This window comes from Pangasianodon hypophthalmus, chromosome 1 (assembly GCF_027358585.1).
Source record: "Pangasianodon hypophthalmus isolate fPanHyp1 chromosome 1, fPanHyp1.pri, whole genome shotgun sequence".
NCBI classification, from domain to species: domain Eukaryota; kingdom Metazoa; phylum Chordata; class Actinopteri; order Siluriformes; family Pangasiidae; genus Pangasianodon; species Pangasianodon hypophthalmus.
In genome coordinates, this window is record NC_069710.1 from 12,635,238 (window position 1) to 12,707,326 (window position 72,089).

The following is a 72,089-nucleotide window of genomic DNA, read 5'->3' on the forward strand; positions in this document are numbered from 1 at the left end:
CCAAAGAAAAAACTCCTACGACAACTACGAGGAAGACAGGACTCGTAGGGAGCAACCGCGTAGTCTGTACACCAGCTCCGATAATCAAATAGACAATGCTCCACCCGAGATAAAACATAAATAAATAAATAAAATAAACTAGAAATCAAAAGAAACCAGACAGCAGCGATCCCCTTTTATTAGTTGCGAGGTAACAGCGTTCTTGCAGCGCGGCAGCAGACAGAGCTGCAACAATAATCGCCCAGAACGAAAGGGAGAATCCTGCGGCAAATACGAATAACAAAACCCAAAACAGTGTTACTAATAATTACATAATCACCCGCTAAAATACCCCACTCATAACCACATGCAAGACACTTACCAACGAGGACAAATGTGTTTTATGATCCGTTCACAGGCCAGGATACACAGCCTTCATATAACCCGCTGCTAAACTAAAGTACAGGGAACTGCACATTACTCAAACCAACCGCCAAATTGTCAAGCCTCAAGCGAAGCTAGATCTGTTTGCTACAATACCTGAAAGGAGGGCAGTCATCAAATCCACTACTGAAGCAACCGAAGGAGACATGCACAGATGAAAAGACAAGCTAGGATGCAACAAACGAATCGTTAGTGCCACACGAACAGTAATTAAAAGATTAGCAAGCTGCTACGTGCCAACAGCACATACCTGAAACCACCGTCAATAAACAGAAAGGGGAGGATCCGGACGTGACGCATAACAGGCTACAACCAACCAGCTCTAAAATAGGAAGCACTCGTCGCTGATTGGTGGTCACAAGTGTCAATCACCACCACTTACTTCATTCATACTGTCACACACAGAGAACGCTGTTCTAACAATAAGAACATGGTTGCAAGTAAATAAATAGATATAGGGTGTGACCCTATATCTCTTCTCAGTGGGTTCTGAACCCGAGGAGTCCTTGGTGGAGCCCATGCAAATAGGCATCGCTGGGCTTTCTCTTCATGAGAAAGCTATCACTTGGGTAGATAGTCAAAAAACTAATCTGGAGGCCTTCGCTGACTCTGGTGCGGCTGTCAATTTTATTGATGAGACCTTAGTAATGGGAATGGGTTTGCCAGTGGACCTGTTTTCCCATCCAATCCTGGTCTCTTCACTTCTCTTCACTGATCGTCAGGACCCAAACCAGCCACCCAAACCTCAGGAGACGAGTGGAAGACCACGTTCACCGTGCCATCAGGGCACTATGAATATTTGGTGATGCCCTTTGGCCTAATGAATGTTCCCACAGTCTTCCAGGGGTTCATCATTTTAGATGACAGCACTTAGATGACATTTTCATTTTTTAGTAGCTTGCTGGAGGAACATATTGTTCATGTGCACTGAGTCCTTCATGTTGTGTATTACGGCTCTGGTGTTCATTCACTACATTACCCATAATGCACGTGCGGTGCGCTGAAGCAGGATGTTCCGGTGTTACGTTGAATGCACAAAAGTTATGAGTAAACAGAAGTTACACTCCATCTCAGTGTGTATGTCGTTTGCTTGAAATAAGTGTTTATAACCCTTTCAAGACACAATAAAGTGGCGACGAGAATTTCGTGACTCTCTGTGCATTGTAAAAGGCGGAAGTGAAACGGCTTCTTGGTGAAATCGCTAAAGGAAAAGAGGAAAAACAAGACGGAGCTAACGGCTAACCCACGTCTTGACAAGGAAGGGTGAGAATGACAGTGACTCAGATAAGTGACTGAATTTAATGAAAAACGAGAGTAACGACACAAAATGGCAGCAGTCTTCGGCAACATGGGCTCTTTTGACGAATGCAGTGAGCAGTGGAACAATACAGAACGATTTGAGTATTTTGTTGAAGCAAATGCTATTGGTGAAGAGAAAGTTGTACCCATTTTTTTGAGTGTGATGGGTCCAAAGACATTCACTCTACTGTGTAACCTCCTGCAGCCAGAAAAACCGGGAGAGAAGACGTATAAGCAAATAGTGGACACCTTAAAGGCACACTTCTCTCCAAAACCCTTAGTAATTGCAGAGAGATTTCGTTTTCACCAGCGCAATCAGCTTGAAGGGGAAACTGTAACGATGTTTGTAGCAGTTTTGAAAAAAATTAGCTGAACATTGTGAATTCGGTGACGCTCTAAATGACACACTACGGGACAGATTAGTGTGTGGACTCCGCAGCGAGGGCATCCAGAGAAGGCTCTTAACCGAGAGCAATCTATCAATGCAGAGAGCTATTGAGATCAGCGTGTCAATGGAGCTGGCTGCTAAGGAAGCTCAACAGCTGAATTCGAACGGTAAAGTGTATAAATTGGAGACAACACAAGCAGACAACAAAGGCTCATGTTTTCGTTGTGGCAAGACGGGACACTCACCTACCACATGCTGGTTTAAAGACATGGAGTGCCGCTGCTGTAAAAAAAAAAAGGGACACAGAGCGTGCGTGTAGAAATAAAACAAGAAAAGGAAAAACACAGCAGAAAACAGGATTCAGAAGGAAGCAAAACAAACGTATTCGCTGTGGGCCAGAAAAAAAGGAAGACCACGGACACATCTGATGAGGAACTTCCTTTACATGTGCTTACTGTTGCAAGTGGAACAAAGTCGTACAAGGTCACTGTGCTGCTGGAGGAACAACCAGTGAAAATGGAGATCGACACTGACCTCCGAATGTCAAGAGACATTTGAAAAAGCAAAAGAGACACTGTCAATGCCCTCACACATTTTGACCCTGCTCTCCCCATTCAGTTGGCCTGCAATGCTTCGCCATATGGCGTGGGAGTTGTCTTGTCCCACATCATGCCAAATGGTCAAGAGAAGCCGATTGCATTTGCTTCTAGAAGTCTGAGTAAAGCCGAAACAAACTATGCTCAGATAGAGTGAGAATCATTGAGCATTGTGTTTGGAGTGCGTAAGTTTTATCAGTACATTTTTGGAAGGAAATTCACGTTGCTGACAGATCATCGCCCACTCACTGCAATCTTTGGCCCACACCATGGCATTCCGTCGCTGGCTGCTTGTAGAATGCAAAGATGGGCTGCTGTCTGCTCACACTTATGACATCAAATACCGAAAGTCAGAACTGCATGGGAATGCGGACAGCATTTCACAACTACCCCTCTCTGATAAGGTAAAAGAGGAACGTGTGGCAAACATTTTCTACTTCAGTCAAGTCGAAAGAGCTCCAGTGACATCCACACAGTTGCGCAAGGGCACGCGCAATGACCCGGTCCTATCGAAGGTCATGGACTGTGTCATAACAGGTAAAGGTGTGAGTGATGACCGGGAGCTGCAACATCTCCCGACATCATGAACTTTCAGTGCAGTCAGGTTGTTTGCTGTGGGGAAGGAGAGTGATTATTCCATCGGCACAGCGCAAATCGGTGCTGAAACAGCTACATGCGGGACACTGGAATGGTCCGCATGAAAGAGATCGCCAGGAGTTATTTCTGGTGGCCAGGAGTGGATGGCCAAATCAAGGAAAAGGCAAGAACATGTACATCATGCCAGAGCATACGCAATGTTCCACAACTGGCCCCGCTGCACCCATGGGAATATCCTGAGAAACCATGGCATCGTGTTCACGCAGATTTTGCAGGCCCAGTCAAGGACAAGATGTTGCTGGTTGTCATTGACGCACACAGTAAGTGGCCTGAGGTTGCTATCATGAAGTCTACTTCAGCTGAAAAGACAATTGAGAAGCTGGGAGAAATCTTCAGCAGATTTGGACCACCAGTACAGTTTGTCTCGGACAATGGCCCCCAATTTACCTCTCACGAGATGGCCATGTTCCACAACACATCATGTCTTCACCATATCACCCTGCAACGAATGGGTTAGCAGAAAGGTTTGTTCAGACCATGAAACATGCTTTGAAAGCTTCACTCGGACAGGGCACCTTTCATCAACGCCTTCATAGCTTCTTGCTGTGCTATCGCAGTACTCCACACACACCTACCAAAGTGTCCCCTGCTCATCTGTTGTTTAATAGAGAACTGAGGACAAGCTTCAAGCTGCTTAAACCAGCAACCTTCAGAGAAACCGTCCTACAGCAACAGAAGAATCACGTACAGCGACGAAAACTTCGAGCCAAAGACAGAATCTTCTCAACAGGCTCACAAGTGCTGGCCCAAAACTATGGCCGTGGTCCAAAATGGATACCAGCTACGGTGGAAGCACAGACAGGCCCTGTGTCATATAGAGTCAAAACTGCTGGAAATCTTTCCTGGAGGAGACACACTGACCAGTTGCTTAGTGGAGCCAACACATGCATGGATCTTCCTGAAGTCACGGATGTCACTGACTAAATAAGTGACAGTGCACCAGCCCCTGTGATACCCCTCACTGAGCCTACCAAAACATTTAATTGCTCATCTGCTAAGGAACCAGTATCACCGGCTGTTTCGACAGAAAATGGAAACCAAGAAGGACGCAGATATCCTGTAAGAGAGCGGCGCCCGCCTCAGCGTTCCTTGGATTATATATAGTTAGAGGCTACCCTTATTGCTTCGGGGCAGAATAATCCCCTAAGGGTAAGCTAGGGTTTGAGGTAGTCTACCCTCATTCCCAAGAATTTAGTTGTGTTTTGTAGGAATCGAGACTATCAAATTAAGGAAACTAACTGTCTCTACAACCACACAGAGGGCAAAGACATTCCTTCACACCCAACGGACCTAAGATGGCTCCACCCTGTCTAGGCTAAACGACAGGTCGTTAAACATTAAGGGATGATAACGGTCATCGGAACGCAGAAAAACCCAAAAAAAGGGTGTAAATTACCCCTCCGTGGAACTGACCTCGAATTGACCACCCTTAACAGATGCCTTTTGTTTGGATTAGGGACCTGGTTGAGATTTATCACACTACACCCTACTCAGCTTCAAGTGACCTTTGTTCCCATCTGAACCAGTAAAAGGACTCCAGGCCTAAGACTCCTCCACTTTTAAGAATGCCCTTTTCTTTCTCTGTATCTGCCTTATTTTATTTCAATGTAATCGTTGAGTTTGTGTTAAATCTGTATGGGGAACATGCATTCCCACAACCTCTATTAAACCAGAGGGCAAGAGTTAACTTACACTTCAGCCACGGCGACTTCTCACATGGTGGGAAGTCCAGTGTTACCTCCAAATCACGTACTTTAACCAGCATTATATTACAACCCCACTATTAATGGAATTGTATAATATTAAGTCTGTTTCTTTCTGTAAACACGCCATTATACCCAGTAGCTAATGGCCATGGCTAATGTATGTCATGTGTGGTATCTGCATGCTTGTCTTCATGTGCTGAAGCTGTTGATGATTTGCAATTCTCAGTACCTCATATCATACATTTATTATAAACATTAAAGGTAAATAAGACCACATTACATGGACATTAAGAAGGGAGCAACCCGGGAGCGGTCGCTTGCCAATTAGCTGGAGGGCCAGCCAAGCCACTCTCCAATCATCTCCAAACCGGCCTGCGGTTGGTTGAAGACCTCAAGAGGCCGGCTCATCTAAACTAACATAAAAACCGCATACCCAAGCAAGTAAAAATACTCAGAGAAAAACAGAAACACAGAATGCCTCAACCAAGAAAAGAACCGAGCTGGGGCTGGAGCTGGAGCTGAAGCTGGAACAGCAAGAGAACCTGCCTCAGAAGGTCCCAAGACTGGCAACCTCGAACTTCGCCTGAATCAACTTTTCTCCCAGCTGTTCAGACTCCATCCTCTCTCTCCGGCGACGATTCAGAACTCCTCTAACATCCTTCAACTCCGATCCGACTAGAACCTGCTGACCAACACAAACTCCTTCCACTCACCACCTAAGCAAAGCAAGTATTGATACCTCCCAACTTCATTTAAGCTGGTGCAGTAAACCTAAAACCCTTTTTCATCGACTAATGCTGATATAGAATGATGGCTCACTCAGGTCAGGGTCTAGTAAAATGGTCGTGCATATGCTTCAGAACTCAACTCTCTGGTTATTATCACTGGTTCTTCTCATGTCACATACCCACATGTATGAATGTGTATGTCTGTGTGCGTGTTGATTGTGTGTAGTAAGTTAGGATGTGTGTGTGTGTTGGTTGTGTGTAGTAGTTTGGGATATGTGTGTGTTGGTCATGTGTAGTAGTTAGGATATGTGTGTAGTAGTTAGGATATGTGTGTAGTAGTTTAGCCTGTGTCTGTAAGTAGCTTAGTATAATAAAGTCTCGTCTATGTTCAAGGTGATGTTGTGCTGTGATTTTCTGCTCACCATCTGAGTTCCTAGGGTGCCGATCAGTAGTACCGTGCTCTATAAAGGTTGTCCTCAAGGGAAGTTATTACTGTCGACAGCCGCGATAGTAATGACTTGCCAGAGTGAATAAGACGCCTCGTCAAACTTATTTTGATAAAATTTCCTAAGATAATCAATATTACTGATTACATTAATAATCTTTACGTCATAATAATTATAAGACCAAACTAAGTCAACATGTAATGAGCTAAAATTTCTTATATAATGGTGGAGAATACTTCAGCTTAATTTAAATGAGCTAAATTTCCCTACAGTTTACACACATAAGGATTTTTCAGGAAAGACTGAATGTTCTAAGTTTGCACATTGACATTGAATTCAAAAGAAAAAAAAAATTAATTAAGTTACTTGAAATATTGGTAAGAGGAATTACTGTTATTTAAATCCTTGAGTTATTTTTCTAATCTTATTGTTGCACAAAGAGTAAGAGGGGAGGAGATGTTGTGTATTACGGCTCTGGTGTTCATTCACTACATTACCCATAATGCACGTGCGGTGTGCTGAAGCAGGATGTTCCGGTGTTACGTTGAATGCACAAAAGTTATGAGTAAACAGAAGTTATGCTCCATCTCGGTGTGTGTGTTGTTTGCTTGAAATAAGTGTTTATACCCCTTTCAAGATACAATACTTCAGCTTCTCCTGCAGAACCATCTCTATGTCAAGCTTGAGAACTCATAATTCCATGTCACCACAATCGCTTTCTTGGGCTTTGTTGTGTCCCAAGGGAACCTTAGTATGGAGCCAGCCAAGATAAAGAAGGTTACGGAGTGGCCACAACCCACCTCAGTCCAACTTGTACAGTGCTTCCTGGGGTTCGCAAATTTCTTCCGGCACTTCATTCTGAACTTTAGCGCCTTGGTGGCTCCCCTTAGTGCACTGACCAAAAAGACACCAGCAGGGTTTGAGTGGAGAAGGGAAGTGCAGCAGGCATTTGAAACCTTGAAGGAAAGGTTGACATCAGCTCTGGTTCTGCATATGCCTGACCTTGAGGCTCAATTCATTGTGGAGGTTGATGCCTCGAATATAGGAGTTGGCACTGTCCTCTCCCAGCGTTGAGGGCCTCACCAGAAATTGCACCCATGTACATACTTTTCCAACCATCTGACCCTGCCTGAGATGAACTATGACAGAGAGAAAACTAACCCCCTTTCATCAAACTGCATTTTGACAGTTTTTCGTCCAATCAGAGTGCGCCACGTCACGAAGTCCCTCCCCTTTTTATCCAATCAGAGCGCACCGTGGCGGAAAGTCCTGCCCCCCTTTCGACCAATGAGATTCTTCTTTTTTTCCAGATGTCCCGCCCCGATCCCACTCCCTAATTTTTGTGGGTCCGTTCACGCGCATCTGTGTTCCGTGCGGGGGTCCGTTCACGCGCTTCAACCCCCTTTCTCTCTCACCCCCTGGTCTGGGGCCCCGTGCAAATTATCCGGCCGGCGCGCGAGGTCGGATTTCAGGCGGCTAGTGTCATGCCGTTCCGGTCTTAAACTTTTTTTTTCCCCTTTTCCCGTGTATCGTGCAATTTCGGATCTTTTATTAATACTTTATTTATTTATTTATTTTTGAAACATAAACGGTATCCCTGTTATATGCAAAAAGAGGATTAATGGCCCATCACGGGTGTTCTATTATCAGTGAGACTATTATTTCGATTTTGCAAGATTCTGACAAAGACGGCCCGTGGAAAACCAGCGCGTATCTTCGCCGCACTCAAGCACCACCGGCGGATCCGTTGTGCGAGGAATGGCCTCTGGATTTCTGCGGACAGGGTGGACGATGGGGCTATGTGTTTAGATACGAAACCGGGGAATTGCAGCTTTATCAGGTGAAGTGTGGAGAGAGACCGGGGGTCTCGATGTGTCTAGCCTCGTTATCCTCTAACGACTGGGGTGTGTTAAAGAAGGTTGTCCTTGAGAATTTTGACAAGGATGAAGGAAAATGGAGAGGGAACGGGAGGGCCTCTCTCCCGGAGACTTTTCCCAGCACCGGGGGGGTTTCAGAGCGAAAAGTCAAGTTTATGGCTGTATGGTTGACTAGAGCCTCAGGTACAGCTCGCTGGTTCTACAGGGCCAGTCGCTGTGTGGAGAACATGGAGAGAGAAGGGGTATGTAAGAAACCCAGAGAGTACTTTGTCCTGGATCTTTTCAGCTCGGACTGTGGTGTTTTTCATACCGCGTTGAACGTGCCGCTTGTAACGTGGAGGGAAAAGATGGGGGAGATTGACTATAAAATTACTTCGCTCTTTCGCAGCTGTCGTGAGTGGAACGATGCCCTGAGCGATGAAAAAATGAGCCCTTGTTGAACACGTGCGCACACTCGCCCTCAACATGAATCGTATTGGGGGGGGGGTCGTGCTCTACTTCGTTTTATGGTATAAAAGCAGACTCGATCGAGAGAGGAGAAGAGCAAAAGAGAGAGAAAGAGAAATATGGAAGACCGCTGTGAACGCACGCTCTGGGAGAATTAGAGAATCAGGCCTACCCGGATCGTGTTGAGGGGTATAGAAGAAGACGGAATGTCCGACCATCCTTCATCTCCGGAGGAGAGTTACGCCATTCCTTTGCCACCGACCCCTCCCCTGACCCCTGAGTTCTCGCAACAGCTTTCACCCCCTCACTCCGAGGAACCTGTTTTCTCGGGGCACGAGGAGACTGTCGTCTCGGAGCACGCTGACGAGGATCCTGCGGGGATGGACGTTCAGGACACTCCTTCGAATGAGAACTCACCCTGCGGATCGGATGACCCGTTGCCGACGTTCATCGACGACCCTGACGCGCCGCTCACATGCTGGTTGAAGAGGATCGAGTTTTTCAAATGTCTGGAATCAGCGGTGCTTCATTTACTCAACATGGTTCTGAAAATGTACGCCGAAGCAGCAGCAGCATTAAGCAGCAGCTTTAAAATGGCGCCGGCTCAGGTGAGCTTCGAGAACTTCGATCGAGTGTTTCAGAACCTGTACGGTAAGCCGCCACTCCGGAAGGCTAGATTGAAGATGGGTTTTGAGACGGGGGATCTTGTCAGGATATCCAAATTAAGAGGGGTGTTTGATAAAAAATACGAACAGAGTTTTACAGACGAGCTTTTTTCGGTGGCCGAACGCCTCCCTCGTGACCCTCCGGTGTACAGACTGAAAGATTACGACGGAGAACCGGTCCAAGGCACCTTCTATGAGGCCGAGTTGCAAAAAGTAAAAACGGATGGGGGCAAAGTCTACCACGTGGAGGAGATTCTGAAGAGGCGTACGGTCAGGGGCGAAAATCAGGTCTTTGTACGGTGGAAAAACTGGCCCGAGAAATTCAACAGCTGGATCAGAGAGACCGATTTAAAAAATATATAAAAAACAGACGACGTCTGCGAGGGTTCATCATTTCCCAGTCATGTACGGGCAGAAACACGGGGGTTTTTACATCACCCTGCCATCCAACGCCAGCCTCGATGTTTTTAAAGATAACAAAATCTCCAGTTACCGCGTGGATCTGGCTCAGCATATCGATCTGGAAGGGGAATGGGAGGTCGCCTTGACGGAGATTTCCTATCCTCACACATGGTATACCGTACCCGAAGAACGAGCATACTATGAATATAAGTTTAAACCAGAAACCCCGGAGACGAAGAGCAAGGTGCGTCGTCACAAATTCCCAACAGGTGTTTTTGCTAACTTGGGACAGTTCAAAACGGAGATGGAGGCTTCATTTAGAAAAATCAACTCTGATATTTACCTGTCCTACAGCAATTATCTGAGCAAATTCGATTTCCAAGCAGGCGGTCAGACTCATGTGCTGTTTTACCCACCGCTCGCTTACATTATGGGTGTGAGACCGGGAGAATGGATAGAATTCGACAGGGAGCTGGCCGATTACCCCGCTGATCTACGAGCGGGATTTTATCACGTTCTGTTACTGCGACGCGGTTCGCCCTCAGTTGATAGGCCCTGCTGATGAGGGTGGTCGACGTGCGCGGAGCGTACGGGGATGTAGTAACCTTACGCTTCGATCTGCCGCATTATTTACCCCCGAGCAAGCGCCACATCGAGAACATAAAGGCCGAGATAAAAACGGATCAGAACCAAGAGGTTGAATTCACTTACGGGAAGGTCATCGTGATGCTTCACTTTAGACCGAAAACATACGGTGTATGAATCTATATAAAATCCATCCTTTAACGCGACCGTCATTCAATCTCAGGCCTGAGAGGGCGAAGCTACGTTTGAGGGTGTCGGAGAACTAATTAAAAAATAAAATGGCTCGGGTACTAGCGATGGAAGACCCTCACAGATTCATCCGTTACTACGAAAATCAGGCCAGAGGCGATTTAGGAGGATTTTACGGAGCCCCTGTAATGTACGGTCGCGGTATCGGCTCTATATTCTCAAAACTGTTTCGTTTTGTATCTCCTCTGCTGAAAAAAGGGTTCGACATTGCCAAACCCCATCTTAAAACGGTTGCCACCCGTATCGCAACGGATGCGGTCGGTAGGGGAAAATGTCGAACTTCGACGATCTGAAAAAACAAGAGGGGTCAGGGGGCATCGTGGTTTTGTCGCGAAGGGTGAGGAGACGACCTCCGGGGGAGCGCCTCTCGTCGAGTTCTAATAAACGTTCGACGGGTAAGAAGAAGAAAACAGTCGGCAGAAGCGGTCGCTCGAAGAGGAAACCCTCCCGGAGCTCCGATATATTTTAATCGACGTAGGGGAAATTCAAACAAAAAACATGGCTGTCTTGCATCAGAAATCCCTCAAGTGCACGCTGCGCGAGCTGGATCTATTTTCTGCACCTATGACACAGCTTTCGATCGAAGATAAAATATACACCGAAATCTCTCCCGTGTCTGCCATCACGGACACGGGGCCCATCGAGTTTTTCATCCCCGGAGATGGGGAAAAGTATCTCGATCTGAATGACACCATGCTGCATCTCCGCGTGAAAATCACCAACGCCGATGGCACGGACCTGGCCGACGCGGCCGTGGTAGGGCTCATCAATTACCCTCTGAATACGATATTCAGTTAATGGGACATCATTCTGGGCTAATCTCACAATCGAGTGCCACACATCCCTACCGTGCCATGATCGAGACTCTGCTCAACTTTTCACCGGATACCCTCGGGAGTCAATTCACAGCCGGTCTTTTTTACAAAGACACTGCGGGAGCAATGGATTCTGTAGCGATCGCCAACGGTCCTAACAGAGGATTAAACAAGAGAGCCGAATTCAGTGCTAATTCTAGAGAAGTGCACCTGCTCGGCCCACTCCACGGGGACATTTTTCTGCAAGAGACTTTTGCTAAACTCGGTCGACCTGAGGGTCAAACTGACACGCACCGGCGACGCTTTCTGTCTTATGGGGGCGCGCGACTCGGGATTCCGACTGAACGTGCTGGGAGCGTCTCTCTTTGTGAAAAAAAAAGTGACCGTAGCCCCTGCCATGCGGTTAGGGCACGCGGCGGCCCTGATGAAAGCCAACGCTCTCTATCCCCTCTCACACGTCATCGTGAAAACCTATTCCATCCCAGCAAACTCTAGGATATGTAACCAGGAGAATCTATTTCTCAGAACCACTCCTAAATACGTGGTTTTAGGTATGGTGCACCACGAAGCGTTCACGGGGAGAAGAGACCTATCCCCGTTTAACTTTGTACATAATGACGTAGAATACCTGGCTCTCTGTCAGGATGGTAGACAGATCCCCGCCACGGCTTTCTAGCCCCAATTCAACAACAGATAATCCTTCAGGGAGTTTTACAACATGTTCATGGCTACTGGGAGACATCTGAAAGATTTACCTCTGAGTATTAACCGCAGCGAATTTAACGAAAGATACGCCCTGTTCGCTTTTAATCTCAACCCAGCCGACGACAACGATGCGTTGTCGGTCGTATCGAGCGGTAATTTGAGACTGGAGATGAGATTCAGAGTGCCTTTAGCGAATACCACTACTCTTATCGTCTACGCTTGTTACGATTCTATTCTAGAGATTGACTCTAAAAGACAGGTGCTGGTGGATTATTACTAAACATGGATAATCTTCAGCTAGAGAGTCTTTTGCGGCATCTTCCAAGGAACGTATTTCGTGGCGTGCGGGCTTCCGACCACCTACCCTCTCTGAATCCTTCCTTTAGACTTCCCACCTACTTCGTGGTCAACACGCACCCTGCCCACATGCATTGGTTAGCATTAACCCTTGAAAAGGAGGGTGAAGCCACATTTTTTGACTCTTACGGATTTCCCCTGGACTTTGTGCATTACCCTTCGACCATCCTGCAGTTTTTGGAAAAACGCTCCGAAAACATCAAGTACCACAGCACTCAGCTACAACAGTCTATGTCTACCGTATGCGGTCATCACTGCGTCTATTATCTTTACCACCGAGCCAGAGGCTTATCTTTTGACCAAGTATTGTCTTTGTACAATGAGGAGGACTTGATAAAAAACGATCTTATGGTGTATGACTTTGTGAAAAAATGTGGGTTAAAAATAAAAGCGATTACTGCGGTAGGGCAGGGTTGCTGTTCTTTATCCGCATGTGAATACAAGTTGTGAAAAATGAAAGACTGTACGTATAATGATTCGATTAATTAAACTCTTTATTGACAAAATAATTGTCTCAGACATTTATTATTATTGCGAATACTCGATCCATCGAGGGGATAGAACGATTCGTTTATTGCTCCTGAACTTCTTAGAGGTGAGAGGTGCCGGGGGTGTGATCCATCGCGGGGATAACGAAGCTGAGGTGCTTTTAGGATGTGATTTTAAACCGGTAACGCTACCCTCCTTCAGGGAACGGTATTGTTCTCGAGCGTGCGGGTTATTTACCGAAGATAAAGGGACGTTCAGTTCCGATAAAGTATTCAGAAATTGCGTCCAACCAGTGGGAGGGGGTGTTTTTTTCTTATAGGAGAGAGAAAGATGTTTGAATAAATCGATCATATGAGACCCTTTCGCCGTCTCACTCTTATAAACAAATTCCCCCTTCGAATTCCATTCCCCGCCGCTCTCCTTTAATTTCTTGACGATGTACGTGGCGTTCTTGAGACCCCGAGGGGGTAGGCTTTTCAAAACTTCATCGCCCGTACGGTCGAAATCGCCCCCGTCAGACGCTCGAGCGGGAGAAGAGGAGGGGTGTGGATCTCCCACACCGGCGGGGACCCAAGCCCTCTCCTCCTCGTCAACCTCTCCACCCTCTCCATCCTCGGTTCGCTCCCATAACGTCAGAGTGACTCTACGCTCATCTCGCCGATCCTGCTTCAGCAACGTCAAATATCTCTGCAACAAAGCGTCGTATTTTTAAATTTTTTCATAAGAACTCAGCCCCGGCTCGTTTAACACCTCCCTCATTTTATCGTTCAAATCGTCTTTGGCCGTTTCTCTGACCGTAGACCGGGTCAGACCACTTAACCGACGGGGTGAGATGAGAAATATTTTCCAGGCTTTCTTCAAAGTCATTTTATTTTTTATTGTCTACTAGAGAGCCCTCCGATAAGATTCCCTATCAGAGGTATGACGGTCGAGAGCAAAGGTAAAAGAAACCCTCCAGTCTGTTTCTTCAGAACTCTATGTTTGCTCTTTAAACAGGTTTTTTCATCCGCCAACAGCCTGATAATTTTTCTCCACTTTGAGTTTTTTGTATTGCGAAGGTGTTAAGGGGATGTTACCCTTGAGAAGGTTTAAAGAGATCTCACGCAAGGTTCTGACGAAGTCGGGAGAGCAGTATTCTAGAATCTCTTTACGTTTCCGGGGAGCGGCGTAGTACAGAGCCGCGAGCAAGGGAGCGTTCCTTTTTATACGAGCCATCATGACGTTTTTGGGACGTACACAGTCGAGCTCTGGTGAGGGAGACAATACCAGATAATTACTGTTCAGGCTGATGGTACGGTTGTGTTTACCTCGCTGAAACACGTTTTGAGTCAGCATCATGACGCTCATGTTTCTGTGGTGTCTGTACTGAGTGAAAATTTTAAAATTTTAAAGGAAACAGGTTTTCATCTTCGAAAGAATCAGGAAGCCCTTTGACAAATTTTATCTTTTTAGTCATTTTCTGCAATTCATCGTACATAGGCTGGTAAGAAGTGTAGACCCATACAATGTTTTCGGGTACGACATTCATGACACGTTCAGAACATTCCAGTACACTCTTTACAAAACAGGTTTTCCCACAGCCACTAGGGCCCGCTATTATACAAGAGAAAGGACAGACGAACCTGTGTTTGAAATCTGTTTCTTCTATAACCTCGAGATGTGACATTTTATTTATTTATTTGCCCCTCCAAAAAAATATAGATTAATATCCGAACGGCAGAGTAGTACCGTCTGGAAAGAGTTGTCTTTTGTCGTATACAACCCGAAATTTTTTCTGAAATGTCAAGTTTTTTAATGAGAAACCCTTTTTATCACGAGTTATTCTGTGCTGAGGGATTTCGATAGCGCCCGGCACCCCTCCCTCCCCGGAGATCTTTAGGTAATCCTCCACCAGATCTCTGACGCTGTCAAAGTTGACTCTCTCACTACATTCTACGGTCTGTGTGATCCCTTTGACGCGCATCACCACTTTTTTTTTATTCTTTGTCTGATAGGCGTAACTCTTGGGCCCCGCTGCCACAAATTCCTGTATGCTATCCCCGTCCAATTTGTCGGTCAGGTCACCTAGGTAATTACCCAATTCTAAAGGAGTCTCCCCCTCCTTCACCACATAAATTAAACTATCTGTGTCTGTGTAAAGAACTCTGTCCCTCAACCTTTCCAGGTAGCTGTACAGTTTGAGACGCGCATGGGCGGTGGTGAATGCGGCTATGAACACATTACTCCTTCTGCCTGGGGGTTGAATGCAACGGTCGCCGAATCTCCACCTGATCAATGCTCTCTGGTTGTCCAGAACAAAGTAATCGATCACGTATTTACCGGAAAACAGATAGCTGAAAAACTTTTCAGGATCCGATACTATCTCGGTGCGGAGCAGATCGTCTCTGAGCATACTTCCCCCAAAGACTATTGAGACAGAGTTTAGCCACCTGTCTCTTGGCCGGATTCGCCTCTATCTTTTCAGGGTCTAATCGGACCCCCTGACGCTCCAGATACGCACTGACGTACCTCTCCCTTCTGACCCGATCTTTAGCTTCGGGCGGGTAACCGTACGCTTCCTGCTTTCCTTTTAAAAACACGTGTACGTACCCTGTGAACACAGAGTCGCTGCTTTTTTCGAAGTGCCATACCTCCGTGATTTTAGCCTCTCTGTAGCCCATCTCCAAGGCTTTGTTAAATTCTACAGTGACCCACACACCCGTCAATGCTCGGGCGTCATCGTCATGCAAGCAAGGGTCTCTCTGCATGCATGATTCTGCATATGTGCGACTTACTACTTAGTACTTAGGTACTTCTGCAATTTACCGCTCTTGCTTTTGTACGGTAAAACAGGGAAAAAGAGCCCAGGAGGCGGGTAGACTGTGGCTCTAATGAGACCAAAGTAATTTCTAGGGTCTCCGAAATCTTTGTATATGATCGTAGGGTGATCTAAGGGGTAAGACCATGTGCTGTTAACGTATGGATATAGAGAGGTGACGTCAACGTAGAGCACCTTTTCCCCAGGCCCCGCTGTGTGTCTCAGCTTAAGAGCGCTCGTTCGACCTCCGTAAAGAGCGGCGCGAGGGACCAGAGGCTCTGGAGGATTAAACGTACGGAGAAACTCTGACACGATCGCAAGATTTTTTCATCTTGAGCCACTCGTGTTCTCTCACCACCGTCACGCGGACGCCGTGTTCGGACTCTAACGTCCTCACTCTCTCCTCGCTGTTCAACCATAATTCGCTGAATCTGACGCCTCTCAACGGGCACGTCTCCGCAGGGTCGAAACACGTCGGACACCCGTGGTAAAAGCACCCGTGATATTCCCATGCGTACTTTTCTCCGTCAATCTCGGCATAACCGTCTACAAAAAAAGGACCGATCTGCTTTTCCCCCCTATTTAGAGAGTGCTGAATAAAGATTTTTTCTTCCGCCATGACCCATTCTAGCCATTGGATGGACGCATGCGAGAATCTTTTACACGCCCGGGTGTAACCGTAGGGGCATGGTATGGCCAGCGTCTTAGGAGTCATATAATTTGTGATAAACACTTTCATGCAGGTTGACGCTATGGTGATCGAATCGAACGGGTCCACCCCCGTCTCTCCGAGAAACTGATCTCTGAATTTCATGCAACCCTGGGAAAGTATAATCACGTCGTTTTTACAATAATGCAGAGCTTCCTTCCTAAAGTTAAAAACGCCCCGTGCAGCCACTTCGTACCATTCGTGAAAATCTTGACGTTCCCGCTCCAACATGCGTTCTACCCCATAATCGGAGGCGGGTGGGTAGGGTCCTACGTACTCGAGACGCCCGGCCGAGCTGAATTTATGAGGAAAATACCCCTTGGTCTGATCGGCGAAACCTAAGGCTTTTGGGAAATCGCTAAGACGCATGGGTAGGAAAGACAGAGTCTATGAATTTTAGCTCATAATGAGGGTCTTCAAAACTGAGGATTTTACTCCCCGTCATGAGAATATGTCGAGGCGATAACCCCTCTTTCAGCATACCTTTCAAAACCAGATAGCTGTCGAACCCTTTGGCGTTGTGAGCGATAAAAACTTTACGTCTGTAGCGCTCATTTCTGAAAAACATAAGAAAATGTTTAACGCACCCATGACCGTAAAACCACTTCTCTTCGCCTTTCAATGTTTTCGCATACACCAGAAAAGGTACGTGCACGCCGTTCTCTGTGGCGAACGTTTCAAAGTCATAAAAAATCAAATCAGGATGGTCGGCGCTCACGGGGAGAGGGCGAATGTAACACCTGTGGTCGGTTTCCAGCTCCCTCGTTAACGTCTCCCCACAGATTCTACATTTCGGTTTAGCGCAACGATGACCATTTCCTACATGGGCGTTCGGTCCTGTGTTGTAACATAGGCCGCATCTAGCACATTTTTTAACAAGCTCGCAGAGACTGACCGACCTACCCGTTACAAAGTTCCTCTTACCTTCTTTGTGACGGGCGAAACACGCTGAGGAACGACACTTTGAGACAGTCCGAGCATTCTACAGGATTGTACTCTTGCATGGGACACTCCCCATTGTTACAAATATGACAATAGCCCCAGCAGGAATGCACATAGGAGCAATTAAAACCCTTGTAGCAATAATTACAGATGAGTCGCGTACCTATAAAACCCTTGAGGTTTTTTATCCAGTAATAATGGTTATCCAGTAAAAACAAAAACAAAGTTTGGGAACGGTCGGGGAAATCTGTTTCGAAATGCGAGAGGGTGCTAGACGTTCTGTAAAACACTACGATTTTACGTTCTAAAATATCTTCGAATTTTCGCACGTCGCTAAAGGTGACGGGTGTCTGCTTGTCCAACGGCTCGCTGCCACTCTCTAGCTTGTCTCTCGGAACTGCCCGTCTGTGAAACTGCTGTTACACACGTGAGCTAGACTGATGGCGAAGCAGAGCTGATCTCCGCGGTCCTCTGTAACGTAAAGGTGACGTCTTTTTTTACGTATGATTTCGCAGTCTAAAGTTTTCTCCAACTTACATTTTCCCCCGCCTCTAGGGTTCCACACCACCTGAACAATCAGATCCACTCTTTCGTTCGCCGCAACCCCAGTGTTCGACTGTACTAACCGATCAAGCATATCTTCAAAAACGGGTAGAATATTTTCACCCGTGCCGTCGACGACTACCGACGCGTGAACTCTTACATTTTCACCCTCTACACTTAACTGTACCAAGTCCCCCCTCCCAGCTATGGCTCTCACGTCGTCGACCAATTCCCAAATGAGACCGATCACGTTTTGATATCAGGCTCATCCCCTGGTGGAGGGATTGTTAACACGCATCTCATTTTTACGATATTAAAATTCTCGCGCATCATGACATCGATTTCTCTTTCACCTCCTCCTAGGCATCACTCCCAACCCCTCCACCCCCTCCTTCTGGTACTTCTACCGCTTCGCCCACGACCCCTCCTTCTGGTACTTCTTCCTCTATTCCCTCCCCCTCACCCTCACCCTCACCCTCCACACCTCCTTCTACCCTCACCGTGCGGCCCTCTTTCCTCCTCTGCTGTGCTTATAGAACGAATAGCGGCCTCGATTTCCGGAAATGGATCATCGTGCCTATTTAGACCGAGGATTGCATTTTCTATCGCCTGTAGAGGATCTTGCTGAATCATCGAGGCGTTATTGTATATGTCCTGCCGCATGTCTATGCGAAAGGAGGGGCGGATAAGCCGTAACCCTTCTACGCTCAGCCTTAATTTGGCAAGGACCTGTTCTAAAGTCTCATCCATTTTTTTTTTTTTTTTTTTTTTTTTTAATTATATATGTATTTTTTATTTTTTTAAATGATATGTATTTTATATATATATTTTTAATATATGTATTTATTTTATGTTTTATAGTGTTTATATGATTTATAATGTTTATAGTGTTTATATTTATAGTGTTTTATAGTGTTATGTTTTTGGCTTATTTCGTATGCTTTTACTTTTAACGAGGGGTCTAAATAAAACGTCACACCTCAGGGTTAAATGATTTTTTATTTTTCTTGCACACTTTTATTATATAATTTTCCCCTATCTATAACCCAGCATTCACAACGTCAGAAATATTTCCCTGACGCTAACATACATTCAAAAACATGAATTCACAACATCAAAATATAGCTCGACACGGACATGCATTCAAACCTTTCACACGCGTTAGAAAACGTGGCGCTGTAGTCACGAATCAGGTCGCGAATCAAATCGCTTGTTATTTCGGCAAGCCGCAAGATTCCGCTGTCACGGTGCTGGCAGAGAGGTGGCGCTATTCTCAGCCGACGGACCCGTTCAGGTCTCGCTTCCTGGTTAGAGATGTTCAAAATCTTATACGTATAGGTATATAAAGAAGAAATGTAATATATACATAGAAGACATACCGTTATTCAGTCATTGAGGAAACCTGCGCTTAAACAGAGGTCTAGTGGGACTCTGGCGCTCTCTCCGACATCGATCTGCTTCCTGATTCGGTTCTGGGCCGTTATCTCTGTTTTAAAAAAGAAGGCTCGTATCAAAAAAACGTATTTCACACACACGCGCACACACATATATAAAACACATCGTTAATCACGCATTGAGATCCACGACCCCCTTCCCTGGTTGAACACGCGGGTGACCATGTGGGTGATTCGACTGAATCTGTAGGGGATTAGAAGAAGAATGTCTAATGATTATATGTATGTATATATATATATATATATATGTGTATATATATATATGTATGTATATATATATATATATATATATATATATATAATATGTATGTATGTATATATATATATATATATATATATATATATATATATATATATATATATATATATGAATAATAAATTTTGAAATAAAAGACAAACCTGTAAATAACCGCTTCACTAGCGACGGTGTCTTACTGACTAATCTCCGTCTCTTCGCTCGCTGAGGCGTGTCACAGGCTTTTAAGATGGGTGTCACGCTCGCGACTTGCGGCCTCGGAGTTGTTGATATTTCTATTACGCCATTTCCGCTTCTCGGAGGAGAGGAGGGAACGCGGCGATCTCGCGAGATCGCTGGCGAAGCCCCAGTTAGAATCAAATCCAAATCATCGGCGAGACTGTCGCTTCCCGATCCTCTCGCAAATTCATCAGGATTAATTCCCCGTGTAAAATCGGTCACGCGTAGTTAAAAAAAAAAAAAAAAAAAAAAAAGTTTACCAGAACTAAATAGCAGAGGCCAAAAACAAAAAAACAGAGGTACGGTACCTGGATCCGTCTGAGTGAGGCTAATACCCTCTAGTTCTTCCGCTGTAACTTTATTAAAGAGAAAAACATATTTAAAAAAGTACAGAAGAGTTAAAATAAAAGAGAAATTAATAGAAAAGCTTACCCTGATACTCAGGCACCCGGTGAATTTCAGCTTGAACTTTTAAAGCTGAGAATACATAGTGTTTATTTAAACAATGTTTTTAAGAGAAAAGAAATACCTTATAATTTCAACAAGTTTTCTTACCATGAGCCATCATGTCGATCCCCGAATTTCTTCATTGGAAAATGTTAGTCCGTCTCGTTTCTTATATACCCTAAAGTTCTTTTCCCATCGAAACACCTGTCACAAGTTCTCTTAAAATATATTTTTTTGCATATAACAGATACTGTTTATGTTTAAAAAATAAAATATTAATAAAAAAAAAAACGAAAATCGCACGATACACAAGAAAAGGGGAAAAAAAAAGTTCATCACTACGACCATCAACTTTGACTAGCTTCAGATAAATCACTTATACACAGCAGTAACAAATAAATAATTTGTACATTGTGCATTAAATGTTCCCCGTATGCTTGTTGGTAAAAAGTGGCTAAATATAAATAGCCAGACTAACCTAACTGATGCTAAGCACTGGTTTTTTTTTTTTTTTTTTTTTTTTGCTAAACTCTTTCAATTGGGGAATTTTTGCTAGCTAGCTTTAATCCAAATTTATCCAAGATGTATTAAATATTAGCTAAAGTTTAAGACCGGAACGGCATGACACTAGCCGCCTGAAATCCGACCGCGTGCGGGCTGGATAATTTGCACGGGGCCCCAGACCAGGGGGTGAGAGAGAAAGGGGGTTGAAGCACGTGAACGGACCCCCGCACGGAGCACAGATGCGCGTGAACAGACCCACAAAAATTAGGGAGTGGGATCGGGGCGGGACATCTGGAAAAAAAGAAGAATCTCATCGGTCGAAAGGGGGGCGGGTGCGCTCCGGTGCGCTCTGATTGGATAAAAAGGGGAGGGACTTCGTGACGTGGCGCACTCTGATTGGACGAAACTGTCAAACTGCAGTTTGATGAAAGGGGGTTAGTTTTCTCTTATGACATTGGGAACCACTATCTACTGGCCTTTAAGTTGGCTCTGCAGGAGTGAAGGCACTAGCTGGAGGGTGCCAAGCACCAGTTTATAATTAGGACGGACCATAAAAAGGGATGGGCATCTTTCAATAATATTGTATTTGAATATTTGAGCTCATTAAAAAATTAAATATTGACATTGTGAAATTATTTTTTTTAATCATTAAGATTTTGTCACTGTTTCAGAACAAGCTTATAATTAGGCATACCTGTCAACCCTCCTGTTTTTCCTGGGATTCTCCCGTATTTTACCATTCTATCCCGCCATCATCCCATTTAAATATTTTCCCGTATTTCTCCCGTATTTTTAATCTTTCTATAAAAAAAATCCCACTGGGTGTAATTGATGTTTGCTACATTCGCCTCCGGTAAAGCAGGTGGCAGTACACAGAACATTAGCTTTAACATCTACAGAACTCACTCAAATGGCACCCGCCAATAAAACAAGTAGAAGAAGAATAGCGGTCGAAGAAGAAGAACAGCATCCCGAGGATGGAGGAACGTGAGAGAGATGGTGTTGGAGTACCTGCAAAAAAAAGGCAAAAACTTTGTGCAAGTATCTTAACATTAGGCTATATCCACAACAAGCTTACATTATTTACTGTGTTTTTTAGTTAAAAACATTAAGCAATGTATGTAAACAAAAAAGTACAGAACAAAAAATGTAAGCTCATGCAGACCGAACAACAAAGAAAGCAGACTGCCCCAATCAGTGTACAGAACATACATAAACGCTCAGCATATAATGGTTGTGTTTATATTGTTTCACATGTTCTTGTTGAGAAAAACAAGCATATCCACATGCTCGGGTGAAAGTCGCCTCCTTAGTCTGTTAACAATAAGTCTGGCTGCAGAGAAAACGCGTTCGGCACAGACGTGGGAGGGACACACAGATAACGGTTTGCTAAGCGACCAAGTTTGTTGAAGCGCTTTGTATTTTCTGTCCACCAATGAATCGGATCCTCATCTGGTGGAATACAGGGTCCATCAAGAACAGTTCCCACTCGTCTCGGCTAGACTCTGTAATCATCACCAAAACACTGGCTCAGCCTTCTCAGTGAAGAGCAGGCACCACATCATTGGTGTCCATCATTGGTGGCAACTTCATGTTGTCCTATAGGCCACGCACCTAAAAATACCATGATCTTCAAATAAACATCAACAGCTGTCTCTCCCTCTCTCTGATTAGCGGACAGCACGAGTACCGGGAGTGCAGCAAGTTGTTTCTGACAGAGACATGGTTGAACAGGAAAATACCTGACTGTTCAGTGGAACTAGCTGGCTTCTTGCTAGTTCGGGTGGACAAGGAGAAACAGAGTGGTAAGAAGTCAGGTGGAAGACTTGCAGTCTTGGTTAACTCCAAATGGTGTAACCCAGGGCATGTTAGATTTTGGAGATTTTAATCATGGTAAAATCTCAAAGACCTTGACCATTATTACCCAGTGTGTGACCTGCAACACTAGAGGGGATAAGACCTTGGACTTACTATATGCCAATATTAAGGAGGTGTACAGCACCACCGCCCTTTCCACCCTCGGGGGTGAAATCAGACCACTCAGACCATTGTCTGATACAGCTCACTCCTACAGCAAGCCTGTTGTTAGGAGATAGCCTATAACAACCGAACACTGCAGCTGTGGTATGTGGAGGCAGAGGAGGCCCTGATGGAGTGTTACAGGACAACTGCCTGGGAGCTGTTTCAGGAAGATCAAGGGGATGACATCGAGGGTCTCACTCGGTGTGTTACCGACTACATCAAGTTCTGTGAGGAGAGTGTTGTCCCCACCAAGAAGATCTGCTGCTTCCCCAATAACAAGCCTCGGATCAACAGAGACATCAAAGCCCTGCTGAACAGGAAGGAGAGCTTTCATGGTAGGAGACACTGAAGATGCCAAGAAGGGAATACAGAAGGAGCTGAGGAGGGCTAAAGACTGCTATAAGAACAGGATTGAGGGGAAGCTACAACAGAATGAGAGAGGTGTGTTGGAGTGAGGAGAATTACTGGCATGAAAAGGTCAGAAGGAACAGTTGAGGGGACAAAGGGCCGTGCCAATGAATTAAACCAGTTTTTCAACAGGGTGGCCTCACCAATGCAGGACAAACCTCCCTCCACCTCCTCAAATGTCCCTATTCACACCTCCAAAATGGCTGCCCCCATTCACACCCTGGCTACCTCCTCCTCTGCAGGCCTCCCTGTGGCACCACAAGATTGTGACACAACAGCTACAACCTGCCTCGTCTCACCAGCAGACAACACAACGACAGAGAACAACATCACAACATCTCCCACACCTAGGAAACAGCATCACCACCCCCACCTTATCCCCAACTACCCCAGTCATCACGATCATGACCAGCAAGGTGAGAAGGCAGCTCAATAAGACCCAGATTAACAAGGTTAGAGGACCTGATAACATCAAACCAAGGGTGCTTAAAATGTGTGCTGAGCAGCAGGCAGGAGCATTTTGGCATCTTTTTCACATCTCCTTGAGGCTGTAGTAAGATCTGGAAGACATCTTACATAGCCCCCATGCCCAAGAAAGGATGTCGTAGTGCTCTCAACGACTTCAGGCCTGTGGCCTGATACAGACACTCAACAGCTAAATGTCATTCCACAGATATTGCACATGTATATAAATACCAAGGATATTGCACATGTGTATATACACATATTGTTATGGGGCTAGGTGATAAGATGTTCAAAAAATGTCGCGCAGGCCCTGCTTGCCCGAGAGGACAATATATATGGTATGAGAGGAGCCAAGTGCGGAGACGGATCAAAAGACTCCGCCTAAAATGCAGCTGCCTAAGGCGGGACACAAACCACAGAGGTTGTGAACCACCAGCCGTAACGCTACCCACTGAGCTAATTTTATTGGATGGGATTTGTGAGTGTTGCAGTGCTTGTGAAACTGGATCAGGAAGTTAAATCTAATCTAACGGCTGAACTCAAAGCGCCGCTGCGCGGCGGAAAAACACAACTCAAAATTGGCCCTCCTTCTGGCCGAACTTAAAGGCACCAAATGAGACAAAATCTCTAACTTAAGATGGCTGAATCTTTATCTGGGAGTGAGGACTCTCAGTCTGTCCTCCTCTTTAGTTTTGTGCCACTTCCTCTTTAATCCTGATTTCCCTTTTCTTTCTTTCCCTCAATAATTTCTCTCCCTTTCTTTTTCTTTCTAAACATAAATATTTTATTTTATTTCTTTTCTTCTCTTCTTTTTTTTTTTTTTTTTTTTGGTTTTTTTTACATATCAAAATCACCAATCAGAGTAGCGTGGCGCTGCTCTGTTACCTGGCACAGATCAATGTCCGCACGCAGAGTGAGACAATCAGAGGGCTTATATAGAGGCGCGGCCATGTGCTGCACGTTTACGCTGATTACCTTGTTGAGATCGCCGCGCTATAAAAGCCCGTGCAGGTGGCCGCGGATCTGCCTGAGAAGGCACCTGCCGCGTTACACATATACAAATAGAACTCTAGCATATGTACATATATACATTTTATTGTTTCTATAATTATTTCTCTTTATCTTATTTTATATTTTATACAACTTCTGATGTATAATTATTTATGGAAATTCTTTTCTTTGATGTTGCTCTTCCAACTGATGCTGCTGTGTCAACCTGAATTAATTTAAGGTATTATTTCCAAAAACATGCCTTATAGTATGTAAGGGAGATGTTGGTTTGATATAATTAGGTCAAAAGATCACTGATGTAAATAGATTTATTTATTTTCTTAATAAATATAGTATAAAATCAGAGAAAACAAAACATCAATACAGTATGCCAGGGACATTTTTGTCTGTGATTTGACATTGTTGACATCAAGCCTACTTAATTTCTCTCTCTGTCTTTTGCTCTTTCACTCTCTTTCTCTCTCTCTCTCTCTGTCTTGATTACATTACATTTGTAGTGCATTCCTGTGCACATTTAGGTAGTGTCAGTAGCAAATGTGCGAACAGGTATACTGACAGACGGTTTAATGTAGTCTTTCATCTGGTTGTGATTGTTTTTATAATAATTGCTTTTGACACCCTGAAGGGAAGAACGGAATGCCGAATGTCACAAGACAAATATTAAAACAACTTTGATTTTGAGATCCATCTTTTCAGACTTAGGACAACTGAGGGACTCATACACAACTATTACAAAAGGTGCAAACATTCACTGATTCTCAAGAAGGCAACACAATACATTAAGAGCCAGAAGGGTGTAAAATTTTGAACAGGATGATCGGTGTCATAGTTTAACCGCTCAGGACAAACAAGGGATTCATATATATATATATATATATATATATATATATATATATCAATTCAGTTCAATTTTATTTGTATAGCACTTTTAACAATGGACGTTGTCACAAAGCAGCTTTACAGAAATAAATGGATTCACAAATATATTGTAAATATTTGAATTTCACTGTGAATTTATCCCTAATGAGCAAGCCAGTGGTGACGATGGCAAGGAAAAACTCCCTGAGATGATATGAGGAAGAAACCTTGAGAGGAACCAGGCTCAAAAGGGAACCCATCCTCATCTGGGTGCAACGGATAGTGCGATTATAAATAAATCCCTTCTATTATTGTGTACTATATGGACAAACAGTGCAATTGTGCAACCAATAAATTCATCTCAGTTTTCGCAAGAAGTCCAGCTGGTTAAAATCTATCCACTGTCCACTGATGGAGTCCTGAGTATGAAGCTGCTCGTGGCAACTGCAGCCCCAAAGCCACTACAGCAATCGCAGTCCCAAGCCATTACAGTACGGCTCCCCATATGTGATCCCCAAGCCATCTCCACAGCCCCCAGGTGGCACCATCTCCAGCAATCCAAACAGTTCTTCAGGCCGTCCATATGGGGTGAACTCAACCGATGAGAACTCCAGCCAGAAGTAGGGCATCAGGATGGGTCAAGCAGCGAGGAGGAGCAGAAGGGGCATCAGGATGGGTCAGGCAGCGAGGAGGAGCAGAAGGGGTCAGGATCTCTGGCATCTCAGAAGTAGCATGTGTAGCTCGAAAGAGAGCATATATATATATATATATATATATATATATATATATATATATATATATATATATATATATATAAATACAGTCAGGTCCAGAAGTATTTGTGCAATGATGGAGTTTTTGTGATTTTGCCTTTATACACCACCACAATGGATTTGAAATAAAACAATCAAGATGTAAGTGTAGACGTTCAGCTTTATTTTAAGAGGTTCCACAAAAATATGGCATTTACCATTTAGGAATTATAGCCATTTTAAGCAAAGTACTTCCATTTGCAGGGGCTCAAAGTTATTTAGACAATTGACTGACAAGAAGTTCATTGACCAGGTGCGGTCCATTCCCAAAAACAACAGAAATCTATAAGAGAGATAGCAAAAACCTTAGGTGTGGCCAAATCAGCAGTTGGGTACATTCTTTAAAAGAAAGAAAGCACTGGTGAGCTCAACAACATCGAAAGGCCTGGAAGACCATGGAAGACAACTAAAGTGGATGATCGCACATTCCTTTCATTGGTGAAGAAAAACCCCTTCACAACATCAACAGAAGTGAAGAATACTCTGGAGAAGGTAGGCGTATCGTCGTCAAAAACTACAATCAAGAGATGCCTTCACAAATGTAAATACAAAGGGTTTACAACAAGGTGCAAACCACTGGTAACATTCAAGAACAGGAAAGCCAGATTAGACTTTGCCAGAAAACATCTAAAAAAGCCTCCCATGTTCTGGAATAAGATTCTTTGGACTGATGAAACCAAGATTAACTTGTACCAGAATGATAGGAAGAGAAAAGTATGGTGAAAGAAAGAAACAGCTCATGATCCAAAGTATACCACATCATGTGTCAAACATGGTGGAGGCAGTGTTATGGCATGGGCATGTATGGCTGCCAATAGAATGGGCTCACTGGTGTTTATTGATGATGTGATGAATTCTGAGGTGTATAGGGCTAAAATTCAGCCAAATGCTACAAAATTGATAGGACGCAGCTTCACAGTGCAGGTCGATAATGACCCTAAACATATTGCAAAAGCAACTCAAGACTTTTTGAGGGCAAAGAAATGAAATATTCTTCAATGGCCAAGTCAGTCGCCTGATCTCAACCCAATAGAGCATGCTTTTCACTTACTGAAGATAGGACTGAAGGCAGAAAGACCCACAAACAAGCAGCAACTGAAGGTGGCTGCAGTGAAGGCCTGGCAAAGCATCTCCAGGGAGGAAACTCAGAATTTGAGTTTTGAGAACATGGGGTCCAGACTTCAGGCAGTCATTGACTGCAAAGGATTTTCATCCAAGTATTAAAATTATGGTTATATTTACAATTATGTCACTTTGTCCAAATACCTTTGAGCCCCTGAAAATGGAGGTACTTTGTTGAAAATGGCTGTAATTCCTAAATGGTAAATGCCATATTTTTGTAGAACCTATTAAAATAAAGCTGAAAGTCTACACTTCGATCACAGCTTGATTGTTTTATTTCAAATCCATTGTGGTGGTGTATAAAGGCAAAATCACAAAAACTCCACCATTGTCCAAATACTTCTGGACCTGACTGTGTGTAATATATATATATATATATATATATATATATATATATATATATATATATAATTACAGTTGAGGTCAAAAGTTTACATCCCCCTTTCAGAATCTGCAAAATGTTTATTTTACCAAAATAAGAGGGATCATACAAAATGCATGTTATTGTTTATTTAGTGCTGACCTGAATAAGATATTTCACATAAAAGATGTTTACATATAGTCCACAAGAGAAAATAATAGTTGAATTTATAAAAATGACCCCGTTCAAAAGTTTACATACCCTTGATTCTTAATACTGTGTTGTTACCTGAATGATCCACAGCTGTGTTTTTTTGTTTACTGATAGGTGTTCAGAGAGTCCCTTGTTTGTCCTGAACAGTTAAACTGCCTGCTGTTCTTCAGAAAAATCCTTCAGGTCCCACAAATTCTTTGGTTTTCCAGCATTTTTCGTGTATTTGAACCCTTTCCAACAATGACTGTATGATTTTGAGATCCATCTTTTCACACTGAGGACAACTGAGGGACTCGTATGCAACTATTACAGAAGGTTCAAACATGCATTAAGAGCCGGGGGGTAAAAACTTTTGAACAGAATGGAGATGTGTACATTTTTCTTATTTTGCCTAAATATCGTATTTTTTCATTTAGTACTGCCCTTCAGAGGCTACAGAAGATAGTTACATGTTTCCCAGAAGACAAAATAAGTTAAATTTACCCTGATCTTCAATTTCAAAAAGTTTTCACCCCCGGCTCTTAATTCATGGTTTTTCCTTCTGGAGCATCAGTGAGCATTTGAACCTTCTGTAATAGTTGCATATGAGTCCCTCAGTTGTCCTCAGTGTGAAAAGATGGATCTAGACAGTAAGAGAAAGAAAACAGTGGTTACCCGGTCCCCAGACACGCTGTCATCTGGTCCTCTGCCACCCGGGATGCGAATCCCACGACACCTGGCGCTGGCAGGCGGCTACAGCTCTTCCCCTTTTCAGGCGGACGGCAGTGACTCATCCCCACCAACACAGTTGTGTGTTGCACCTTGGTCCTGGAGAAAAGACATTTCATTCCAATGTAGACAGGCTATATAGAAGAATGACAATAAAAACCCACTTCAATTCAATTCAGTTCAATTCAATTTTTTTGTATAGCGCTTTAAACAATGGGCATTGTCACAAAGCAGCTTTACAGAAATAAAGACATTCAAGATATAAATTTTAACTTGACACTTGACATGTTTGCAACTTGCCTGACTAATTTCCAGGAACATCATCAGAAAGCAAGAAATGAAAGAAAGGTGCATGAGTAAAAACAAAACTATAAAACAAGTAAAACACGTTATGAAACTTACAGCTACACCTAGTCATTAAAAGTGAACCAGCAACTTTTGAAAAACAACTGAGCAACAAAAGATGTTAAATGCCATTAAAAGTTGCTAATTTTGCCTTGTAAGCAATCTGACAAGAAATATATAAAACCTGCTAGTGATGTAAGGAAAAAAAAGCAAAATGAAATTATTTATGAAATGCAGGTGACACAAATCATAAAAATAATTCAGAAAGGTCAAAAACAGATCACTGTAGAAAGAACATGACAACTGCCTTCAGGTATGTAGGTGGGGGTTTGCCCATTTTTGGCTTTGTAGGTGAGTATCTATCTCTCCTCCTGCCAACTGTTAAAAGATGATTGGCTGACAATCAATATAAAACGAATAGGCTTTATTTTCTCCACGGCAGCCGCCAGCACAAAATAAGAGAGGAGGAAGTGGTGAGTGTCTTCTACGGTTTTTGCACCTTTAATGGGCTTTTTTTTGCAAATAATCTAATTATGACTACACTCATCAGCAGTCTTAGCAGTGAGCTTGTGGGTGTCCATTTAGCCAACCGCTAAAGTTAGCTTTGTTTTCATATTTGTCTGTCTATAATGTCTGTCTATAGAGGTTATCTAAAGTATTGCTAGTTAGTGTACATTACATAGCAACTCGAGTAAAATCAATGTTTACTGCTATAAGGAGTTATGATGTTACATGATGTTAGCTATCCATATTTGTACCAAATTATACTACATGCTTAAACATGAAGAATAACATCAGAAGACAGTATTAAATATTTTCTCACAATCGTATGCTTCACCCCTCTGTTGTCAGTTGAGAATTCTCAATAGCTTTGTGTTTGATCCACTGCTGCTGGGTTGTTTCGCTGTCACGGTCCAGTGTCATAATTCAACCAAACAATGGTTTCTAATGTTGTGTTAACTACACAAACACTGGGTGAACTTAATAAATAACTGATCTCAATTCATAGAAGTAAAAAAAAAAAAAACACGGAAGATTTTTTATAGTGTATATTATGTAAATGTGACTTTATATTAGCTTATTGCTTACTGTAAATATCTCAGTCATTAAACATTAAACTACTACTACTAATAATAATAACAATAATAAGTCTACTGTGCTCACACTGATTTTTTTTTCTCATTTTACAGGTTTGCTGGAGGAACACATACACTATGTTGCTGGAATATTTTAAATATATATTTTATAAATTACTTCATTTTATACCTTTTTTTCAGTTTGCATCTTTAATATATATTTTGAAATTAAGGTCTACCCAACTCTATATTAAACATTTTTATTTGAATGCACATAATTATTTATTTAATATTAAATCAGATCCACCTTGGCGTACAGAGGATATAATGCAGAAATGTTTAGATAGACTAGAATCTACGAACGGCCCTGTAGTTTACAAAAGTGGAGAAATTCAAGAATACGGTCCCAGCATGGGGCTGGTGTTTCCAAAGGAAAGACCATGCAAAATAGAAATTAGAAATTATACCGAAAAAAGCATTACAGATGGTCTTGGCTGTTATTATGGTTATGGTCATGTCTTGACTGCCTTACATGTTATTAAGGACACAGGTCCAGGGAAGTGTAAAATACTCATTGCTTTCACTACTGGAGAGATTATGTTGGTCTATAAGGCTGACTTTACAGAATCTTTTAACATTGGCACAGACAGAGATCTGGCTTTTATTAAATTACTTGGCGATACTAGTCCGCTTGGCGATGGTTTACAGAATCAGATTGGTAAAGTCAGTGAAACTGAAAGTGTAGATATTTACCCCTTAGGCCCCGATGGGAATTTTCTGAAGAAGAAGGGTAAAATCTGTTATCCAAATTTAAGCATGAAGGCACAAATGTATACTGAGGAATTTATAATATCTGTAGCAGGTAAACCTGGAGACAGTGGCTCACCTGTTTACAATACTAAGGGTGAACTGATTGGCATATATCGAGGCATCTTTACACACCCTGAATGTGAATATGGTCGTTGTTCTAAAATTTCTCCACAGTTTTTACTCTGGATCCAAACAAGTTATTGTAGTTTTACCTTTTGTAATGCAACCTCTGACTTACAAAAAACTGACTCCTGCTTGGTTGACATTAATTGATTTTAGTCTATCTAATCTATTTAACATTTTAATGTATTAACCTTTAAATATTATAACCATTTAGTTTTTTAACTTTTAAATTAATAAATCATGGATAAATCTTAGGTCTCATGTGACTGTTCCCAAAATTTTGAGCAAATGGGCCCAGGCACCCCTGAATATGGCCACTTTTTAAAAAATTCTCCACAGTTTAGACCAGCGTCTTAACAAAATAGTCACATGTTACAGATTTCTTTCATGGTAGGTCCTTTTTTTCTATCTATTTTTTGATCTCATGGCAAACTGTTTCTCTCCCTTTCTGTCTTAGGTTGCCAAGCCTGAGTATTGATTGTGTGTGTGTGTGTGTGTGTGTGAGTGAGTCAAAGTGAGCCACTGGGGCCAACCTTGTTTTTTTCTGTTTCATTTTTGTTTTCTGCCAGACTGAGAAATAAAAGCTAACATACAAGCGCAACCTGAGTCCGCTGAGTCTCACCTACTGACAGAGAAAGTTTACCACACTGGTGCCAAAACCTGAGAGATGAGTGCACAATGAAAGCCATGTGGACGAATCCCCTGATGCAGATCATCCAGCCTCTAGCCAGCCTCTAGCCATCCTCTTGCCAGCCTCTAGGATGCAAGAACAGCAGCATCAGGGTCTCATGGGTCTGCAGCAACAACAGCAGGAAATCCTTGCTAAAATCCTGGAGGAGCAAGCTGCGGACCAAGCCGTCATCCTGAGCCTGCTGGCATGAGCCCATCCCTAAACTCTTTCTCACTGGCCAGAATGACACCCCAGGATGATGTCAAGGTGTACCTGGAGATGTTCGAGATTAACGCCTCAGCATGTGGCTGGCCAAGATTGGGGACTGTGCATTCAAGTCCACCTGAACAGAGGCATGGCTGCTTTGCAGTGGCTCACTTTGGTTCACACATCGTTCACACACACACACACACACACACACACAGAACACTCAGGCTTGGCTCACTAAGAGAGAAAGAGGGACTGCACAGCTTGTTAAGGGGAGAGTTCTCCTTTATTCACATTTGACCTTTTCTAAGCACTTAGGGTGATTTCTAGGCACCTCAGACAGTTTTTATATCAATTGCTTAAACAATTTGTTAATCTTTTCATGCATAAATTATTTATAGCCATATCCAGATTCATTTATGTTTTCTCTTTTTTACATAAAATTTTTGAGTCTGTGTAAATATTACTTATATTAAAAAGTAAATGGATTGTCAATGAGTAAAAACAGCTAAAACAGTATGCCTGAAATGAAAAAAAAAAATTGTCCAAAATTTTTAACATTTAAGTCTTAAAATATGTAATGTTAAAGACCAAAAAATTTTCTTTTAGAAAATATCATTTCTGAACATACAAAAAGATCTTCCAAAAAATAATTAAAAAAAATAAATAAATAAATAAAAAATAATTTTAAAAAACCTTGTTTTTAAAAACCCAAGGTTACCAGTGGAGTCTAATTAAAATTTAATTTAAACTAATTAAAATAAAGATATAGACAACTCAGTTAGTATACTTAGAGTCATAAATTAATCTTATTATAATATATTTTTCAAAAAAAAAAAAAAGAAATTCTTAAAACTGACTGAGGTGACTAGAAATCGCCAAATAAATATTTAGAACTGCTCAAATAATAAATAAGGTGAACTTCCCCTTTATTATATAACCAAAAGTAAAAGTTACTTGCATCAAGTAATTGGATTATTATTATTATTATTATTATTATTATTATTATTATTATTATTATTATTATTATGATCCTCTGGTAACCACTTCCTCCTCCATCTTACCTGATGGCTGCCCAGGGTGAGGTGCCCAAAATAAGGTAAGTTTAGTTTTAAATCAAACACCTTCTGACAAGCACTGTGGTATAAAATTAATAATCTGTTGTCTCACTCTCACACAGATACACTAAAGATTGGCATTTTACAAGAAAAGAAAATCTCACCCTTGCTTCACTGGATAGAGGATGCCTGGATACTGTAGATTTGTGCTCACAAAATGCTGCTGTAATCGTCATCACTTTAGTACAGTTTGTCATTACTCTTCTACATCTGTGTACCGTAATGATTTGTAATTGCACTATCCAGTGTCACCCACAAGAGGATGGGTTCCCTTTTGAGTCTGGTTCCTCTCAAGGTTTCTTCCTCATGTCATCTCAGGGAGTTTTTCCTTGCCACCGTGGCCTCTGGCTTGCTCACTAGGGATCTAAATCTACATCCAGAATTCTGTAACAAAATATCCATTGAAAAAGAAGAATGTACGAATAAAATTAAACTTTGAAATGAACTGAACTGGTATGATTCTAACACTAGATGGTATGTCGTATGGTATAAAATGGCATCTTCTCATGACAAAACTCTGGGTCAGAAGGAATATCGTTTGCTGGAAATCTACAAAGCTATCTGACTGATTGAACTGAATAGATTAATGATACGTTTAAAATATCATTCACTGCTAGCATATGCAAGTTTGTCCTAATGCACCTGAGAACTAAGCTCCCATAATCTCAGCTTTGATGTACTGTATTATCCATTTTCCAACCCAAGATACTGACAGGTTAGAACCTGACCAGCCATTTTCAAAATGCAGCACAAATATCAAGATCAGGGGGGAAAAAAAACACAAGTATAGAAGAGCTACATTGTGGCTTCACAAACATTCATCTAAAGTATATATATATATATATATATATATATTATATCTGAATAAATACATTGGCAGCACTAATTAGCAAGAAATGAAAGAAAGGTGCATGAGTAAAAACAAAACTATAAAACAAGTAAAACACGTTATGAAACTTATAGCTGCTCCTAGTCATTAAAAAGTGATCCAACAACTTGTCAAGAACAACTGAGCAGTAAGAGATGTTAAATGCCATTAAAAGTTGCTAACTTCAGCGATCTGAAAAGAGATATATAAAACCCGCTAGTGATGTAAGAAAAAAAATTATTTATGAAATGCAGGTGACAGAAATCATAAAAATACTTCAGAAAGGTCAAAAACAGATCACTGTAGTTAGTATATCACCTGTTTCAGTGCTTTATAGTCAAAAACAACCTCAAAAACATCTTCATGCTAGTACAGATAAGTGTAAGAATATTACAGCAAGAAAACACACAACTGAAGAGATTTTTTTAATGTTGATGAAGAAGTGTGTCTATAGTGTTCTTTTGAAGACAGTCAGTTTCTTGGCAGTTCTCCAGTTCATTCCACTACCTGCATGCCAGCACAGAGCCTTGATTAAAGTCCTCCTTGTAAGCTTAGATGAGTCAAGTCATTCCGTGCCAGAGGCTTGAAAGAACATGACAACTGCCTTCAGGTATGTAGGTGGGGGTTTGCCCATTTTTGGCTTTGTAGGTGAGTATCTATCTCTCCTCCTGCCATCTGTTAAAAGATGATTGGCTGACAATCGATATAAAACGAATAGGCTTTATTTTCTCCACGGCAGCCGCCAGCACAAAATAAGAGAGGAGGAAGTGGTGAGTGTCTTCTACGGTTTTTGCACCTTTAATGGGCTTTTTTTGCAAATAATCTAATTATGACTACACTCATCAGCAGTCTTAGCAGTGAGCTTGTGGGTGTCCATTTAGCCAACCGCTAAAGTTAGCTTTGTTTTCATATTTGTCTGTCTATAACGTCTGTCTATAGAGGTTATCTAAAGTATTGCTAGTTAGTGTACATTACATAGCAACTCGAGTAAAATCAATGTTTACTGCTATAAGGAGTTATGATGTTACATGATGTTAGCTATCCATATTCATACCAAATTATACTACATGCTTAAACATGAAGAATAACATCAGAAGACAGTATTAAATATTTTCTCACAATCGTATGCTTCACCCCTCTGCTGTCAGTTGAGAATTCTCAATAGCTTTGTGTTTGATCCACTGCTGCTGGGTTGTTTCGCTGTCACGGTCCAGTGTCATAATTCAACCAAACAATGGTTTCTAATGTTGTGTTAACTACACAAACACTGGGTGAACTTAATAAATAACTGATCTCAATTCATAGATGTAAAAAAAAAAAAAAACAGAAGATTTTTTATAGTGTATATTATGTAAATGTGACTTTATATTAGCTTATTGCTTACTGTAAATATCTCAGTCATTAAACATTAAACTACTACTAATAATAATAATAACAATAATAATAAGTCCCCTGTGCTCACACTGATTTTTTTTTCTCATTTTACAGGTTTGCTGGAGGAACACATACACTATGTTGCTGGAATATTTTAAATATATATTTTATCAATTATTTCATTTCATACCTTTTTTTCAGTTTGCATCTTTAATATATATTTCGAAATTAAGGTCTACCCAACTCTATATTAAACATTTTTATTTGGATGCACATAATTATTTATTTAATATTAAATCAGATCCACCTTGGCGTACAGAGGATATAATGCAGAAATGTTTAGATAGACTAGAATCTACGAACGGCCCTGTAGTTTACAAAAGTGGAGAAATTCAAGAACACGGTCCCAGCATGGGGCTGGTGTTTCCAAAGCAAAGACCATGCAAACTAATCATTAATACAGATACAGGAAAGTTTATTCCAAATGGACTTGGCTGTTATTATGGTTATGGTCATGTCTTGACTGCCTTACATGTTATTAAGGACACAGGTCTAGAGAAGTGTGAAATACTCATTGCTTTCACTACTGGAGAAATTATGTTGGTCTATAAGGCTGTCTTTACGAAATCTTGTAACAGTGACACAGACAGAGATCTGGCTTTTATTAAATTACTTGGCGATACTAGTCCGCTTGGCGATGGTTTACAGAATCAGATTGGTAAAGTCAATGAAACTGAAAGTGTATATTTTTACTCCTCAGGCCCCGATGGGAATTTTCTGAAGCAAGAGGGTAAAATCTGTCGTCCAAATTTAAACATGAAGGCACAAATGTGTACTGAGGAATTTATAATATCTGTAGCAGGTAAACCTGGAGACAGTGGCTCACCTGTTTACAATACTAAGGGTGAACTGATTGGCATATATCGAGGCATCTTTACACACCCTGAATGTGAATATGGTCGCTGTACTAAAATTTCTCCACAGTTTTTACCCTGGATCCAAACAAGTTATTGTAGTTTTACCTTTTGTAATGCAACCTCTGACTTACAAAAAACTGACTCCTGCTTGGTTTGACATTAATTGATTTTAGTCTATCTAATATATTTAATATTTAAATGTATTAACCTTTAAATAGTTTTTTAACTTTTAAATTAATAAATCATGGATAAATCTTAGGTCGCATGTAACTGTTGTTCCCAAAATTTTGAGCAAATGGGCCCAGGCACCCCTGAATATGGCCACTTTTTAAAAAATTCTCCACAGTTTAGACCAGCGTCTTAACAAAATAGTCACACGTTACAGATTTCTTTCATGGTAGGTCCTGTAGGACCACAAAAAATATTTTTTTCTATCTTTCTTCATTTTTTAATCTTATGGCAAACTGTTTGTCTCCCTTTCTGTCTTAAGTTACCAAGCCTGAGTATTGTGTACGTGTGTGTGTGTGAGTGAGTCAAAGTGTGCCACTGTTATTTTCTGTTTTCTCCGTTTTTTTCTGTTTCATTTTTGTTTTCTGCCAGACTGAGAAATAAAAGCTAACATACAAGCACAACCTGAGTTCTCTGAGTCTCACCTACTGACAGTTTACCACACTGGTGCCAAAACCTGAGAGATGAGTGCACAACGAAAGCCATGTGAACGAATCCCCTGATGCAGATCATCCAGCCTCTAGCCAGCCTCTAGCCATCCTCTTGCCAGCCTCTAGGATGCAAGAACAGCAGCATCAGGGTCTCATGGGTCATGGTGTACCTGGAGATGTTCGAGATTAACGCCTCAGCATGTGGCTGGCCAAGATTGGGGACTGTGCATTCAAGTCCACCTGAACAGAGGCATGGCTGCTTTGCAGTGGCTCACTTTGGTTCACACATCGTTCACACACACACACACACACACACAGAACACTCAGGCTTGGCTCACTAAGAGAGAAAGAGGGACTGCACAGCTTGTTAAAGGGAGAGTTCTCCTTTATTCACATTTGACCTTTTCTAAGCACTTAGGGTGATTTCTAGGCACCTCAGACAGTTTTTATATCAATTGCTTAAACAATTTGTTAATCTTCTCATGCATAAATTATTTATAGGAATATCCAGATTCATTTATGTTTTCTCTTTTTTACATGTATGCCTGAAATGAAAAAAAAAAATTGTCGAAAATTTTTAGCATTTAAGTCTTAAAATATGTAATGTAAAAGACCAAAAATTTTTTTTAGAAAATATAATTTCTGAACATACAAAAAAGTTCTTCTCAAAAATAACACTAATTAAAAAATTTTTTTTTTTAAATTTGCTTTTAAAAACCCAAGGTTATCAGTGAGGTCTAATTAAAATTTAATTTAAACTAATTAAAATAAAGATATAGACAACTCAGGTAGCATACTTAGAGTCATAAATTCATCTTATTATAATATATTTTGCAAAAGAAAAAAAAACTGAAACTGTATGTTTTGACCTAAAATCTGACTGAGGTGACTAGAAATTGCCAAATAAATATTTAGAACTGCTCAAATGTGAAATAAGGTGAACTTCCCCTTTATTATATAACCAAAAAGTAAACAACAGGCATGTCTGTTATTTGCATCAAGTAATTGGATTATTATTATTATTATTATTATTATTATTATTATTATTATCCTCTGGTAACCACTTCCTCCTCCATCTTACCTGATGGCTGCCCAGGGTGAGGTGCCCAAAATAAGGTAAGTTTAGTTTTAAATCAAACACCTGCTGACAAGCACTGTGGTATAAAATTAATAATCTGTTGTCTCACTCTCACACAGATACACTAAAGATGGGTTCCCTTTTGAGTCTGGTTCCTCTCAAGGTTTCTTCCTCATGTCATCTCAGGGAGTTTTTCCTTGCCACCGTGGCCTCTGGCTTGCTCACTAGGGATCTAAATCTACATCCAGAATTCTGTAACAAAATATCCATTGAAACAGAAGAATGTACGAATAAAATTAAACTTTGAAATGAACTGAACTGGTATGATTCTAACACTAGATGGTATGTCGTATGGTATAAAATGGCATCTTCTCATGACAAAACTCTGGGTCAGAAGGAATATCGTTTGCTGGAAATCTACAAAGCTATCTGACTGATTGAACTGAATAGATTAATGATACGTTTAAAATATCATTCACTGCTAGCATATGCAAGTTTGTCCTAATGCACCTGAGAACTAAGCTCCCATAATCTCAGCTTTGATGTACTGTATTATCCATTTTCCAACCCAAGATACTGACAGGTTAGAACCTGACCAGCCATTTTCAAAATGCAGCACAAATATCAAGATCAGGGGAAAAAAAAAACACAAGTATAGAAGAGCTACATTGTGGCTTCACAAACACTCAACTAAAGAAGGCACTAATTAATCACAATATATTTTAATCTAAAGATTATCTAAGTATACTTAAATATAAAGGCTCTACATACTGACACAAATCATGATAATGACATTTTTAATTATTAGAAATCTGAATCATTAATTATAACATTTCAGCTGCAAGTAATAATAATATTATTATTATATTTATTTTTCTTAGTGATTATTTTACAGTTAAAAATGATGGTCCTGCAGTATCAGAAATTGTCCACTAGGGGGCACTGTATACAGCGTAATAAACGTACATTAAACATTTACATAAACATTAAATGTAACTATAAAGGGATAAAAATGTCGAACATTAATTAATATAACAATTATTAAGAAAAAACAAGAAGAGATTTTAGCTGTTTGTAATATTTCTGCGTAAATTGGCACTTATACAGTACATGCAACTTCAATGTTTCTAGAAATATGGCACAAAAATTAATCTCTACTTTTTCAAATGACCTTTCATATTCGAATTATAATATCAGTCATTATCCTAAATAACATTTTTGCACCCTTTGTGACATTTTGATCTCTCGGTAAGTGTGAATTCAATGTAAATTCTTTTGTGATACAACAGAGATGAAAGAGGTAGTTTATGTAATTTGTGTTCATGGGTGTTTTATATATGTTAGGTTGCGGTGGATGGAGTATTATCACTTGTCCTGTGACATCAACACATCGATGAGCATCATGTCAGTGTTTCAGCTGCAGATCAGGATACACTTCATTACTCTTTAATCAGCACCTGCTGTGCACCTACTCCATTACTAGAGTCAGCAGAGTTAATTACTGCATAAATGAGAAAAAACATTAATAAACAAAATAATATTAATGACTGAGATGGTAGATATAAGAGAAATAAATAACATGCTCTATATACAATTTACAAGGCAATACTGACAGCATGATAATAAAAATCCTCACCAAAAAAAAAAAGCACATTTATATTTATACTAAAATACATACCTTTCCTTTTAGTTTTAATATAGTTGATGAATAATCAGTGATAGCTTCTAAATAATATGCTTTAATACAAATAACAATCTGGAATAATAATCTGGCAGTGTAAGATTTTAACTGATTTCTTGATTTAATTATTAAATAAAAGTCATGTTAGGTCTACACCATTACACATCCTGCTTTAATAAATTCAAAATTGGTAATCATTGGCAAACTGGTGTGGTATAAGTGGAATAAAACACTTCAGGATGTGCTGTTATTGGAAAACAATCAACTTTGCATCAGGCTGCATCACATCATCCCATAATATCACCCATTGTTTTTCTAAAACAGCATGAACCTAAAGTTTTTTTCCTTGTGTATTTTTTTTTATTCCAGTAAAACTCATAACACAATTTGATATGCAAATAATAACAATGGATCTATGAATATGCAAATAGGTCTATGACATCATCTGTCGAATTCTTGTGACTTTTTTGAGCATGAGTTACCCTACTTCGAGACTAGCAAGCGACAAAGTGACAGGTGACCTTTCATTTTCTACGTACTAATGCAACAAGGAGCTGTGATTTCATCGACAGTGGCAAGCGGCAAAGTGACAACACAACAACCAACTTGTGCGCTGAGGTGTTCTGAAATGCAGTTTTTCTATAGTACAGTAAACAACGCATTCGAGTGATTCCTCAGACCAATCCTATAATGTGTGTGGTTCCCCTTTTTTTTTAAGTTACCCTTTTGACAACTTTAATTCCTAATTACGATTAGCTCCTGTTTACTATTTGACTCGTAAAAATGGAAGAAAATCTTATATCCATGGTTTCATCTTCATCCTGTCATATACGTCCTCGAATTAGGAAGAAGCAGAGATCGTTTGTGCCTCTGGCGAGTTTACTGTAGGTAGCTAGTACGGCTAGCTATCAGCCGTTGAAGATAATATGAAACCTGCCACAACACGTAAATCAAACTTACATACATTTTAAACAAATTTGGTGTGTATAAAGCATACAGTGGGCTGTAGGCTATTTATTTTGACTGTTTGAAAAACAAAACCCGCTCACAAGCCACGCCCACAAACAACAATGTTAGTGGAGGCAAACTACAAGCCACTTGAGAGATGTCCAACACAATAGTGAGAATAGCCCAACAGCACTAGGACCCAGAAGTGTCCTTGCTAGTAGGCTTCTCTCTGTGTATATGCTGGCACAGAGTGAGTGTTCAGAGTAAGGCTGGATCATCTCTACCTCACCTGTCATCTCCTGTCCTGTTCCGACACTTTTTTTTTTTAGTATATTGCTTGCTCTACTGGTAGATTAAACACAAAGTCAGGATGCTAGATGCGATTTAGATCCAGTCAGACAGAACATGTGATTCCTTAGCTGTCTTCATTTCATTATTATTCCATATTCAGATTTCTTTAGAAGGATGGTGCTCTATAAGGGATTAATAGTTCACTACTACTCTACCACTTTGTGATCCTCTGTTCATGACTTGGACCTCTGGACTGGATATCATGATGCTCCTGTGCTCCTATGTGTGTATGTTTCGTAAGTGAATCAAGTGAGCCTATCAGAGACAGTGTCCTCATCTCATGTGCATGAGGTTGCACGACTGATTTAAAGAACCATGGGGAACGCTTCAGGCGGCATGGAGGTGTCGCCCAGCCGAGAAGTGAGAGGGGCCCAAAACTCTTTCAGCCTCGGGGGCTTGAAACAACCTCCTGGACCTAAGCTGCCCCTGCCTTCAGAAGAGGAGCTGGAGGAGAGGTTCAGCTTGGTCCTGGTGAGTACCAGACAATACATGTTTCTGTGCTTTTACTGCTTTCTATGACCATAACAACATTTAACAAAACAAAATGACAAATTTAACAAGAAACCTGAATGACAAACGGAATGCAACACGAGCACCTTAAAGCTGGGATATGTGACTTTGCCTTGTTGTCCTTTACATATACATGATAATGTATGATGTTTGCCTGAAAACTTGTGCCAAATCCGACTTGACTGTTAAAATTTATAGAATTTATACAACTTATATTACAATTTTTCATTTGTTTCATTTGTTTTTATCTATTTGTAGTTACATTTAAAGGTGTAATAGTAAGGTGTAATAGTAAGGTGCAATAGCAAATAGATATTTGTTTTTCTTACTAGTACAACTAACCTGGAAAAATATGAAAAACATTATAAAAAATGATGGTTTAAGCAATGACATCAGCACACCTGGATTACAAGGCTTAGAAAACCCATTTGGAAAATTGGCTTTGGGTCTTTGGATGGGCCTCCAATCATTTTATAGAGACCACCCATCTCAGTCTGAATTCGGCAAGTGTCCAGCGCAGCCAGGTCATTCTCCTGTGAGAAAAAAAAAATTTAAAAAACTTAACAACAAGAAACATACTAAATAAATACTTCCAATCCACAATATATACTTCCCAAAAGTCGAAAATATTGCCTAATGCACCTTTAATGTTGTGCGATGTCCATGTAACAAGTTAGTTGTTACGACTTATGTCGTAACAATTAACTTGTTATGACTTATATTATAGCAGCCTGTTATCTGACTGTTAAGCCTTATATTATAGCAGCGTTAAACACCGTTTCATCACCAGCATCTTTATTCTTTACTTTATCTTTATGCGAATAATACAGCTTGTCATGTTAAAGAGAGCATGTGCACAAAAATGTAAACAGGAAATATTTAAAAGGAAAAATTTTTTATATTCATCTCTAAAAGTGGTTACTATTGATGTAATCACCAGTCAAACACAGTCATAGAGAAACTAGAATGCACATTATATTTATTAAAATATTAAAATTGCTATCATTTTTGTTAACGTGTCAACCCCAGTAACGCAGAAAGATTTAGGCTTTATTTTTCCTGATATTTCAGTTCCGGTTCCTTAGTTGCAAAAGAATATTTGCATACAAAAACGGTGGATAGGAATCCAAGCTGCATTACACAGACTGAAAGCATGCATGTGTATGCAAAACAGGATTCTACTGGACTACCAGTCAGATCCAGTCAAGATCATCAGATGATCTCTGTGGAAGTATGAACAATATGTACCATAGTGAGTCTGTGACATCAACATCATAATCTAGACATGCCAGTGATACTGTCTGCATGTTACCTTGCTAGCATTTTGCATTTTCTAAGAATCACAAAGCAGATTTGTGTGTAAACGAGCCAATAACCAATGTAAAATCAATAGACAAAAGAATTGCAATACAGTAAAAATAATATGTTTACTTGTTGTACAGATAACAAATAAAACACTTGATGGCATGCTGTTATAGGAAAATAATCAACAACAGGGTGGTGTGATGAAGGTACTGAGTTACTGCAGAGGGGCAAACTCTGAGTCATGAATTACACATAGGTAATTTTAATAATCCCAGTATATCAACGTAGGCAGTTGTATAACCCGACTCTGAATACGAGGAACTTTTCCTGTGTAAATATTGACGTCACTTTCAGACTATGAATACGGCCCATTGTGTATAATCAGTTTAGCAATGGACATGTATTATATTTCTGCAGATATCTCCCAAAAACTGGAGCGGTCTTAGTACTGAGCCTTGAGGAACACCATATTTATCCTTTTATTAATAAGGCATGAGAATGGACCTATTTGAGCATCGCTAACTGTCCTGCAGATGCTTCTCCTTTACATAGAGAATATCATAAAGCAGAACTGGTAGTTTTAAAAAATATCAAAATAAACACTGGAACTGCAATAAATAACATTAATTTTGTTGATACACAATAGCATTTGGTGTATACTGGATACACTTGGCCAACTGCATGGTGTTTGTATATAATTGTTGTGCTAATGTTTTGTTTATCAATATTGTATAGCTAGAATACTCACAAAAAACCCACAGATTTGTTTTGTCCTGAGTTTAGTTCAGGATAATTATCACGACTGTTATGTGCTTAATGTAATTACGATCTTTGTGTTATCGTATATAGTTCGCTTGTGGCACAGCTGTTGTATGTGGAGAGTCACATTCAGTTACCATGTGGCTTTTTTCTGCGCTGCTTTCCATATTAATCAAATCATCTCGTCCCTGTGCTAACCACAACACATAAATCAAGCAGGCATGCTAGTCAGTACCGCTCGTATTTTTACTGTGTTGCTCCCATGGATCAGACCTAACCCTACTCATATATTACTTTTTAGACTTACAGCTACCAAAATAGCAATTATTATTATTGAATTATTATTAAATCTAACAGTGTTTATTTATATTGAACCAAGCCTAGGTGTTAATTCAAAATTGTAGCTGTGAGTTTAGCAACATTGACATGTTCTGTAGTAGTGGACACTTATTTTTTGCATTACACTGATGTAGTGATCATTATAGTGATTAATTATACACTCACTGCCTACTGTAATAGGAACAGCTGTACACCTGCACATATAGCTTATCAGCCAATCAGGTGGCAGCAGTGCAATGCATAAAATCATGCAGATACATGTCAAGAGCTTCAGTTAATGTTCACGTCAAACATCAGAATGTGGGGAAAAAATCTCAGTTATCTCAGTGACTTTGACAGCACCATGGTTGTTGATGTCAGGTCGGTTGCTTTGAGTATTTCAGAAACTGCTGATCTCCTGAAAAAAAAAAATCCAGTTCTGTGGGCAGAAATGCCTTATTAATCTTGCCTTATTAATAAGAGAGAGAGGTCAGATGAGAATGGCCAGACTGGGTCAAATAACCACTCTTTACAATCATGGTGACCAGAAAAGCAAAAACAGCATGCGTATTTGACTTGATTTGTTATAAGTCTTTTGCTTGGAAATGCATGTATATGCTTCATAATCAATAGAATCTCATTAGAGATTAGTAGAGGGGATTATTTAAGAGAGAGGTACATTTAATTATCCAAAGGGCCCAATCAGTTAATGGAGTGAAACATGGTTAAGGATGGTTTATAACTAATGGATTTTATACCCCTGGTGCAGTTTTTTTCCCCAGAGGTTTGTAACATAAGGCCCCAAAAGTCTGAGTCCAACAACAGTTTTGATTTCATCCTTTATTAAAACCAAATATCTTAAACAAGATTATATCTGTAACAAGGAAAGCTCAGGAAGAGTGTCAAGGATTTTTTTTTTGCCCAATATCCAAAGTGATTGTCGAAATCAGAACAAGATAAACACTATTAAAAAATGAGGAGTACTAGGAAGCGATAACCCAAGCAAAGCACAGGTTTATATTAATGCGCTCGTTTCTACAGTAACAACTTACACAGGGACTTACATGATGGACTTTCTATGTAAATGGATGTTAAAAAGTATATAATGACATTTTCTTTGAGAAGACATTTATGTAACATTTTGGAAGGATTCTCCAGTGTCAGTGCCAGTCAGACGTAAAGCTGTAACTTTTACAGCTGGGAAAATCTTTCCAGGTTCTCGGTAACATGACAAGCTGCATTTTTTGTTTGTCTTATTAACAAATGCTATAATGTAATGCTGTGATAACAGGAACTAACTAGCTTTCATGGATGTTCCACAACATTCAATGTAACTGAAAATGGATAAAAAGTATGATGTGTCAATGTTTAACAAAAATCTATTACTTTTGACAAATTTCTTTGGTATAAGAGGAATAAAACACTTCAGGACATGCTGTTATGGGAGAATAATCAGCTTCTTCACACAATTGTGTCGTTGAATATTTTCCTTTATCTGCATGCCCTGAAGTGTTTTATTCCTTACTAATTAATCAGCTATCATCACTGTGTGTGTGTGTGTTAGAATAGTAAAGACCTTGTTCCTGCAACGCTGATATTTGTTTATTGATCTGACATTATTTATCTATCTCTAGCCCCAAGCGGAAGAAAGATTAATGAGCTGTGTTTTACACACACATACACATACACACACACACACACACAGAGAGAGAGAGAGAGAGAGAGAGAGAGAGAGAGAGAGAAATAGACATTATGTTTGTCGTCGAGTCTTCTGCTGCCCACTCTCATGTCCTATTAAAGAAGAAGAACAGAACTATTTTGGGGGATGTTAAAAAAAACAAAAACAAATGGGTGTGTGAGTGTCTGGAGTGAACTTGTGCAATCCTGGCAGAATGAGAAATCAAGAAAGTGTGTCATAGCGTTATCCTAAGGGTGTATTGCTGCAGATCAGTAAATCTTCTCCCACGGATCTGATATGTAATACAGGCCATAGCACTATGCTAATGAGACCACACTCACAGGAACATGTGTGGGCGTGTGCCCAATTTTTAAAGGTAATTTAAAGTAAAAGTGGTTCCACAGGAGAATTGTGGGTTTGTGGCCATTTTTAAAAAGCAATGTAATTTATACAGAATAGAATTTAATTTAATTAGGATTTTTTGACTCTAATCCTGACTAACTCATATTGTTTATAATTGTTTACACCTGGTCCTAGGAGGTGGGGGGACTCTGGAGAACCCAGAGGAAACCCACATGGACACAGGGTAACAGAGAGGCAGAGTAACCCAATCTCAGGATCGAACTGGAGACCCTGGAGCTGTGAGGTGGCGATGGTACCCGCTGCAATATCATGCTGCGTTTTTAAATTGAGTAATCAAAATTATTTTACGATGATTCACCTTTGTCTGAGCGGGTTTCCTTCTGGTTCTCTGGTGTCCTTCTTTTAGATACGTAGAGAGTGGACTGAGTTGTCGATGACAAGGTCACTGTACCATTTCAGAACAATAAGCAGTGTATGAAATAGTTTGAAATACTTCTGCTCTTTATATTATAGTCGTGCCAACATCTAGACTTTAGCCATAACACTTATAATTTTTGATCCCTTGCTATGCCGACTGATGAGACCAAAATTTAACAAATACTGTTCATCACACTGAGAACAGCAATCCCCAGAGTGAAGCATGGTGGTTGTAGAATCATGCTGTGGGGATGTTTTGCATCAGCAGAGTCTGGGAAACTAGATAGAGTTTAGGGCAAGAAAGATGGTGCCAAATACAGAGTAAAACTAGAAAAAAAAATCCTTGTCCCAACTCAAATGCTAAAAACCAGACTAGATAGTGCAGCCCAGGCCTGAAAAAAACAAGCCTGATGATAGTAGTAACCTCATTGGCAGATCAGTCCTTTACATGCTGTGTTTTTCTACAGACATCAAGAGGTACCATCAAAAAATGTTGAGAATTCTGAAGAACAAAAGTGAGCAAGATTCTTCAGCCTGAACATCCGATCTGTCAAGCACATAAAACCTGTTTTTAGCTTCTGGTTGAAGTGGAGTTGTTGACATGCTACATCTCAGTAAATACCTGTTAAAAGATGATTTGTTTTTTCAGAGAGTCTGTGAAGGGAAGTTTGCATTTCAGCACAATAGAAAGTCAGAACACCAGAACACCAAATAATATTTTATTTGAATGCTAGCTAGTTTTCGTTGTCTCTTAGAACATATGTTCAAGTTCATTACCTTCTGACCAGAAACCCAGAGCCTTAACCCTTGAGTCACTGCCCCATTTTTTTTGCATATGCTTTTTGTGCCATGCAACGGCACCCCTGGTTAAGGTTAAGGGGCTTGCTCAAGGGCCCAGCGGTGGCAGCTTGGTGGTGCTTTGGCTTCTGATCAGTAACCCATAGCCTTCACCGTTGAGCCACCACTGCTCTGGAGCTCAAATGGAGCTGTTACCATTTTTAGACCCGCTTCTGTTGTACACTGAGGTGATAAAATATTCTTTCAAATGTATTCTACCCATTTAAAGGAGAACAACTACTTTGTTTATATATTGGGAAATATTGCAGGTCTGCAAAAAATTTATCTGTCTTGAAGTTTACTTGGTGTTATACCTGATACAGTAAAGGATTTGTAGTCTGTATGTTATGGAACTAGTGTGTGTGTGTGTGTGTGTGTGTGTGTGCATGTTGACTCAACTCCTTTTAAAACTGTAGATCATCTCTGGTCGCAATATTACTCGCTCTTACGGCAACCCCCTGAATAATGAATGAACAACATGTGTGTTTTCATTAGAGGAATTACTTCATGCACGCGCACACACACACACACACACACACACTTGATCCATAGTGAACACAGGCAACCTCTGGGAAAACTGGGATCCATAAAAAGTGTAATAAGAAGAATTTCTATGTAGAGAAATGCTCAAAAATTACAATCCTTTAACATCTTGGGAGGCATCTTAAGTACACAACATTAACATGTGTCTGGCTAGCATTTTTATTGTCTCTTGATATGCTTAACTGCGATGTGACTGACACTTATATGATACTATTGCACTGGAAATTTTTTTATTTCCACATAGCTGCACGTTCATGATCCGTGCTACTGGTGCATTACTACCACGTTACATATTAATCAGCATAGTAAAAATCATTCTACTGTCAGCTAGATCATGCCTGAGCCTGTGTGTAGTGCTGCAAGTGGTGGGATTTGCATGAGTAGTGCACACTGTAGTTATTGCATCAAAGTGCATCAGTTTGCCATGAATAGCATTAAATTTAAATATACACACAAAATGTAAACCTCTGTTTTGCAAAAGCCAATAAGAAGTAGTATTTTTTCCATCTTTTTGGGTTACTAAACCTGCTTGTCTGCTGGGAAAACTATGAATAAACACCAATAGCCCAGACAGGAAATCTGCTAGTTATCCAGGCTAGTGATTTCCCTCCTGGGTAGATAAAAAAAAGAAAATGGATTTGAATTGCTGAAGTATATGCTCAGTTTTGCAAGGACAGATTAGATATACACAAGCATGGTGCAAACTAAGGCTAATAACTAGAAAAATAAGAAAAACAAGAGAAGAAATATTTGATTTTGCCCCATTAAATGCCTTAGTTCTGTGAAGAAGCTGGAAAAAATGTGATTTCCAATTTCTCTTTCCCATTCATTCTTATTGTGTGTCTAGAACTCCATGAACCTGCCTCCTGATAAAGTGAAACTGCTCCTCCAGTACGACAGCGAGAAGAAATGGGAGTTAGTCTGTGACCAGGTAAGCACGTCCACACATACATTCTTGATTAATTCAGGACTGTTGTTTAGCATTAGAGAGGTGCCCCTTATGAACCCTAAGAGACATAAATGCAGAATCAGACAGACATAAATGCTGACTCTGTCTTACAGTGGCCATATTGTTAGTGGCATGGAAACCATGCATTTTTTTGGTTCCACCAAGAAGTCTTCTGCCTTTTCTGCAAGCTTGGGCTTATGCAAACCCAGGCCATTATGGATGCATTTTCAGTTCCTTGCAGGTACTGTAAGGCTGTGTGGGGCACTATGTAGACTAAAGGGCATGACTATTAACTGGAACAGACTGAGAAGATTAATGAAGAGAATGTATTTGCTGGGCCTCAGTTGAAAACACAGTCTAATCTGTAATGTATGTACCCATATTGTCATATCAATATGAAGCATTGGATGAGCATCAAACTGAGAGGCTGGCTGCAGTCAGTTCATGAAAGACCAAACAAGGATCCCTGTTTCACTCACTTGAAGATGGTTCTATTGCATCCGATTTCCTTGTGGTGGTGATCTCTGTCTTCAACCCTTTTACCAGTTCTTGAAGTACCCAGTACTCGACAGGTATTGGTACTTCACATGGTTGGTGCACTTCAGTACTTGGTCCCTCCCTTTACTGCAATATAGCTGCAAACTCAGTAAGGACATGATGTATGTTGGTTTTGTGGTCTACGTCCACTGGGCCATGCTGTCTCCAAACTTCTTTCACCAGTTCTTCTTCTTTGTGCACCAGCAAGGCTTGCTTCATTTTCACCTTCCTTTACTTTCACTGCTTTATGAGGTTGACTTGGAAATGATATACAACTTCCAAGTGATAAAACCTAGGTTAGAAATGACAAAAAAGCAAAAAAAAAAAAAGCTTCTTAGTGGAGACATCTAGGAGAAGCAAGACTTTCTGGCCAGATTGGTATTCCCCCTCTCCCTTTTGGTTAACTTTAGGGCCTGCTGTATCCTTGTGGTCTCTAGTACCTCTCAGAATGGATGCATGGGGTCTACTGTCAGTCCAGTTAGCTCATGTTATTCAACCTAGGTCCTGAGGTCATAAGGAGGGGCACAAAGCAGTTCCAAGGTTGGCAGAATATGTCCTCAGGCAGTGGACAGTACCAGCGGAGTTGTTCTGGGGGTCATAGTTTCCATGAAATTTCTCAACTTTTGGTTTCTGGTACATTGTCATAGGTCACCAATAGTGCATCCTTCGGGGCGTTGAAGATGTCAGAGCAGTTTTTTCTTGATCAATTCCTGCATACATCTCCAAGGCTTTGACAACCAACTGACACAAAAGCTGACATGCCCACTTTAGCTCTGGCTTTTCATATAGTCCGACTATAATAATGGAGGAGGTAATTTTCTTGTGCCTTTGTGGTACACCTACTGTGCTGGTTTGGGGCAATGGGCTAGAATCAGGGGAAGTGTCTGGGATAGATGGCAGATCACTGGGCTGTAGAACATTAATTGCAGCTTAGGCCTTGGGCAATGCCTTGTATTGTGGTGTAAGGTCCATTTATGTACCTTTTGCAAGTAAACTATATCGACATTTCCAGGTGAAAGATACTTATTAAAGGTGCAACAGATATACCCTTGAGGGTACCACCAGGAAAGGTATGACTTATTTTCTGAGAGTGTATAGTAGAGTCAGATTTGTTTAGTGGCATTCCAATGGATGCAAAACCAAGGCATGAATTTTTGGTGCTACCTAACTTGTCACAAGAGCCTGCAGTAACCATTCCCTGAGGCCAAGTACTGCAACAATAGTGCCTCCTTTAGAGAATTGAAGATGTCAGTGCAGTCTAGATCCATTCCTATATACACTTCCAAGACTTTGCCAACCAACCAAGGCAAAGGTGACATGATTGCTTTGCCCTGGCTTTGCCTACAAGCAGAATATACTGTAAAAATGGAAGTCATTTTCTTGTGTCTTTGTGATACACCCACTCTGCTGGTCTTTGCAGTGGCCAGTATCAGGGGAAGTTTAAGGGATCGATTCAGCATTTTAAAGGCTCAGTCTTGGGCTAATGGAGGCAGATGGATTGGTGCAGTTTCCCCTTGCTGCTGAGGAACTGAAAGTTTAATGTTTGTTGGATTGGCTCATGATTGACGGCAAGCTCCTGTAGGTAGATTTGTTTCCTTCTTCACTTGGCCTTCATCATCCGTGAATGGAGACCTTTTCTGGTTTCAGGTGCTTGTGGCTGGACATCCCACTTCCAACAAGTCTCTACTTTTACCGATCACACAGACATCAGGAACTAGCGTTTTTGGTGTGAGAGGTAAAGTCAGTGTGAGAGTATTACGTGTATATACGAAGTTTGAAGTTGGCTTAAATTGAACTTCATAAAGGTAGAAAATGCTCTCACAACTACTAGTCTGACAGTTTGAGTCAAATACAGACACTGCTCATAATAGGGTTTTTTTCTTTATATTTTTTTATTATTTTCAAACCAATTAAATAATGGATATAGAGAATTTTCTGTATATGTGCAAGGTGAAGCTTCAATTCCACTATTTTGCATGGTTTTATTTTTGTTGGTTTGTGATTTAATGTTTTAAAGCAGAAGACCTGGCAAGACCTATTAAGAAATATTTTGATGCTTACACTTATTTCAGGTAGATTTCAAAGTAGATGCTTCTGCAAGATATTTTGGGATTCACTGGGTTTTTTTTTAGTGGTATGCTTTTAACACATTAGTTATGCCTTACAGTGTGCCTCTTTTACTGTAGCTCAAGAATGGTAATGCAAATAATGTATATAAAATTATTTCAAAATAGTATCAAAAAGATACCATTATCTCTCTTTCAGTTTTTTTTTTCATTATGCTCAACTGTAGAGGCATGTCCTAGATGAAACGCAGTGTGTCTGCTCTGTCCTACATATCAGTGTGTGTGCATGCATTCTTTTCAATAATTGGAGTGTTTTATACCTCCCACACATTCACTGCATTAACTGTGTGTGTGTTTAACTGTGTGTGTGTGTGTGTGTGTGTGTGTGTTATCTCTCCTCAGGAGCGCTTTCAGGTAAAGAATCCACCATCGGCCTACGTGCAGAAACTCAAGAGCTTTTTAGAGCAAGGAGGCAGCAGGAAGGTGTGTGTATGTGTGTGTGTGGAAGAGATTAAATTTTATTATTAATTTTTTTTTTTTGCTGAGTGTGTGTGTGTGCGTGTTTAGGTGGGCATTTGTGTGATTTTATTCATTTCTTCCTGGCAGTGCAGTTGTATTTGCCTTAGGGAGGCTAATACAGTATTTTTGTCTCCTTAATATCTTTGGGCCACATGGAGGGGAAAAAAATATTGGTGCCTAAATAGGGAAATGCAGTAAAAATCAGCTCATTATGTTTTCAGTGTATTAGGAATCACTTAGTGTGTTTATATTTGTTCTTGTGCATGAGAGAATGTAAAAAGTAAAATTAAAGGCTAAATACAGTAAAACTGAAGTCACCTTGACACATAACTGTCACACACAAATATAGCAATACGTGTATGTGTGTAATAGTGTGTGCCATGCATATTAATGGTACTCATTAACTGTGTGCCAGTTTAAGAGACGTGTACAAGAGGCCACCCAAGTCTTGAGAGAACTGGAAATATCCTTAAGGACCAATCACATTGGGTAAGAAACACACACACACACACACACACACAGAATTTACCACAACCATACAGAATTAAACCATTAAACATGAAAGAAACTGGGAAAAATGGAATTGTAGTGGATGAGAAGACTAGCCAAAATGTTACATTTTTATTGTTTATGTGAAACAGGATGGGGCATGATGTTACAGGAAATTAATCAATGATGTTGTTTTGTGTATGTTCCACAACATTAAACGTAACTATTAACAGGTGAAAAGGTACTATATGTTGTTCTTTAATTATTTAAAAAGTAATCATTGGCATATTTCTGTGGTATAAGAGGAGTAAAACACTCTGGGACATGCTATTATTGGAAAATAATCAACTCCTGGGTGGTAACAGTAACTCCACTTCGTCACATCACCCTATATATCCCTATAACAGCACACCTGGAGTGTTTTATTTCTTACATGAAATTCTCAAAAAGAATTTTGAGTTAGTGGCAATTTTGTTTTCATAAAATGAAAAGTTACATTTAATTGATTTGTATTGTATATAATGTGCTTGCCATTTAAATTCAAAACCCGATTCAACCAAATTTGTCAAATTTAATGATGAATGCTTAAACATAAAGACCAAAGTAAACATATGTAAAATATGACAATGTAAATGTCATATTTGTTTTGCAAAATATATTTTTATGATGTACACTTATAGCTAGAACATTAAACCTAGCTAATAAATCTACCATATCAGCATTTACAACATCAAAAAACATATAAAAAAAACAGGTGGTGATGTGCTGGAATGACCTTTACCAGCAAAACATCATTCTTCTTGTTAAGTGGTGAGAATATTTTTGGAAATGTCCAAAATGTCCTCACTTGCTTATAATTACAGTGTTGTCAAAATGGTATAATTGTCTAACAGAGTCTCTGTGTCTCTGTCTCTGTCTCTCTCTCTCTCTCTCTCTCTTTAGCTGGGCTCAAGAATTTCTCAATGAGGAGAACAAGGGGTTGGATGTTCTAGTCGAGTATCTTTCCTTTGCCCAGCGCGCTGTGCCGTATGTACACTTACATCCACTATTAAACAATAATCAACAAGCTAGCTCTTTTAAAAGGTATCAGTGTGTCAGCATTCACGTTTTTGAGAATCTTTAAATTTTAAAAAATCATAAACAGGGTTCTATTTGAGACATCGGGACATATTCAGAGTTGGTGCCATATGTTCAAAAGTTATGTCAACGTTTATGGTGAGAAAGTTCCTCGTGGTCAGAGTTGAGTTCCTCAGCTACATAAGTTGATTTTCTGGGCTCACCATTCAGGAATGTTCAATAGGATCTAGACCATTGCTATTGAACATAAACACTTAAACGTCTTTAAGCCTGAAAAAATGGGACAGAAGATGCAGACTGAAGAAGCAGATGATGTTTTTTGTTTGGAGTCAAATGTAATGTGATGCAACATAAAAGCAAGAGACAGTTTCATAATGAAAAATAAAAAAAGACGAAGAAGTTGATAATATGATGGAGAAAATGGCAAGCAGTGAAAGAAACATCTATTAGGCATCACATTAACCACTGCACATTTGGTTTAATTGAACAATATGGTTTCCACTCTCATTATCCAGCAGCTTATAAAATAGCACTTGATCCAGCACAGCCTATTATTTTGCATTTCATTGTTTTATGTCATGCACTAACAATCAATAGTAGGCACAAGATACTGAATTAAGGTCATGATATCATGACATCAGTCTAATTAATAATAAATAAAATGTCAAATGCATAAAAATGATTACACTGTTTTGTATTTTATTAGAACTAAAGTTGCATTCAACTTGGTATTATTTTAATATCCATTTAATTTAAGTTACCAGTGGAATAGATGTATAACTGTAATAACCATAATATTTGATAATAAGAGTGGACTCCCTGCTTCAAGTCAAGTCAAGAGGCTTTTTATTGTCATTTCAACTATATATATCTGACGCAGTACACAGTGAAATGAGACAACGTTTCTCCAGAACCTTGGTGCTACATAAAACAACATCGTCACCTCACACAACAGTTATATATTTGTTTTTACTTATAAAAAAAGATTATGTTGGGAATTATATTTGATAAATATAATTTGGCATACTTGTATAAGCTGTTGTTAAAATGAAAGCAGTTCTCAGATGTAGACTTTTGGATGCTATTTAATGTAAATGTGTTTTGTAGGTATGACTTGGACTGCATGGATAATGGGAGCTTTGACGAGAAATCGGCAGAAGACGGGACATCAAGTGCCACTAACTCCCCTACTCACAATTCTTCACACACCAACCGCTCCTACGCAGCACGGTCAGTCGCTCCCAGCATGCTCTCCTGCATGCTCTCCTGCATGTACACTTGGGGACTTGATTTTCTTGATTTCCATGACACATGTCATAAACTACAACCTCTTGCTTCTATATGTTTATTAGCATAGTGTTTAAGGGTGGAGGAGAAGAACACACACACACAGCACAACTATGTGCATCCGGATTAGCTGCATTCCACTGCTAAACATGACAGTGAGATATGTGTGTAATGTGCTTGCAAATTTTTTTAATGACACCTCTTGAGGAACAGTAGTAGTTTTTACTACAGAAGTTTTTAGCACACACATGAAATCCCATCATGTCCAAACAACGCACACGTTCCCTTAGAAGACAACTTGTGGCCTACGTAGTGGACTAAGGTGTAGCTTTGGACATTTTCATGGTGAAATGATGATGGTTGAATGAAATATGAACCACAGTTTAGAAAACATACCTGGCAATATGTAGAATTTGTCACTGATGGAGCTTTTAGAGAGAAGAGTAACATTGAGGGACATGCTGTTATTGCAAAATGATCGACAACAGGGTGGTGTGATATGGCAAAGTGGAGTGACTGTTACCACCCTGAAGTTGGTTATTTTCCAAAAAGAGCATGTCCTAAAGGTGTTTTGTTCCCCTGATATCACAGCAATTTGCCAACAGTTACAACGTTTTATTTGTTACGTTGTATGTTTTACATTTAATGTTTGCAACATCTCTGAAACAAGTTAGTTCCTGTTATCACTTGCATTATAGCAGCTACCAGTTGTTCACTTACCAGCTTCTGGAAGGAGTCTCCAGTGGCAGCACTTTGTAACAGTAAAATTGTGGGTGTAGTTATTAGAACATGATTGTCAATGTAATTTTTAAATAGAGAAATTATTGCGCTGTCTCTGTGCATCCTTAATATCGGCCAAGTGTTATATTGGTATTTGAAAAACCACTTCCACTCGCTATTAAAATGTGAGGTATTTTTTCTTCTAGCTCTCTAAATGTAAGGAACAGGATGTAGGTGGCATATTGCACAGTGACACAAAAGCATGAAATGCTAAACTTTATATTAAAGGTTTGGCAATATATACTGGTGAAGGTGTGCACTATGATAAAGATATCACTGATTTCCACTTTCAAAGACTAAAAGCAGTGCAGTGTTCTTAACAAGTGCATTTTAGAAGATCTGAATTCAAATTGAATCCTTGCACAGTCATGAAGTTGTACCCAGATGTATCGCAATGCGAAAATGTGACAACGTGCATCATGGAAATGTGCGATTCACATCATGGAAATCAGCATTCTGTTAATTATGCATGGAATGCGGGCGCACTGTTTGAACACAAGAGGTCTTAATCAGCGCAACACATAGATTTAAAATATACAGAGAGCACGCTGGTCACATGATCACATTCTTCCATGGAGAGCCCGTGAGATCTGCACTTGTGAAGTCTGATAGCCTGATAGCACCGGATTGCAACGACAAACACGCATTATACGTTATACGGTTACATGACTATGTTATATAATGGTTTAAACAGAGCTCTTCAGTAGCTTTCAATCAACACCAGAGGCCTGGAAATCAGGCATTTTTACCAAACTTTGGAGCTCTATTTCTGCTACAGAGCTCATTATGTTTCATTCAATCATTTTCAAAGTCCCTAGCTCAGACACTTTGTTTTAAACTTCTGTTTGTAGCACTATTTTATTTATTTAGTTTTATACAGACAAAAATGCACCTTTTGCTTTGCAGTGTTTGTAATTCAGTCATATTTTTTCTTCATTCAAATTTTGTACAAAATAAATAAATCAAATCGAATCTCAAACGTGAAGCCAGTATAGAGAATCGAATTGAATTGTGACCCTATTACATACTGTAATTATTATTAGGGGTCCAAGCGCCAAAGGTTTTTCTTATTTTCCTCTCCTAAAACTGATTATGCACACCAAACCATAAGTCACAGAGAAGTGAAACTGGGTCAGTAGAGAGTACTCCCTCCCGCCACCCAGGCAAGCAAGATGAGCCTGATTTACTCAGTGGTTTCGCTATTGCACAGACTTTTACATTTTGGCCCATGTCTCATAAACTAGCCCTGGGATGTTTGGCTTCACAGAGATGGTGTCATATTACTTAGCAGAGTGAGAACCTAATAATTATCAAAAATCAGATTTATATCTTGAGATTTATAAACAGTATGGTTACTACATGCCAATTAATACTAGGGAGGTAAAGCCTAATTTACTCAAACAGCTGTAACTCATGATACCTTGCATGGATTCATGTGAAACTTGAAGTCCAAGATATGAGCAGAGGTTGGACTATGGCCATTAAGAAGGGGTGGAGTCCAATCGAGCTGAAATTTGGTGTACTGAATCATTGTGCCAATGTGTATGTTGATTTCTAATGATCACTGATTTTCTTCAAAAACATGCCCACAATCACCCAATCAGCTTGCAGCAGACATTTCACACAGTTATTATTATTATTATTATTATTATTATTATTATTATTATTATTATTATTCCACCCCATCCTCACTCATTGGTCAGTATTTATGATGGAGGGGTAAATAAAATGATGTGTGTGCGTGTGAGAGCACTCCTCTCTGTTTGCATGTGTGATGTTTGCAGATTGAACTCTTTCCACAACAGGAAGGCTCTGAGGAACTCACGCCTGCTCTGTCAGAAAGACCACCTGCACCTCTGCATCATGTGCCTCCGGGCCATCATGAACTACCAGGTTTCATCCAATACACACACACACAGAGGGATGTACACATGCACACACAACTTCATTCCTGCTTTGGCCTTGAATAATTGTTTCTTGTGTCATTTTGTTTCTCAGTCAGGGTTCAATCAGGTGATGAGCCACCCAAACTGTGTCAATGAGATCACACTGAGCCTCAACACTAACAATGCCAGGTAAGATACGTGTGTGTGTGTGTGTGTGTGTGTGTGTGTGTGAACTAGATATGACTTTGGCCTGTATTCAGAGGAAAGAAGGAAGGGAAGGGAACAATGGAAAATAGCTGGAGGAAAGAAGGAAGGGAAAGAGAAAAAGTGATGGATGGAAGGAATGATGGAAGGAGGGAAAGAGAGAAGGAAAGAGAAGGACCAATGAAAATTGCCAAAGGAATCAAAGAAAAATAGCCAAAGGAAAAAAGATTAGATGGGAAGAATAACAGTGAAAAGGAGCCAAAGAAAGGAAGGACAGGTAGGGTACAACGAAAAATAGCCAAAGGATAGAAGGAAAGATGGGAAGGGAATATTGAGAAATAGAGGAAGGAAAGATGGGATGAAGGAACAAAAGACAGTCGAAGAAAGGAAGGGCTGGAAGAAAAAAATAACAGAAAGAAGAACAGGAAGGGAACAATGAAAAACAATAATTGACGGAAGGGAACAAAACACCAAAAATTAGCCAAAGCAAGGAAGAAAACAAAAAAATAGACAAATGAAAGGATGAAGGACAGGAAGGGAACAACAAAATAAGCCAGAGGAATGAACAAGCAAAAATTTGCTTAATTTTGATTTTAAAAATCTATAGAATTAAAACATTCAATGCAGAATTAAAACATTGCTCTTAAGATACAAACATATTAAAAGAAGTAAAAGAATACAAAAAAATACAATGTAGTTCTTGTGTGTGTGTGTTTTGTAGAACTAAAGCCTTGGTTCTGGAGCTGCTGGCTGCTGTGTGTTTTGTCCGAGGAGGTCATGACATCATCCTCTCAGCTTTCAGCAACTTTAAAGAGGTGAGAAAAGTCATCGGTGTTATATCTGAGTAACGGCGTGTAAAGAATAAAACATTTGGGGGCATGCCGTTACAAATCACAGACACTGGAGACTCCTTGTACAAATGCTAAATATGCATTATTCAGAAGTTATGAGAGTTACGAGAGTTCATGATACTCTTGATTTAGTATCTTGTGAGCTCAAGTAACTGTTGGAGTACAATGTTAAAAAAAAAAAAAAAAAAAAAAAAAAAGCAAAATAATAGTATGTGCTGGATCAAGTGCTATTTTATTAGCTGTTATAAATGCTAGTGAAATACTCAGTCTCTGGTGCTTCTGCTCAAGAAAAATCTGACAACACTGGAGGCGTAAACTACAGGCACGTCATTTTAATAATCGGACTGGTGAGCCCAGAAATCCACAAAGATGTAGACAAAGTCTGAATACGCATAAGTTTCCCCACATAAATATTGAAGTAACTTTCGGAATGAGTACACATTGTTGCTCTTATGATATTTACGTCAGTTCTTGTAAATGGTGAGTACCGCAGATGTAGACAAAGTCTGCAACAAAGTTGTAGACAAAGACGTAGACAAAGTCTGAATACGCGTAAATTTCCCCGCATAAATATTGACATAACTTTCCAGACTGAGTACACATTGTTGCTCTTATGATATTTACGTCAGTTCTTGTAAATGGTGAGTAACATAATACTAGGACTATGTGTGTGTGTGTGTGTGTGTGTGTGTGTTAGTAGTCATCGAAGCTGGTTTTAAAGGCTTGTAATGTGATCGGGTCAACAATGAATCAAATGAATCAAATATTTAGACACTGCGATCTAATTAACAATGCATACTGCAGAATGAAAGATCACACAGGCATACATGCTGGCATGGTGTCCCTTACATACACACACACACACACACACACACACACACACACTGTTAATGCTAATCAATGATCAACATTTTTATTTAATTATGATGCATCGCCATCCAGCTGTTAAACGAGGAAGAGATAAAGAGTGAGTGTGGGGGATATGCTGTGTGTGTGTTTTGTGTGTGTGTGTGTGTGTGTGTGTGTGTGTAGGAGGGAGTTCAGGTGTCGTATGGTGATGGTGGTGACAGAATGTAGGTATTGTTTGGGTAGAGAGCAGTAGGCCAACTTCTGCATTATTCAGGAGCCTCTCTCACACACTATACACAAACACACACACATACACACCTCAAACACACCACTAACACACACTACAAGTGGTGTAATCCGCCATTACGTAGCCCCCACACAGCTGCCGATATTGATGTCATGAACTGTATTGTTAACAGCTAAGCGACTGAATCTGAAAACTACACTGAATTGAAATGTTTCCCTTTTGCACATTCACACACTTGTGTCCTGTGGGCTACATTTCTTGTTATTAAAGCTGCATTAGGTGAGATTTTTTTAAAATTATCTCTCTAACAGTTAAGTAGTTTGATTCGACATTTGAATGAATTTTTTTTATACTATTTGAGCCCACTTCCCATTCCTGCCCATGTTCAAGAAGCTCCGCCCCAGGATCTAGAGCATCTATAAAAAGACGGAGAGGAGGCCTATCCAAACAAACATTCCGGACCAGAAGTCAGCTTTCCCGACTCATGGGTTTTCTCATCCACTTAATACACTTGTGCTGAGATCATGGCTTAAACAATTATTTTTCATCAGGTTCTACATATTTTCCAGGTTATTTCTACATATTTTCCAGGTTATTTATTATTTGTAAAACTTTTTTTTAATTGACTTTTATGTCTTTAATGTCTTTTTTTATTAGCTCGTTTAAATATATGAAAACTTTGTCCGCAGTCATCTGTACAGAGTGTGTAAGGACTCTGCTCTGTTTTGATGATGACGTGATGGTGCAGGAACATCACAGACATTTTGACACTCTTTATCTGGCTACATACTGAATCTGCACCTAGCCTAATGCTGCATTCATGGTGCCTTGTAAGTGGTAATGTGCAAGTTGTACTAACATTGTTTCCCACCTTGGGACATTTAACATGCGACGAGGAAAAAAAATATGGACACCTCCATGAAAGCGTATCAGAGCATGTAAAGCTCATAAAAAAGCTACTTTAAATGCACTTTTACAGTTACAGGCCTGAGTGGCTGTTGGTTCTGTTCTACTATAGTGAACTTCAAACATTCATGCACAATTCTGAACTGCAGCACAGCAACAACAGCGGACAATAGCAACAAGCTAGCCAACGGACAATACCGAGTAGTGTTAGCAATAAGCTAAGATTAGTGATGACTCTAATGATGATGATTACCTTCTCAGAACAGTGATTAGTATAGTCAATGTTATAGATTTAACCAAGTACTGTGTCTGTATATTATCCGATCTAAAGCCAATACTGCTATAAACTCATTTAAAAGTAGAGAAGAGGGACTTTGCACTGTTCACAGTGTGGGGGCCATGTTGATTTGACGTCACTCCATAAACAGGGAAGGAACTAGTAATTTAGAAGACTACCCCAAGTTGACAAGATGAAATTTGAAGTTTTTGGTGGTTTTTACCAGTTGTAGGCTGTGAAAAACAAGTTGCAACTTCTTCTCGAGTGCAGCATCACCATCCGACAACTTGATCAAAGCATAACATTAATGCTGTTATGTGGAATGACTATTTTTACAATCATGTAAGAAAGTCATGTAAGAAAGTCAGAAAGTGGCCTAAATAAAAACATTTCCACATTGATTTTGGTAAAATATATTTAAGGCTTCTTAACACTTTCGTGCATAAATTATTTATACGCATATCCAGATTCTATAGATTTTCTTTCTTCTTTGATTTTACTTAAAATAGCATGTTATAAGAATATTGATTCTGTCTAATATTTGTAAGTAAATGGATTGTCCATGAGTAAAAAAAAAAAAAAAAAAAAAGCTAAGACAGTAATAATCTGTCAGGCCTAAAATACGTAATGAAGACAAAAATAATTTAAAAAAATAATAAACTGAAAATATAACATTTCTGTAAAATATAAAATTTCTGTAATTTCTGTAAAATTTCTGAAAATATAAAATTTACACAGATTGCATGATGCAAAGAGGTAAAAAACCAAACAAACAAAAAAAACATCTTCCTCAAAAAAAAAAACTAGTTTAAAACACACAAAAAAAAAATCTAAGGTGTTCAGTAGAGTCTGTCACCAAAATTTTTATTTTTTTAAATTTACATTTTATTTTTTTATTTGTTATTTATTTTTTTTATTTTAAGTACAAAGTTAGTGAATACTGAGAACAATAAATAGTCTAGAAAGCTACAGAAGGTGATATATTTGATAAAATATAAAAGAGCCTTATTTGACTGTCCATTAGTGTGGATACTATGCATGAAGGGTTAAAGAAGAGGTGTCAAAGGATATTATTGGCATAAAAATCTTGTTCTTTTGTTGTTTTTCCAAAATTTTAAAAAGTGTTTATAGCTGCAATAAAGTAAGTGAAAACAGGACCTTGTTTTGTGGATTATAAATCTAATTATAAATGGATTAAAACATTTGATGTGTTGTTCTTTAATAAGTAAACACTTGGCACATTACTGTGGTATAAGAGGAATAAAACACTTTAGAAGAGGTTTATTGAAAATTAATCAAACACTGTTTGGTAACAGGGACTCAGCTGCACACTGCCCTTTCGTTGTTGATTTTCCTATAACAGAACACTGTAAGTGGTGGTGTTGTTTCAGGTTTTTCTTCTGAGGCCTTACAATATGTTATGATGATACACAATCTTTGGAGGGGTTTAAAAAAAAAAAAAAAAAAGAATTTGACTTAGAGCTCCAGAAGTGATAAAATCAGCACTGGATAACACACATATTCCTTTGAGTTGTGCCTTGTCTGTTTTTAACACACACACACACCAGGAAGTATATGTCCACTTTATATTTAACTTTATAAATGCAAAGAAAGAAAACCGCAATGAAGAATTCTCTGAGAATCCTGTGTGTGTTACAGTTACACCTGTTACAGTATACATGAGACATATAGTTTACGCTGCCCTCTTGTGTGCGTGTGTGGTGATGCAAAAGAAGCATATTCATAAGCATGGAATGTGTCCCAAGATATTGTTGATGGTATCTTCTGACAACAGTAGTAGTAATAAATGTATTAATTGCTTAAATGTCAAATGTTATTATGTGTCCTTAAAAATATTACAATTATCATTGTGTTAGGTTAATGACCGTAGCTCATCTGTTGCTATGCCCAAATTAATAAAGTGACTGAAGGTGTTAAGTAAAAAATAAAACACTGTTGTTATAGGAAAATAATCAACAACGTGCTGGTGCAATGCAGCCACCACGTCCTAATGTCTTTTATAGCTCTTGTACAACAAATTTTACATGTATTAATCAATAAGACATCATACTTTTTAATCCATTTATATGTTGTGGAGGGTCCGTGAAACTATAAACTTACCAGTCTCTGTTTTTTTCCCTCTTTCTTGAAGTTAGTAAGGCATAAATTGCAGCTTGTCATGTTACAGAGAAACCATATTTTCGGAAAATGTAAAATGACTGCTTTACTTCTGACTGTTACAAAGCACTGACACTGGAGACTCCTTCCATAGCAAAACTTTGTTTTCAAAACCATGGCTGTACGATGATTACTATGGTACATCTGTCGTACTAGCACGCTACCACTGTATACTTATAGTACTTGTGAACTAAATGTGTGCTGCAAATTATTAAATGATTAAAAAATAAATAAATATATCTCAGTTGTAAATAATGGATTTTTAATTAAGAATTAATTTTAATAATGACAAAATCAGTACACTTCTTGCTAGTTTGAAGCTTGTTTGATACTTTAGTTTGAGGTAAATGTTGACTCAGGTAAGGTGTGTGTGTGTGTGTGTGTGTGTGTTTGTGTGTGTAGGTGTGTGGGGAGAAGAGCCGCTTCGAAAAGCTGATGGCCTACTTCCGTAACGAAGATGGTAACATCGACTTCATGGTGAGCTCTACTTTTAGAACAACACTGGAATGATGGTTTTACTCCTTGGACCTGCCGCCAGTTCCCACTCAAAGCCACGCCCACAGACTCTAAGCTGGCCAGTGGAGTTCTGTTAGATAGATGATGGTGTTAGTGCATAAGGTTGAATGGTCAAGAGTGTCTTCGCTGTCCTGTTTTGTTTTTTTTTTCTTTGTAATGAGCCCCCATGGGTTTTTCAGCTGCTCGTCACTACTTGTCTAGACTAGTTAGCGAAGGTGGTTCCTCTGAAGCATTACATCACCTGGCTCTCTAAGTGATAAAAATGGACCTACTTAGTTCTTGATGTAATGCTAGCCATTCAAACAGTTCAGGAGGAACATCTCTAATTCTGCGTCTACTTCATCCCCTTCACCAGTAATAAATTTCACCTTCATGGTAAAGCACGACCAGTGTTTATTCACTGTGAGCAAAGTTTTTGTAGTAAAAAGCATAACAGGAAGTTGCAGTCGTGAAGCAAAACTTCAACAGTGATGAACATATTAAAATGTTTTTAAAAACGTAAACAGTTATTTTTTTTAAAAAAAAAGAATGCAATATTATTATCAAAATACACATATAATGATTTTGTTTGAATTCACTTTAAATTCAGCAAGCCTTTGTGTAACTCCAGATTTATTTTCAGTAGGTGAAAGAGAAATGTTTAATATCATATCTATCCACTAGGTGGCGTGCATGCAGTTCATCAATATCGTGGTGCATTCTGTAGAAAACATGAACTTCAGAGTTCATCTGCAGTACGAGTTCACACAGCTGGGACTGGACGATTACCTGGAGGTGACAAGACACACACAGACACACACACACATGCTCGTGCACACAGACACACACACACACGCATGCATGCACACACACATGCAGCATTATATTAGTGTCCTTATGACAAACTGATCATTTAATAGGTGAGAACTGATTTGAATCTAAAGCTAATTAGGGGACAAATATATTTTAAAACTACAGTTGTATTTACAGTATTTTGATTAAATACAAGATATTTAAATAAAAGGTTGATTTTGCTTATGTATATATATATATATATATATATATATATATATATATATATATATATATATATATATATATATATACATATATACACACATATATATTTTATTTTTTTTAATGCTATATATTACATTTAAAAAGGAAAACACAAACCTATGCAAATATATACAATACATCTTGAACTTTTTTTTTTTTTTGTATCTTAAAATTCATGTAATGTTATTATTCCTTTTATACTCCTTTTTTTTAGGTTTTATATTTATTGTTATTTCTTTGTTGTTACATATTTTGTAAAGCAATCTTGAGTGTTAGATATGCACCAAACAAACAAAAAAAAGCAATCAAACAAATAAATATTAAGCAACAAAAAACAATAATTACAATAGTTGATTAAAAACGCACACAAACTAACAAATAAAAAAATAAACAAACAAACATGTAAATAAATAAATAGTTTTGTTTTTTCTTTGTGTTACATATTATGTAAAGCAGCCTTGACTGTTAGAAATGCGCCAAACAAAAAACAAACAAGTAATCAAACAAATAAATATTAAGCAACAAATAAAAAATAAATATTAAGCGAATAGATTAAAAACACATCCAAGCTAACAAAAAAATAAACAAACATGGAAATAAAATTTAAAATGTACATAAAGAAACTAATAAACATGCAAATAATTAACTAAATAAATACATTCATACATAAATAAAAATTTTTGTTAGATATTTTTAAAAGCAACCTTGATTAAAAATACACACAAACTAACAAATAAATAAATGCAAAAATGCAAGTAAGTAAATAAATAAATAAATAAATACAGGCTGTGTGTTTGACACCCATGCTCTAGAGAAATATAATGATGTAGTGTATGAAAATGTATTGAGTAGAGTTGTTTTTTTTTATGTAAGTAAGTAAAAAAGTCAAATTTATGAGGTGAAAGAAGAACTCAAGCAGAGAACAGATACTAGATCAGACTTAAGTACAGTATCAAAGAATGTAACCAACAAACAAAGAAATACATAAATAAATAAAAAGGGGAATTCTTACAAATCACAATCATTAAGAATAATAAATAATATAATATATTTAATTATACATTATATAATAAAATGTTAGGGAGAGTGCGCATAAACACTGCAATAATGAAGATTTTTCCCAAAAAGAGAGCATCACTTATTTTATTAATTATAATGAATGAAATTTTCTCTGTGTGCATTTGCAGTGCATTATGGGATTCCCTTGGCCACTGTAACTGCATATAAAAATGTAAAAAAAAAAAAAAATTTTTTAATTTAATTTAAAAAAAAAAGGACTTTATGTATTTTACATGGGTGAAATTTTAGTAAGAACAATAACTAAAACTCACTTCTAGCATTTGGTACATATCCTCTGTGTGTGTGTGTGTGTGTGTGTGTGTGTGAGAAGACATTAAAAGTGAGTGAGAGTGAGAGATTACAGGTCCAGGTCCAGGCATATCTAGATAACTTGTTCGATGTTGGAGCCCTGCTGGAGGACGCAGAGACCAAAAACGCCTTACTGGAGCACCTAGAAGAACTCCAGCAGAATAACGCCGAGGTACACACACACACACACACACACACACACACTCATAAACAAGTTTCAGTGTTGCCTCAGGGAGTTTTTCCTCATCGTTGTCATCTCTGGCTTGTTCATTAGGGATCTAAATCTGGATTTCTATAATTTGGCTTTGTGACAATGTCTGTAGTAAAGAGTGCTATGGGAATAAAAATGAACTGAATTGTACTGAATGACTGCCTCGTGTGTGTGTGTGTGTGTGTGTGTGTTGCAGTTGAGCAGCAGGTTGCAGCAGTGTGAGAATGAAGCAATGGAAAAAGTGTCAGACCTGGAGAAACAGCTCATTCACACCTCTAAGGAAGTGGAACTCCTAAAGGTACGAGCACATGAGTAAGGTAGTAAAGATGCCCTGATCCACCCCATCTTTAACTGTCCAGTCTGTCCTCACTGTAGCCTCAGAATCCCGTTCTTGGCTGACAAGAAAGAAACTCAATGTGGTCTTCTGCTGTTGTAGCCCATCTGCTTCACGTTTTGACGTGCTGGCGAGATGCTTTTTCCGTTCAACACATTTGTAAAGAGTGGTTATATGAGTTAGTCCTCCTGTCAGCCCAAAGAAGTCTGTCCATTCTCCTTTGACGTCTCTCATCAACGAGGCGCAGAACTGTTTTTTTTTTGGAGGGGGGTTTGTTTTTTTGCACCATTCTGTGTTAGAGACAGTTGTGCATAAAAATCAGCAGTTTCTGAAATACTCAAACTCTGGTATCTGTATGATTTTATGCATTGCGCCGCTACATGTCTGTGTGTGTTGTGTGTGTGTATGCAGGAGAGCCTCCGGGAATCATGCACGCAGATCTCCACCCTTCAGCAGCGAGAGCGAGAACGAGAGATGGCCAGAGAGCTGGAGAGGGAGAGAGAGAGGGACCGAGAGCGCTTATCTAGGGCACTCGAGCAGAAGGTCCAGACACTTGTGGAGCAGGGGCTCATCCGAATGGAGCGCTCCGAGTCTGGATCCGTGGACCTGAACGTCATACACAAGGCAGGAAGCACACAACTACCTCATGCAGGTGAAAGTGCGTGTGTGTGTGTCTGTTATGTTAGTTGTAGATTTTTGTCATTTTCCAAATTTCATTAAAAAAAGTTTCATTTTTGTTTCTTTAGTCATAGATGAGATTACTGAAGCAAAAGTTCCTGTAAGTGCATCCTGTGCAAAGTCGCAACCTTCACCTCCAACTCCGCCCCCACCTCTGATCCCCGCCCCTCCCCCACCACCTCCTCCCCCGCCTCCTCCACCTCTGAACACCTTTAGGACAGGTGAGATTTCCTTCCACACTGTAGATTTCTGACAATCCAGATATACTCATTGTGTGTTTCCATATGTGTGTATGTGTATGTGTTTGTGTTATAGGTATGAGGGATAAGAAACCGATCCAGACGAAATATCGCATGCCGCTTTTTAACTGGCAGACGTTAAAGGACGAGCAGGTCGCTGGAACCGTCTTCACTGAACTGAATGACGAAAACGTTTTAGCAGTAAGCGGTGATTTTTTTATTATTATTTTTTTCCCTCCATATTACGCCACACCATCGCTGATTATTTTCCTATAACAGCACACCCCCAAGTGATATACTTAAAGCAATCAAACAAATCTTATAAATCATCTGTTTATTTTATGTCTTTCTTGCATTCATTGTGGTGTTTCACACTCCAGGAGTTGGACATGGATACTTTCGAGGAACTGTTCAAGACGAAAGCTCAGTCTCCTCCCACCAGCATCAGCACGCTGAAGATGAAAGTCGCGCGGAAGTCTTCCAGTAAAATCTCTCTGTTGGAGCCGAATCGAGCCAAAAACCTGGCAATCACTCTACGCAAAGGAGGCATGGACGCCAACCAGATCTGCACCGCCATTGAGACGTATGTCTCACAGACACACACACACACACACACACACTGTAAATACAGTTAAGTTTTAAAAATATCCTGCTCATTTGTCTTGACATTTCTATTTCTATTTCTATTTTTTTTAATATGTAATGTGTAATAAAACATGGGACTTTTATTCCTCAGGAAGGAGCACACAGTGTACACACAGTGATTCTAGCAATATTAATCCATATACAGTACAAAGATCATGATAAAAATGCCATGTGTCCACTGCCCAAAGCTCATCAATAATAATAATAAGAATTAATACGCAAAAATGAATGCACAAATTCACAAAAACTAACAGAAATGTGTTGCATTGATCTGATACTGACTTCGTAAGTATGATCAACTTCGGGCAATCTTGTATTAAAACATTTTAACATTTTGTTAACATTTTTAAAATGAAAAAACATTTTAATAATATAAAATACATACATTTTAAAATGTTGCTCGAAGGAAAAAAGGAACAAATAAATGAAAAAACAGCGCAAGAGATGATGAAGCAAATAAAAATGGAATAGAAATCCTAAAAAGAAAATTCTTAAAAAAATAAAGTAATGAAAAGTGGGCTTTTGGCCTCTTCACCACCACCACCACCAACAATAATAATAATAATAATAATGTTAATAATAATAATAATAATAATAATAATAATATCTTTCATACATTAAGGTGTAGCTCAATGACAAACAGAGAGGCAGAGAATAGAGAAAATAAAAATACTATATACATTTTAAAAAAGAAAATTCTAAAACTAATATAGTAAAAAAAGTAGCCTTTTGACCTTCTGCAATAATAATAATAATAATAATAATAATAATAATAATAATAATAATAATACATTTTATTTATATGCCTCTTTTAATACTTTACAAAGAAAAAATGTAATAAAAAACAATATAAGTAAAGAAGCAGAGAGAAATGTAATAGAAATTAATTAAATAAATAATTTTTAAACATAATAATAATGAAGTAAAAATGGCTTCAGATCCTTTCACCTACTGTAATAATTAAGCAATAATAATTTTTTACAAAGAAAAAAATGGCTTAAAGGAAGAAGCAGAAAATAGAGCAAGAAAAAAGAATGGCAATAGACTTTATACAAATAAAAAATAAATAATTTCTAAAAGCAATAATAAATTAACTGTAAAATAAATACCTAAGATAGTAATAACACAGTAAATTGAGTAAATGAGTAAATTGCAAAAAAATATTAAATTAAATATTTAATGCAAAAGAAAATTTAAAAAAACAATAATAACTGGGCATAGTAGTCAAAGAATAAAAATATAAAAATGTAATTTAAAAAAATAAATAATTGATACCTGAAGATGTTGCCGTTTGTCCACTGTCTCAGCATGTCTTTTATGTTTATCTGCGTCTAATTTCTACTCTTACGCACGTTTCTCTCTCTCTCTCTCTCTCTCTCACTCAGGTATAATCTGAAGGCATTAAGTCTGGATTTTCTGGAGCAGTTGGAGCGTTTCATCCCGTCAGACTACGAGCTGAAGTTGATCCAAAATTACGAGCGTGATGGCCGCTCCGTGTTGGAGCTTTCTGAGGAAGACCGCTTCATGGCCCAGTTTGGGAAAATCCCACGACTCTGTCAGCGAATCAACATGCTCACGTTCATGGGGAACTTCAGTGAGAGCGTCCAGCTCCTGCAGCCAGTTAGTACTACCTCTGAGGAAATCTACGCTGTACTACAGTATTAACATTTACACACTGTTTTATCATGCGCTTTAGCCAAAGACTAGCTAGCTTGAGATGGATTTGAGCTTGAGATTGATGCTTATCTTTAAAGAATATGACAAATCGATTGCTTAGCTTAACTTAAAAATCCTGGTATGAAAGTCTCTCTCGCTTTGATTTTGAAATTGAAATCCATCCACTTATACACTATGCAGGATAAAGTAAAATACCTGATTTGTAACATTTTGAGAAGTTGTAGATTCTGACAAGTTTAAATTTCTTACTAGAAGAAAGTCACAGTATATTGAGAAAATAATGGTAACATTTTGAGGGAAAAAAATCTGAATATTTTGAGAATAAATTCTTGAAGTTACAATAAAAAAGTGTTAATATTTTAAAATAAAATCATAATGTTTTGAGAATAAATTCTATGTTACAAAAAAATGCTCATATTTTGAGAATAAATCAATATTTCCAGAAGAAATTCTTAAAATTACAAATAAAATGTGGTAATATTTTGAGAATAAAAATCGCAATATTGTAAAAAGAAATTCTCAAAGTGGTCATTTTTTGGGAATAAAATCATAACCTTTTTACAGTAAAGTCTGAAGGCCAAGACCAAGTGTGGGAGGGAGGAGACACAGGTACAGTGCGCAGATCTAGAATCTGGTGAGACGCAGGAAAGCTCCAGCCAGGAAGCACCCCACAGCACTGGAGATTTCTCAGCACCTCAGTCACATACACCCCAAGGAAGCTTTTCTACAGATGCCATACCACAGTCTGAGCCCATGAAGGAGAGGATTAGGTGGCCAAGGATGTCTGACATCAAGGAGGGGGCTAGCTTCGATGAGGACTTGAACAGAATCCTTGAAGTCACATCAGCAGGCATAGCTGAGCGGAAAGTGAATACTCTCAAGGAGATCACGTACAATCTAGCAAAGGAACGATTTAGTACAACAGCGAGGAAGGGCAACATCAAGGAAGGGAAGCAACTGAACAGAAGAGAGAGGGAAATTCACAATTTAAGGAACGAGATCAAGAGCCTTAACAAGAGATACAAAGCAAGTAGCACTGAGGAAAAGGAAGGGATAAAGGAACTCACAAGTAGGCTTCGGGAGCGCCTCAGGAGACTAAGAAGGGCAGAAAGGACGAGGAAACTGAGCAAGGAGAAGGAGAAGCAGAGGGCCCAGTTCATAAAGGATCCCTACAACTTCACCAGGTCTCTACTGGGAGAAGGTAAATCTGGGAGTCTGAATAGCCCTAAAGAGGAGGTGGAGGCATTTCTCAAGGAGACGCATAGTGACCAAAACAGCCGTCTTGACCTAGATGAAAATCCTGTAATTGGTATGGCAGAGCCCCCCACCATCATGCTCAACATCAATGAACCAACCTAGAAGGAAATCCAGGAAGTGGTTAAAAAGGCACGAGCGGCGTCAGCCCCAGGTCCCAGCGGTATACCCTATAGAGTGTACAAGAAGTGCCCACAGCTTCTCCAGCGGTTGTGGAAGGATCTGGAAGAAAGGCACCGTTCCACCAAGCTGGCAGAAGGCAGAAGGATGCTTTGTCCCCAAAGAGGAAGCCTCAGCGAGCACAAGCCAATTCAGGACCATCTCCCTACTCAGTGCTGAATGCAAAATCTACTTCTCAGTGCTGGCAAAGAGGATGTCCACATACATGATTGAGAATGGATATGTCAACACCTCTATCCAAAAGGGCAGGATCCCAGGATTTGCTGGATGCCTGGAACACACAGGAGTCCTAAGCCAGATGATACATGAGGCCAGGGCAAAGAAAGGCGACCTGACAGTTGTCTGGCTGGACTTGGCTAACGCCTATGGGTCCATCCCCCACGATCTAATCAGGACAGCTCTGAAGTACTACCATATCCCAGATCACATCAAGGCGATGATCAGCAGCTACCTGGATGGAATCAAGCTCCGATTTAAAACAAAGGACTACATCACACAGTGGCAGCACCTCGAGAGAGGGATTGTCACAGGATGTACAATCTCCCCAACCTTGTTCGTCATGGGCATGAACCTCATCATCAAAGCAGAAGAAAAGGAAACCAGAGGCCCGATGATGGACTCAGGAATCCGGCAACCAGCTATCAGGTGTTACAAGGATGACCTTACAATTACAACATCATCCCATGTACAAGCTAGGTGGGTCCTAACAAAGCTTGATGAGGTGGCAAAGTGGGCCAGAATGACTTTTAAGCCAAGAAAATCAAGGAGCTTGGTAACAGGGTAACATCTCCTTCCAGTACAATCTGGTCATAAAAGGCGAGATCATTTCTTCCATTAAGGACAATCCCATCAAGTATCTGGGAAAGTGGTACGACGAGTCATTAAGGAACCACAACAACATCCGTAGCGCTGAGAAGCAAGCAGAGGGTTGGTTGAAGAAAATTGACAAATCAGGACTCCCAGGGAAGTTTAAAGCTTGGCTTTATCAACATGGCCTGCTCCCCAGACTGATGTGGCTGATGACTGTGTATGAGGTTCCACTTACATCAGTGGAAGGAGTGGAACGTAAGATCAACTTACACCTCAGAAGGTGGCTGGGAATTCCTCCAGGCTTCACATCAGCCGGGCTGTACATCAGATCTGGGCAATTACAACTACCCCTCTCTTCCCTGGTTGAGGAGTTCCAAGTAGCGAAGTGCAGGGTGGC

The 72,089-nt window shown here is 39.6% G+C and overlaps 3 protein-coding genes and 1 long non-coding RNA gene across 9 annotated transcripts in view; 3 read left to right on the forward strand and 1 right to left on the reverse strand.

The window, feature by feature from the left end:
• Positions 1-20,012: 20,012 nt before the first annotated feature.
• LOC128318719 (uncharacterized) lies at positions 20,013-21,051 on the reverse strand. The gene is made up of 3 exons (XR_008302182.1): positions 20,310-21,051; positions 20,187-20,231; positions 20,013-20,110 (listed from the first exon to the last, which is right to left on the reverse strand). It is a non-coding gene; the product is annotated as an uncharacterized LOC128318719 (long non-coding RNA).
• An 8,327-nt stretch (positions 21,052-29,378) lies between these two features.
• Positions 29,379-33,479, forward strand: LOC117595685 (uncharacterized). Of its 2 annotated transcripts, XM_053236034.1 has the most exons (4): positions 29,379-29,503; positions 30,221-31,429; positions 31,609-33,015; positions 33,097-33,479. In XM_053236034.1, the coding sequence occupies exon 2, from the start codon at positions 30,245-30,247 to the stop codon at positions 31,187-31,189; it is 945 nt and encodes a 314-aa protein (XP_053092009.1). In that variant the 5' UTR covers positions 29,379-29,503; positions 30,221-30,244; the 3' UTR covers positions 31,190-31,429; positions 31,609-33,015; positions 33,097-33,479. The 2 variants fall into 2 exon arrangements, with proteins under 2 accessions (XP_053092009.1, XP_053091770.1); XM_053235795.1 differs by having other exon boundaries at positions 30,221-33,015.
• Positions 33,480-34,368: 889 nt separating this feature from the next.
• LOC113534207 (uncharacterized) lies at positions 34,369-38,243 on the forward strand. The gene is made up of 3 exons (XM_053232912.1): positions 34,369-34,672; positions 35,391-37,968; positions 38,050-38,243. Exon 2 carries the CDS (start codon positions 35,415-35,417, stop codon positions 36,348-36,350), a length of 936 nt encoding a protein of 311 aa, XP_053088887.1. The 5' UTR covers positions 34,369-34,672; positions 35,391-35,414; the 3' UTR covers positions 36,351-37,968; positions 38,050-38,243.
• A 2,554-nt stretch (positions 38,244-40,797) lies between these two features.
• The window catches only part of fmnl1b (formin-like 1b), a 39,656-nt gene continuing 8,364 nt past the window's right edge, over positions 40,798-72,089 (forward strand). Inside the window, exons 1-18 of one of the 5 annotated variants that reach the window (XM_034311206.2) lie at positions 40,798-41,381; positions 48,488-48,571; positions 51,595-51,675; positions 52,127-52,200; positions 53,143-53,226; positions 54,385-54,507; positions 57,129-57,237; positions 57,343-57,419; positions 58,156-58,249; positions 63,145-63,219; positions 63,922-64,032; positions 65,687-65,836; positions 66,072-66,173; positions 66,621-66,867; positions 66,956-67,108; positions 67,203-67,327; positions 67,507-67,709; positions 69,157-69,391. In XM_034311206.2, the coding sequence (XP_034167097.2) occupies positions 41,226-41,381; positions 48,488-48,571; positions 51,595-51,675; positions 52,127-52,200; positions 53,143-53,226; positions 54,385-54,507; positions 57,129-57,237; positions 57,343-57,419; positions 58,156-58,249; positions 63,145-63,219; positions 63,922-64,032; positions 65,687-65,836; positions 66,072-66,173; positions 66,621-66,867; positions 66,956-67,108; positions 67,203-67,327; positions 67,507-67,709; positions 69,157-69,391 (2,283 nt within the window). In that variant the 5' untranslated portion in view covers positions 40,798-41,225. The remainder of the gene's footprint in view (positions 41,382-48,487; positions 48,572-51,594; positions 51,676-52,126; positions 52,201-53,142; positions 53,227-54,384; positions 54,508-57,128; positions 57,238-57,342; positions 57,420-58,155; positions 58,250-63,144; positions 63,220-63,921; positions 64,033-65,686; positions 65,837-66,071; positions 66,174-66,620; positions 66,868-66,955; positions 67,109-67,202; positions 67,328-67,506; positions 67,710-69,156; positions 69,392-72,089) is intronic. The other 4 variants (XM_034311310.2, XM_034311164.2, XM_034311174.2 and 1 more) reach the window with 4 other exon arrangements.

Bases quoted from the DNA above. Each gene is read 5' to 3' on its own strand.
- LOC113534207 (XM_053232912.1), top strand. From the start codon at position 35,415: ATGTTGCTGGAATATTTTAAATATATATTTTATCAATTATTTCATTTC.
- LOC117595685 (XM_053235795.1), top strand. From the start codon at position 30,245: ATGTTGCTGGAATATTTTAAATATATATTTTATAAATTACTTCATTTT.